Genomic DNA, 72,089 nt, shown 5'->3' with positions numbered 1-72,089 from the left:
TCAGGTTGTTCAGCCAGACCCCTCAGGCTGCATGCAGGGGCTGGACTTGAGCAAGCCCAGTGGTATCGGGAAGATCATTCAGGCCAGCAGCTATCAGCAATGCTACTGTGTCCTGATCGATCTGAGAATTATCTCTGCAAGGGTCCACGACACTGCCCAGGATCTGAAGCCTATTTTGTCTGGACCGCATGCCCATGGCCCTAGGAGCATACCTGCTGTGATTATGCATGAGCATTTTTCTCCAAAGAAAAAAGATGGTGCCCACTGGTATAGGTGAGAGATAACAGGGATCCAAACTTGCATAATGAGAGCTGGGTTGATGAAGAGGGGATGATGAGGATGAGAAAAATCTAGAAGATGCAATCAGAGCATTTAGTGATTGATCAGTCCTGGGGGTGGTGTGAGGAGAGTGAGAAGACCGCAGCAATCTCCTCCCTTGCCAGGATTTCTAGCTTGGGTGACAATTCACAGACTGGGATGCCGCCAAGTGGAATGTAAGGGCAGCCAAAGAAACATTGTTCGGGGCGCACAGAGGAAAGACCGTGTGAGCACAGCCAGAAGGAGGCCAGCTGCAAGCCAAGGCGAGAAGCCTCAGGAGAAACCAAACATGCTGACACCTCAGTCTCTGCCTTCTATCCTTCAGGACTGTGGGAAAATAAATGTCTGTTGTTTAAGCCCCCGAGCCTCTGATATCTTGTTATGGAGGCCCTAGCTGACCAAGACAGGTCCGTAACCCAGAACCAGAGCCACTACCTCTCAGCCCTTGCATTCGGAAGACTCGGCCAAGTGCTTCTACTCACTTCGGGGAAACGGTGCCGGGGGTGGGGGGAGCTGTATTAGAGCCGTGGTTCCAAGCTTCGGGGATCACGAGCATCGCCTGGAGCTTATCAAACCCCAGTTGCTGACCCCACCTCCACACCTTCTGAGTCAGTAGGTCTGGGGAGGGGCCCGAGAATCTGCATTTCTAACAAGCTCGGCAGGAGCTGCTGGGCCAGGCGGCACGCATTAAAAAGTGAAATAGAAAGCTAAAAAATAATTTCACAAATTCATTTCAAAATAGCAATAGTTAGCTCCATTATATGTTAGAATAAATAGCATTTTAATGAAAAATAGCTATATTTTCTGAAACAACAAATTAACCAGGAGAATGGCATTATTTTGCATCTTTTGCAAATCTTTTTGCAGCCAGATTCTCCTATTTACTTCTGTCTTCAATCTGTGGCCCTATCACACATCATGTGGTCTCTGGAAAGCTCCACCGTGCACACATGACAGAATGAGAATGGAAAAGACAAATAACGTCTTATTGTTATGAAAATAGTTTTGATGTCACATTTTCCCCGAAAGTGTCTCAAGCACCCCCAAGGGTCTCTGGACCCCACTTTGAGAACAGATGATTTGTGGGGTGGGCAGAAGAAGAGAGCCCCAAAGGAGAGGCCAGAGAAATAGGAGGAAATCCGAGAGAGGCTTGGCAGTGGGAGCAGAACCGGGGTCTGCACTGTGATCAGAGCCCAGCCAGCTGGGCTGGACTCAGTCCTCCCCTGACCACACGCACTCGGCCGAGCACACACGTGCCTGTGCAGGGGGGGAATTAAAATCACAGCAGAGAGCAAGCATCCCTGGTATGACATTAGCAGTTTCATGCCGTTCCAGCGCGTGTTGGGCTTCCAGATTCTCGGACTGTGGGTTCTGCTCTTCAGCCCAGGACTTCGGCACTGTATCCTCTTATGACTCCTTGTGGGCCTCCTGGGCTTCGGGGTTTGCTGATTTTCTTGGAACCCTGGTGCTGTTCTTCTCCTTCCTATCTCCTTGCCTTTAGCCTTTGTCCACAGCATGCATTTCCTTCTCCCCAACCTCTCCAAGCTGGGCCTTCAGAACTGCTTAGCTGGAAAACCAGTCCTTAGTGCTTCTGGGCTGCTAATTCCCTTACATTTACGCTCTATTTTTAAAGTACAGGACTTTATTGGAATATGCCTTCGAAACTTGCCTATAATCTTTTTTTTTTTTTTAAAGATTTTATTTATTTATTTGACAGAAATAGAGACAGCCAGCGAGAGAGGGAACACAAGCAGGGGGAGTGGGAGAGGAAGAAGCAGGCTCATAGCAGAGGAGCCTGATGTGGGGCTCGATCCCATAACGCCGGGATCACGCCCTGAGCCGAAGGCAGACGCTTAACCGCTGTGCCACCCAGGCGCCCCCGAAACTTGCCTATAATCTTATTTGATTTAATTAATTTATTTTTTTGAAACTCACCTATAATTTTAAAGCCACCCCTTTCCAGTTCAAGAACAGGTAGACTTGGAATTTCAGGACACAGGCTGGGCAATAAATATTCATTAAATGGATAAAGAAATAAATATATTTTAGCATTCTTCCAGAGGCAGAAACATGAAATGACCCTGTGATGTGTCCCTTTTCAAGAGTGAGAAAATTCTTTCCAGAGTCCTTCTGGCACATTTCCTTCTTGTCTCATTGGCCAGGATTGTTGCATATGCCTGTTGCCTAAAACAAATCACTTGGCAAGAGACATTCGCCTCACGGGGCTAGAAAAAGACTGTGCCTTCCCTGGAAGACGTGGCTGCTTGGAGGACACTGAACAGCATTCGGGTTCTATTAGCAAGGAAGAAGGGCGAGTGGCAGGCGTAGTGACTAACGAGAGCATCTGCCAGAACACAGGCTTCCTCATGGGAAGAGCCTTACCATTTCCGCACTCCTGTCACCCACGGGAAAGCCCTTGGTTTGTTTACGCAACCACTGTCGGCTCTGGGTACCTTTTGGAATGGGAGACCTCCAGGGAACAGGCTGAGGATAAAGCATCCGGGAATGGAGGCCCCTAAGTCCAAAAGACATGTCACAAAGTTCCATGTGTGGATATTAACCACTCTCTTCTTGCACCAGTAGTTTTTCTAGTACACAAAGGCTAATCAGAGAACCCAGCTCTGGTTTTTAGGGAGGTAGCCCCGTCTCAGTGTGGTTGCAGTGGAATATTCCCGAGAGGATCCATTTTCATGAGTGTTTTATGCAAACACCAAGGAGCTTACACAAATTTCTGGCTCACTCTGTGTCTGGCCTGTAATGTTTGCTTCCTGCCTCCCCAGGGATCTAATCTCCAAGGAATGTGCTTTTTTTTCCTCCTGGGGTGATCATTCCTGGGGCCCCACTTACTGAGGAGCCTTGTATAAGCCTCAGAGCTCTCACTGAGAGGCCAGTTTTTCGGGTCAGTCATTTTGCCACAGGCCTTTTGTTATCTCTTGACAATTCCTCAAATGAAATTTAGGCTCTCGCATAATGCCTGTATTCTTTCCTAGACTCATATGGTCTTCGGGTTCCCGAAGGATCGGTCCATTGGCAGGAACTGAATCATTAGGCATTTGTTTCCAAATTGCTCCTCGTGATTGCCACCGTAGTTCTGTTATGATGACCGTTACTACACTTCAGCTCTCTGCTTGGTTGTTTCCACTCTGGCTGCTGTTTCCCCTTGGTGTGGTCTTTGTTTCTACACTAAAGAAAAAAGTATGAATCCTTGTGATAAATTTCTTCATGTACAGAGTTTGCCAATGATTTATTTATTTAAAAGAAGTGTGAGATGGTTGTTCCGTTCCCTCTTCTGTCCTGCCTACTATACACAGTGCGCCAGTAATAATAAAATGTATATGCCGTTTATAAGTTTGTGGATTAATGGTTCTCAGTAAAATACCTGCGATTGTCACCTCTCATAAAATAACTTTTAAATATATGTATTTAGAAAATTTGAGTTTTGGGGCACCTGGGTGGCTCAGTCAGTGAGGCGTCTGCCTTCGGCTCAGGTCAAGATCCTGGGGTCCTGGGATGGAGTCCCACATCAGGCTCCTTGCTCAGCAGGGAGTCTGCTTCTCCCTCTGCCTGCCCTTCCCCGTGCTTGTGCTCTCTCTCTCTGATAAGTGAATAAATAAAATCTTTTTAAAAAAAGAAAACTTGAGTTTTAATTAGATAAAAGAGTTTCATTGGAAGTACCTAGAGGGGATCCCACCCATTTAGCAATTACTTTGCTTTCATTGCCATATTTTTGGTTTCCCCAAAGATTGCCAAGATGGCAGGGACTGTATTTGACATTTCTTTGTATTCCACAATACTTAAAACAATGTGTTGGGCAAATAACATAATGATGTTAAGTAATGCATATTGCATTGAACTGAAATTCTAGGCTTGCCTTCCTATGAGTTTTAGAGAACAGATGGCTAGAATCCGGTTGGGAAAAAGATCAACCCCTTTTAAATCTGTCACCAAAATGAAGTTAAAAATTTGGCTTGACAATGAGAAAACAAACAACCCAACGGAAAAATGGGCCAAAGACTGAAGATACAGAGATAGCAAATAAGCATATGAAAAGGTGGTCCCCATCATATGTCATTAGGGAATTACAAATTAAAACAACACTGAAATGCCCGCTTACTATTAGAATGGCCAAAATCCAAAATACTGACAACACCAAATGCTGATGAAGATGTGGAGCAACAGGAATTCTCCTTCATTGCTGGTGGGAATGCCAATGGTATTGCCACTTTGGAAGACAGTTGGCCATTTCTTACAAAACTAAACATACTCTTACCATCTGACCCAGCTATTACACTCTTTAGTATTTGCATGTGTTGAAATGATTAGAAAATTTATGTCCACACAAAAACCTGTTTATAGCAGCTTTATTCATAATTGGCAAAACTTGGAAGTAACCAAGATGTCCTTTAGTAGGTGGATGGATTAATAAACTGTGCTACATCAAGACAATAGGATATTATTCGTCGCTAAAAAGAAATGAGCTTGGGGCGCCTGGGTGGCACAGTCGTTAAGCGTCTGCCTTCAGCTCAGGGCATGATCCCGGGGTTCTGGGATCAAGCCCCACATCAGGCTCCTCTGCTATGAGCCTGCTTCTTCCTCTCCCACTCCCCCTGCTTGTGTTCCCTCTCTCGCTGGCTGTCTCTGTCAAATAAATAAATAAAATCTTAAAAAAAATAAAATAAAATAAAATAAAAAGAAATGAGCTATCAAGCCATGGAAAGACACAGATGAAAATTAAATGCATATTACTAAGTAAAAGAAGCCAACCAAAAAGGCCGCATATTATAGTATGGTTCCAACTATATGACATTCTGGAAAAGGCAAAACTATGGAGACAGTCCAAAGATCACTGGTTGCCAGGGGTAGTGGGGGAGGAATAAACACAGAGAGTTTCCAGGGTGGTGAAACTATTCTGTATGAAACTATAATGGTAGATACATGTCATTACACATTTGTCAACCCACAGAAAGTACAACACCAAGAATAAACTGTAGTATAAAGTAGAGACTTTGGGTGATAGTGATGTGTCAATGTAGTTCATTGATTGTAACAAGCGTACCACTCCAGTGAGCGATGGTGATCGTGGGGGAGGCTGGGCACGTGTGGGATAGGAGGCATATGGAAAAGCTCTGTACCTTCCATTCAGTTTTGCTGTGAACTTAAAACTGCTCCAAAAATAAAGTCTGTTTAAAAGAAGAGTACAATTAGGTGGAACGGTACAGTGTTGACGAAGGTCCGCATGAAGTCATGGCTCTGTGTCATCGTTGGAAACAAGTCTTTCTAGAATGGCCATTACGCCCATTGTAAAAATCACTTTGACTGTGGCAATAGGCAAAGCAGATCCGCAGGGACATTTCTCTAAGTACAAAAGGTACAGGAACTCAGGGCATAACCCAAACCTTCAAGCCTTTCTTTCTAGAGGCTCAGTATCGATTTCATTTGTCTTTATCAGACCTCAGATTGGGAAGAGTTTTCAGCTTATCACTTATTGCCCTGTGCCATCATTCCCCTAAGTCTGTAGCAGAATTTTCAAGGATTTTGTACTGAAGGTTGCAGTCCCTGGAGGCATCAGTCACATTTTTCCAGCCAGATGGTGACTGCTGTGCTCCCTGCTAACTCTTGACCAATAATGAGTCCCAGATGTACTTCCTGCACATGCATCCTACAGTGTCCTCTTACTTTGCTACTCATCTTGCAGTATAAAGAAGCTCAAATTTGGGCTTGTTTGGATGGAATAACGCAACTCTAGTTGAGGTCATCGAAGGGTCTAAGATACACATTCCTATAATATTTCAACAAACATTATTGAGAGTCTTTTATGAGACAGACATGCTGTACTGGCGGCTATGAATCACCCCCAAGGAGTGGACTGTTGTATCCGTTAAGATGCTTTCAGCAGCAAGTAACAGAAAATTCAGCTTATTGCGGCTTAAATAAGGACACTTACTTAACAGGAAGTTCAGAGGCAGGGCTCCTCTGGAGTTGGTTCATTCAGTGACTCGCCACATCATCAAGGCTTCAGATGTTTTCAACTTTTATGTTCTGCCACTCTTAGGATTTGGGCTTTCCTCCCATGTCATCATCCCCCTGGGGTGACAGTTGGTCCAGGTGTCCCTGCTGGATGTAGCAATGTCTAGAAAAGAAGAGGACCAGTTCTTGCAGGATCTCCTGGTTAAGAGGAAGAGAAACTTTCCCAGTAGCCCCCTGCCCTTGCACAACTCATGGGCCAGAAGGGGGTCAATACTTCTCAACCAGGAGAAGGAGATAACCATAGTAGCCAATTAAGAACATGAAGAAGAAACTCCATGGAGAAGGAGGGGTCCCAGACTCTAGTAGGATTATCCTGGGGGCTCCTGGGGATTCCCTAAGAAGGCCAGGAAGTGCAGATTTCCCTCCCCTTAAAACTTGTTACCAGGACTCCTGTTGTTCCTCTTGGACTTTGCATCAGAAGCAAGAATTCAAGTTATACTTTGCATCAGAAGCAAGAATTCAAGTTATACCATGGGCAGCTGCAAAGATATTTTCCCCTTCGTGCCTGACAGAATCTTGGAAAACAGAAGGCAGAGGGAGACGGGGAGGTTCCCCTGCTGTCTGAGCCCAACAGGGTGCATTATTTGCAAACTCTTGGCTTTGAAGTTAGGAGTCAAGTCCAGTATATCTAATTCAATTCCAATTTTCTGTTGGAGTTATGGTAATCCTAGACCTCAGCTCATCCAGAACTATGAGCTAAACATTTAATTCCTCAGTATATTTAACTCATGTGGTTATGAGTCATTGTTAATACGTTCAACAGATATGCTGGTTTCCAAGCTGCATATCCAAAGTCAGGGTTTTAATTGTTTTTTTTAGTGATTTGCTCATGTCTGCATACCAGCAGTCAGGCTTGGCTGACCAAAGCCATCTTGAAATATTTAACTTAGAATTCAGTATAGGACTAAGCATGTTAAATATTTCCAAGATCTCTATCCAGAGACACAGATCCTTCATCAAAGTTAAGATCCAAACCGAATTACAGTAGGAGGTAAAACCGACTATGTATTTTATACATTAATACCATCTATGGGATGAATGGAATTTTACATGTCATGTAGACATTTTTATGAATGTAAGTACAAGTTTATTGTGTCTTTTACAAAATTGGGGGGGAAGGAAATTTTTATCTGGTGAGCAATAATTCTGAAAATTCTAGAATAATATTGATAATAACAAAATTCATAAGGCTGCTTATCTTCATATTGGTGTACGTCTTGAACTGCAGTATGCCTTCATTTAGGTGAAGTATGAAATAAAGCAAGTAATAGAAGTTTGCAAAACAGGCTGTTCTTTCTTACCACTTTGAGCATGCCCCATGACACCCGATTTCGGAGGCAGGTGCTAGCATATGCTCGTTTTGAAATCAAACAATATAGAAGTGTATACATTTGAAAGTGAAAGGTTTCCTTGTTATTAACCCTCACCATGATCTCGCTCCTTGAAAAGAACTATTGTCCACAGCTTAGTACACATTTCTAGTCATTAAACATATACACGGGACAGTGTTTGAACATAAGTTAAATAGGATTATTGTATATATGTGATATTGTGACATAATAAGAAATATATATTTGGTTTTCGGCCCCATGTCTGGCACAGAGCTTCCAAAACCCTTGGAGTTTCTGAATTGGTAAGAGTGTTAAATGTGTCTTGATATTCATAACAAACCCCTTTCAACCATACCTGAGTTTGTGTTAATGGGATGACTTTTGGAAAATACCTCAGGATGGCTGCTGGTTGCTGGGGAACCAGCCATGTGATTAGAGTGTTGTCCCTGGCAGTCCTACCCCATGACCTCCAAGGAGAGGAGAGGGCCTGGAGGTTGAATCAGTCACCAATGGTGAATGATTTAATCAATCCTTGTAATGAAGCCTCCATAAAAACCCAACAAGATGGGGTTTGGAGAGCTTCCAGGCTGGTGAATTCGTGGAAGTGTTGACTGGTTGCTCAGGGACCATGGAAGCTTTATGCCCATTTCCCCAAACTTTGCCCTATGCACCTCTTCTGGCTGTTGGACGGTATCCTTTTTACCATCCTTTATCATAAACTAGTAAACGTAGGGAAATGTTTCTCTGACTTCTGTGAACCTGTGGAGGTAGTTGTGGGAACCTCCAACTGCAGCAAGGGGTCCGAAGTAACGGGGACACCCTGGACTTGCAATTGGCATCTGAAGTGGGGGGCAGTCTTCTAGGACTGAACCCTGACGGTGGGATCTCCAGGCAGACAGTGTCAGAATGCAGTTAATTGCTTGATGGCATTGAAAAAAACGCACACATTGAACACATCGTATCGTAACCTGCTTTTGTCACTAATGATGCTTTCTGGACATCTTTCCCTGTGAACATTTATAGTTGCCCCTTTTCCTTTATAACATTTTCACAGCATTCTAATGAATGAAATAAGTTATATAACCAGTTGCATATTTATAGATATTTAAGTTTCAGTTTTATTTTTTTAAAGATTTATTCATTTATTTGAGAGAGAGAGAGAGAGAGGGAGGGAGAGAAGGGGGAAGGGCACAGGGAGAGGGAGAGAGAGAATCTCAAGCAGACTCCCCGCTGAGTGCAGAGCCAGACATGGGGCTCGATCTCACAACCCTAAGATCATGACCTGAGCTGAAACCAAGAGCTGGACACTTAACTGAGCGAACCACGTGCCCACTTAAGTTTCAGTTTTAAACGATGCTTCAATTAATATCATTGAATAATGTTCTAGTATAATGCTAATCCCTATCAGAATTTATGTTGTTTGTCTATTTAGTTACTTGCTCATTGTCTGACACCCCCTGGGATATAAGCTCTGTGAATGCAGGAGCTTGTTCCTTGTTCCCCATTACGTCCTTAGCAGCTGGGACAGTACCTGACAGATAATATCAGCTGTTGTTGTTACTGGGAGCACATACGTATTTCCACCTTTTCAAAGATCCAGCCTGGGGCGAGGTGGCTCCTTCTGGCCCTCTCCCTACCTAGTCCCTGGCTTAGCCAGTTACAACTGCTTCCTGCCTAAGCAGTGTCCTTGTAGAGATCCTGCTTCTCTAAAACCTTGAAATATTCATAGTTTGAAAATTAGGAACCAGTTCAGATCTCAGGAATTCCACCCCCACCACGGCCCCTTGCCTCTTGCTGACTTATCTGACTGCCTGAGGTAGGCGGGGAACCAGGACACATTCAGTCACTCACATCTCTTGACATTTTTGCTCTTGGTAAAATCCAATGGCCCATTTACCATCCATCTGTATATCTTCTTTGGTGAGGTTCTATTAAGCTCTTTTGCCCATTTTTTAGTTTGTGTTGTCTGTTTTCTTATTTTTTTAATTTTAAGAGCTCTTTATATATTTGGGATAATAATCCTTTATCAGATGCATCTTTGCAAATATTTTCTCCCAGTCTGTGGCTTGTTTTGTAATGCCCTTGACATGGTTTTTCACAGAACAGAAGTTTGTAATTTTATTTCATTTTTTAAAAAGATTTTATTTGAGAGAGAGAGAGTGAAAAAGAGAGAGATCACGATGAGCAGGGGTTAGAGGTAGAAAGAGAAGCAGACTCCCCGCTAAGCAAGGAGCCTGATGTGGGGCTCAATCCCGGGACCCTGGGATCATGACCTGAGCCGAAGGCAGACGCTTAACCGACTGAGCCACCCAGGCGCCCCAGAAGTTTGTAATTTTAATGAAGTCCGGCTTATCACTTATTTCTTTCATGGATCATGCTTTTGGTGTTGTATCTAAAAAGTCATCACGAAACCCAAGGTCATCCAGGCTTTCTCCTATGTTGAAACTCCTACGAGCTTTATAGTTTCGTGTTTTACATTTGAGTGTATGCTCCATTTTGATTTAATTTTTGCGAAGAATATAAGGTCTTGTGTAGACACATTTTTGTTTTTTGCATGTAAATGTCCAGTTGTTCCAGCATCGTTTGTTAAGTATGGGAGTTTTTCCAATCTTTACTTTTACCCAACTGTGATTAGCAACAGAGCTCTAAGAACAAAGCACAACCTGTCTTTTCCCACTTGATTTATTAATAGATTTACCAAAAATCTCTACAGTGTGTCTGAGTGGTTCCTCATTTAGTTTTACCTCCCCTGAGTTTTGAGACTGTATGCTATTTTTGTATTTGAGGGTCCTGAATAAATGATACCTACACCTGAAAGCACTGGAGCTGTTGACACGAGTCAAGCAGGTGAAGATAACAATCCCACTTTGGTGAATGTGAAGACTGCTGCTGGAGAACGTGGCTTGTTGTGAGCGAAATGGGCCTGCTTCTGCTCCTTGCCTCCTAATGCTCCGAGTTTAGATCTTAGCACAGGCCACCCAAGGGAAAACAGCTTACACCCACTACCCTCCCAAACACACAGGTTGGATATCTATTGATTTTAAAACCGAGAATGCTGAACACACCCTTCAGTCTGCCTTAGTAAAAGGCCTTTAAACCAGGGAATGGCCCTGTTTCCAAATCCAGAGCAATTTGGAATAGGCATCTCAGTAAAATATAAAATTCTTGTCATGGGCCCTTCTCTTCAAGATTTTATTTTATTTATTTGCCAGAAAGAGAGAGAGAGAAAACAGAAGCAAGGGGAGAGGCAGGCAGAGGGAGAAGCAGACTCCCCGCTGAGCAGGGAGCCCAATGCGGGACTCTATCCCAGGACCCTGGGATCATGACCTGAGCCGAAGACAGGTGTTTAACTGACTGAGTCCCCCAGGCGGCCCGTGGGCTTATATGAGACACATGATTTTAAGTCTTCGGTATATCTCGAGTTCCATCCCATGAGGACCTTGCCTGAAGCCTGAGGTACAAACAGTTGACCTTAACACCGCATCCCATGGACAAATGGCAAGGAGGGACTGCAGCACGTGCCTCTGCTCACACGTGCCTCACCTCACACATGCCTCAGCTCACAGCAGGAACACGATCCAACGTGGACACCAGCGTCTCATTCTGCAGACACTGCAAAACTGACCCAAAATATACAAATAGCTATCGGGAGTCCTTGAGTTCAGGATCTATAGCGAGTATATAATCTTGCCAAAATATAACTCACGTGTTCTCATTGGCTGTGTTCTGGACGTGAACGGTGTGGCCGGCGGGGAGAGCGGGGTGGGTCAGAAAGTTCCAGCAGTCTCCCAGGATGCAGCTGGGCCTTATCTTGGGCTGAGGTATTTAGTATTTCATCCCCTTGATTAAAAGTAACGAATCTCTGGCTTAGGTGTCAGGCGGGTAGGAACGTTATTTTTGCTCTTGGCAAACACTTAAGAGGAAAAGTTGACTCAGCTGCTCTGGAGGGACAGGACTAGGGCATCCTCTAAAAGCAGAGCTAATCTTTCAGCAGGTTAGGCAGCAGGCAGGGACGGGCGGGAAACGTATGGCCTTCACAGTTCTGCTGAAGTTTGGAACTGCCCAGCCAGCTGGGAGCTGCTGATCCAAACGGAGTGGTCCCCGAGAAGACCTCGCCCGAAGCTCCTAGAACAGAGCCGGTGAGAAGCGGCCAGCATCACTCTCATAAGCCCCGCCGTCTGCGCTCAGGGCCGTGGGTGAACGCACCGGGGGCGTCTCGAGAGGAGGACAGGGGTCTGCCTTCTGCTGAAAGCCGCCAACGCCTTAGCCTCTCCCTGACCTTCAGACCTCAGACTTCTGCATTCACTCTTGAAGTTGGTGAGTGTGAATTATCCACGCCGGGGGCACCGAAGGTGGTGGTGGTCTAGTTGTGTTGGGGGAGGCAGAGGGGGTGGCAGATGGAAAGAATTTGCCATCGTGGGTTTTCTGTGGACTTCAGCCTTCCCTTGTGTCCCCCCATATCACATCCTGGGGGGCTGGTCCTCTGGCCACCTGTGTCTCCCGGTGCTGGGATCAAGTGCGCAGGTCTAAGCTTTATTCGTGGGGGTAGAAGTGGAGTCTGGGGAGGGGACTCAAGAAGTAGGCACAGAGGTTCTCAGAACACCTGCGGGATTGCCTACTGAAGAGAAGGTGGCTTCGGGGGAGGCGCAGCAGGGAGGAACGAAAGGAAGTTTAACTAGATGAACTGGGGGCCTGCCCGGGTCTCAGGGGGTCTGCTGCCCCTCCCCGCGCGCTAGCAGCTCACAGCAGGGAGGCCTTGACCGCCAGACTCAGTCCCCCTCAGACAGATGGGCTGGACCCACTGCATCACCATCAGCTGGATCCGGGCTCAGTACATTTTCCTTAAAAAAAAATTAATTTGTATTTCATGGAGCACTGGGTGTTACACGCAAACAATGACTCGTGGAACACTACATCAAAAACTAATGATGTATGGTATGGTGACTAACATAATAAAAAATTAATTTTTTAATACACCACATGATATATTAACAGGTTCTCTTCACAAAAATTTAAACATTACAGACCAGGTTCAAGTCTGCTTTGATTATTACCTACAACGCTGATCCCCTCCCCAGAGATCACGCATTTACCACGTTTCCTGGAGTCTTCTCATGCATTTACATTTATGTATCTGTATAACCTATACAGAACCTATACAGGGTTACTCTGTGTGGTGAGGGACTGCTTGCATGCGTGGTGTCATCATGCATTTAGATACATGGATATGTAACAAGAGAAAACACAGTACAGTTCTTTGGGGTGGGGCTTTTTACATGCACAGTATTATTCTGTAAGTATAGTTTTGCAACTTGCTTTTTGGTGCATAACCATGTCTTGGAAGGCTTCCATGTCCGTGCGCTTAGACTTCATTCCTCTGAACTGCTCATTCTTTAGGTGTTCTTGCCTCTTTCACACGTGAATTCATTCTCCTCCATCACTCTGGACGCTTGGTGAGTAGAGACGACAGGATCCTATATTGTTTAGATCTCTTCTGAGTGTCCAGGGTAGCCAGACTCTGCCCTGCCCCTGAAGTCCCCGAGGCTCCCTCGGCCTGGTTTCCGATGTGTCGGCCCCCTTTCCTGGTCTCTGCTTCATCAGGAAAGCGGTGGGACCTCTCCGTGTCGGCAGGGCAGGCCTGGAAAGCCCTTCCCGGAGTCCGAGGACCAGTGACAAAGAGGCAGTGAGGACTGTGCGTCGAGGAAACACAGTCCTCCTGTTCTGTTTTACCGTACTTGTTTGCCCGCAGCCTGCCGACCAGGTCAGCTCTAGAAACAGAGCGTGCCATTCTCCTTCCCTCGGAGCCTGCGCAGAGAGAGGCGGTGGCAAGGGCCAGCAGCGGTTTTGCCAGTGGTCAGCTTTGTTTACTGGCTCTGGAGGCTTCTGTTTTATGAGTTTTCATGGGGGCCACGGGACTGGCCATTCGAAAGGGCGGAAACTGCTATGGGACCTTATACTTGACTGGCGAATTTTTCCAGATAAAGTCTTAAATCTATGTATTCAGCCTTATGTATTTTCTGGCAGTGAAACTAATCAGATCGTAGAATAGGCCCCCAAGAAAATAAGCCCACAAACTTGCCAGTTTTACTTTAGCACCTTGGCAAATAAGATGGAGAAAATATTAAGATATTTTCTTTTGGGGTTAGGACAAACTTTTCTTAATCTTTGTTGATTTTTTGTGTGTGTGCTTCTTCGCTCGACATTTTCTAAATGTAATAATCTGTAGATTTATAAACCTAAGTATTAAACATCGAGTTTAACAGACTCTTTGCACTTGAGTATGTCAAAACCCAGTATATGTGCCAAATAAGGAGGAAATATTTGTAAAAATAATGTAAATCAAGATGAACTATGGCATGAGTTGGGAGAAAATGGTTTATTTGAAAAACGTCCTTTAAGATGTTTCTGTTGAAACAAGTAGATTCTCTCTCTCTCTCACCCTTTTTTTTGTGGTGGATATCCTTAGAAGTTTCTTCTGGTTTTCTCCTTTTTCTTTCTAGGGATGGAAAATAAAAGCCTTGGATTTGGCTGGTAAAATTCATTCATTTTAGCATCATTTTTTCATTTATTTTCATTTCTAACTAGTATTTACCACTTCTAGTCCTTCCTTCTTTTCCTCTTCCCTACTTTTGCCATATGGCTCCCTTTAGCTTCCCTCCCCCAGCAGGGTCCGCAGCAGAATTTCCAAGGCCGCTCTCCCCTGCTGTTCAGCTCTGGGGGCCAATGTCTTTGGAGAAGTTTGGATCAGGCTTTTAATCTTTTCTTGTCTGCTCTCTATTGACGCAAAGGAATTAATGAAAGTTTGATTCTTCTGTACATACAGATCACAGTGGCCACTGTTAGAAACCTTCAACGTCTGGAACTTTCAGTGTTTGACTTGCGCTGGCAGTGAGGTATTAAAGATCATGCTTTTCACGCAGAAGAGTTATAGGAATGCTTCTTGTGATTATTAAAAATTATATCTTTCCTTTCTTGAGAGTTCCAGTGCCTGCCTTGGCAACGTTAAAACTTTCCAGCAGTCGTAACTGGAAGAGCCCACCAGTGGCGTGTTTCTGAGAAGTAAGGAAGCACTAAAGCAGTGATTTTGATGATGGGTGGTAATTACAAGCTGTTTTTGGTCTAGTTTTTCGAGGAAAGTCTAGGAAAGATTCCTTCGCTACCATAAATAGCCTAGCAGATGGATCCTAATGGATGTACTGTCTTTTCGGAAGATGGTATTCCATAACATTCTGTTGAGGATTTGTGGATGATTTTCAAGGTGAAACGTTCCTTCATCATATCTTTTCTGCTGTGGAGTTTAGCTGCACATTGCTCATGCCAATATTGTTATTGTAAATGTAAATATGATATTTAGGTCCACTTGCTTCGTCAAAAAATGTTCTGTAATTCTGATAAAATTAATGTCCCCACTTCTGGAACAGTAGGCTCTTTTTGCATCATGGACTCTGGTCTCCTGAAAAAGAGAAACTGCTGTTTTATTTGAAATTAGATGATAGTCTTGAAGTTTGCTCTTAGAAGTAGAATATTTTAAAAAATTTAAGCTTACTGATTACAAATGCTATGTCCCTGGTTGAGGAGTCATTTAGAATACAAGTAGGTATAGATGTACATTTTTATCTTAAATAAATTGCTAACAAATCAAATCCAGCAGGATACTAAATGTTACACCATGATCACTTTGGGTTATTCAAAGAAGGAACGAATGGCATTATACTAGGAAATTTATTTTACTACATTAGACTTGTAGGTTGAAACGTTGCTGGCCAATTACTGAGTAAGGCAGTTCCTCCTCCCTCCCAGTCGCACACCTAGACTGCATTTCCCAACCTGCCTTGCAGTTGGGTGTGATTCTGTACCTGGGTTCTGGCAAGTGGAATGTAGCTGGAAATGATGGGAACCACTTCCCACTCTGACACATTTTTCTGTGCAATCGTTTACTCTCTCTTCCTCCATCTGCTGGCTGGGTGCAGAGAATCCTGCAAAGGACCTGCAGTTCTAGGGGATGGCTGTGGATGGCTGCATCGGAAGGTGGAACTGGTGGGTCCTTGAACGATCAGGTGGAAGGCTACCTCAAGAACACGTATACCTGCCCCATGAATAACAGCTCCTTCAGCTGCTAGCCTCTCGAGGATGGTCATTGCCGTTAGCCTACCTCGACTAATACAGCAAAAAGCATTCAATCAAAATTCAGCACCCGCTAATCTGAAAAAAGTTGTCAAAATAAGATTTGTTATTAACTTGTTTAAAAAGATCTATCTTCTCTCAAATGCCAACGTTGTTCTTAATGATGAAATGCTAGAGACCTTCTCATTAAAATAAACCAGACCAGGATGCCCACTGCTACCGCTATGAACAATGATAGGCTCCCAGTTCAAGCTAATAGATGAGAAATAAAATTACCATTATTTGAGATGAAAAGGTCATCTAAAGATTATTGAAAATCCAGGAAAAATCAACTGTAAATTTTTAGAGTGACTAGGAGACTTTAATAAAGTCATCCTTTACAAAATAAATATTAAAAGTTCGTGTTTTCTACATGATCTTTAAGAAGCAAGTTACGTATCTGCAACTATAAAGAATCATGAAACAGAAAGATACTATTTAAAATAAGAGACAAAAATGCTCTGTGAAGTTAAAATTATGACAGCCCAACTAAAAATTCAATAGAAATTTAGAAGGTGAGAAATTTTCTTAGAGAACCAAAATTCAAAGAGATGGACAAAAAGAGAGGAAAGATGAGAAAATTGGAAGAGCCACCTAAGATGTCCACGATTGGATTGAAAGGGATTCTAGTAAAAAAGAGCAAGCAGAAGGGAGGAAATTCTCTCTCTCACACACACAGACCACACATACGCAAAGGACATTTCACTGAATTGAACGTCTAAATTAAAGCCTGTACTTCATTCAGATGCCCTTAGTTTTTACCTACAGCGCCTTTCCTTTTCCAGGAAACCACATGACATCCAGTCACCATGTCCCCTTAGGCATCTCTTGGCTGTGACCATTTCTGACTTAATTTTTGATGATCTTGGTAGCTTTGAGTGCTGGTCAGGTATTTTGTAAAATGTCCATCTGTTGGGATTTGCCTGCTTTTCTCACAGCTAGACTGAGGTTATGGCTTTGGGGGAGGAAGATCATCACAAGGCCAAGTGCCATTTTCATCAGCTCATAGGAAGGGCACCAACTCTCAACAGGCCCTCTACTGATGTCGACTCTGTCCCCTGGCTCGGGCAGTGTCAAGTTTCTCTACCGTGGAAGTTCTTCCCCCGCCCCATTCCCTACTGTGTTCTTTGGAAGGGAGCCACTGGCTATGTGCTGGCCAGACTTGAGTGAAGAATTCTGCACCTCAAGGATGAAGTATCCACGTCACTCAGTTCAAGAAATTCTTAGGAGTGGGATCGCGGGATCGGAGGGTGAGACCACGTTCGGCTGTGTTGAGAAGCTCCTGTTTTCTGGAATGGCTGTACCATTTTGCGTTCCCGTTAGCGATGCATGAGCACTCCTGTTGCCCTGCATCCTTACCAGAAATTGATATCGCCAGTTGTCTTTTGGATTTTAACCATTCTAATAGCTGTAGTGGTGTCTCGTATTTTTAAGTTACATGAGTTTAGCAAATCCATGCCTCGTAATTCAGGAGTACCTCTGGATCTTTTCGTCCTGTCGGATGTTTGGGCCGATTCTTACTCATGTATTGTTTTGGCATGCCTGCTTATGTTTGATTATATGATGACTATCGTATTGGAAAAAATATTTGTAGAGTACAGAAAATGACATTTTCTTCCTCCAGACAAGATTTCCATTTGCTTCTGCCTACCTCTAATCCAGAACTACCTAATTCTAATTCCAGAGTAAGAGGTTTTTTCCAGTCCACCCGGATAACTTGAAGCAGCGCTGCTTTCCTGACACTTTACACTTCTAGGATTCATCCTTTTGAGGTCACAATTCTAAGTGCCATATGGTGGGTGGACCCTCTTTCCCTTGAGCCCAGCCCTCCGAGGCTGGTAATAACTGTTCAACCTCTCAGCCACCTTTTCCCAATCATTAAATGCTCCCTGGGCAAAGAAGCTCCAATTGTTGGGGCTGGCAGGGTGAATTTCTTTCTTCTCCCAGGTCTTAGCCTGGCAATTTCTCACTGTCTTACCGTTTTTTAAAATGTTTTACTTTAATATTGTTCTTTTTCCCACTTCCAGGAGTGAAAGCAGGGTCCTGGGTTCCCTTTGCTTTACCCCATCCTTTAGGTCTTCCACTGGCTTTAAAAAGTACGGTAAATATGGCTGTATAATGTATACTCTGGGAAGAAATCGTAACAGATGACAAATAAGAGTCCTGTCTTCTATTTTTCCAGTAAAAAAAAAAAAAATGCTTCTGGCTTATTAGTTATGGAGCCACTGATCTAAAAAATTCTACCACTTCCTGGGTCAGGACCACTAAAAATAAGCACAGAATACTCTACAATCTCTTACACAGAGAAAATTTTATTACTGGAAAGATCACACAATGTTTTTGTATACAAAGTTCAAAAATGTGGAAAAGTTAATATTTACATTTTCCATACAGTACATGATAATTTTCTTTTTATGCTTAATAGAATGTTAAACTGAGGAAAAAAACCCCAAAGCATCAGAAAACATTGTTCAAGGTATAACACTTAACTGGAAATAAAATTAAGAAAATTCTTTAATATTTTAAAGTATGCTATATAAAATACATTTTATTTATCATGACTACATTTTTCCCCATTTGATTGGCACTAATATTGCTAACACTTTTTTTAAACATATATTTAAATGTTCAGCAAAATCCTATATAAGTATAGAAATGAATTCTACGTAATGTCTGACAAAGATAGTGTACAAAATTTAGTATTCTAAATGTTAAAAAACAGTTAAAACAGAAGTACAAGCAACTATAAATGGTCATAAAAATACAATCTTGAGTGGTCATAAAACATTTTTTTAAAAAGAAATCAATTGCACTTGGCTTAATTTCTAACAGAGTAACATTTCATCTAATCCTTCAGGACATATTATTTAAAAATGTAGAAGGATCATCGAGCAGCATAATACAATCAACACTGGACATCAAGCACCTTATTTTAGTGGCATAACAGATGTATGAAATTCCTAAAACAAAAGGACTTTATAAAATTCACGCAGGGAAGATAGAGTGGAATAAGCAGGTTTATTTTAAAGCTGAATTCCTATTATAACTCCTTCTGTTGTGTCAAATATTTTTTATACCATAAAAGAATACTATTTCTCCATTTTCTTAGGAACTCCGTGTAAAAGCTGCCAAAGTAGTGCGAGCACATGAGAGTAACAGAACGATATTTGAGTAGCGCTTCCAGGATTCCTAAAAAAGTTCAAGTCCATATACACTTATTTTCAAATATATAAAAAAAAGATACAAAGATAAGTTTTAAATACTTTAGCAAAGAAATATCTTGATTTTAGACCATAAAAGTGAAACAGCATATACCACATCTTAAAATACTTTTAACAAGAGTAGAATTTTCATAAATAGAAAAGGAAGATTCCTCTAACTCCCTCCTCCCACATAGGTTGAAAAACTATTATTCACCTGCACATTTCTGCTTTCTGAGTATACTGTCATTGTTAACCTCTGTGCGGAATGAATCCTATTCTCGGAATCTACCGTTGCCAGTGTAACAGCAGGCAACGTGGCTGTCAGTGCAAAAGAACAGAACGCTGATGGTAAGACAGGTGCTGTCCTCTCCAGTGTAGCACGAATCCCCTTCTCAGCAACGGGCGAACCTGTCTCTCACGTATCGGAGGGACCGCCGGGGCCCTGCTCTTTGCTCCCTGCCGAAGCCGAGTGAATGAGCAGTGACGTGGAGCCTCTCGGGCTGCCCGGCTCCGAAGAACCAGGGGCCTGCAGGCCGCTGCTCTGCGCCGGGCCCGTTTCGGTGACGTCACTTTGCGGAGTTAGCCTAGGTAAGAAGACGAAAGGTGATATGCTAGGACCAGAGCACAAATCGATGCCTACTGTCTTTACAACTGCCACCCGTTTTCCATGAGTTTGACTCCCAACCAACACGCACCTTTATCAGAGCATAAGTAACTAAAACTATGTGCACCCTGACACCTCAAAATACAAATACTTCATTTTCAAACACCGTTTTCGCTAACGTCAGAAACCGCATTTAGCATCGCCCGTGCACGGGCTGAGCACGGCGCAGCCTGGGGAATACAATTAATATGGCAGGATTCTGGCCCTTGGTTTAGCAAGTATTTTATTCATCTCCCACCAAGGATGAGACATGGTGTAATTCCAACACAAAGATGGAAACACAAAGATGAATCAGACCTCAGCTCCGCCTTTGAGGGTTTACAGATCTAGTGGAGTTTTAAAGGCATATATCTAATTAGAATCCAGTCTGCAAAAACTGTTACGGGGACACAAAGAAGGCGCACTTGGTCTAGTTTCGGAAGAGGGAGGTGAGACAACCTTGAGACCTAAAAGTATTTAGCTATCAGCATTCTGGCTAATTCGATGTTTACCTGTGTTTGAATCACCTATGACCATTTGGAAAAATTCATTAATATCAATATTCTTTCATGTTCAGAAAATAAACATTTTATAATCATCTCCATATAAAATGACAAATGCCTTTTAGTACTATGATACAAGTTACAACTGAATAGCCTCTATTTCAGAAGGATTTAAACATTAACCCAAATATACACGCAACACTTAACAATTACCGTAGAAACGAACATCACTTTCCTATTTGAACAACATTCCTGAAGGCTCTTTTCCAAGCTAAGAATCGAACTACCAAACAGCACATTTATAGTCTGAACCTCAACTTCTTAAACCCAAACTTCCTTGGATTAAGTGTATGAACATGTCATCTCCTAGAATATTTTCTTTCCAGATGTGCTATGCTTTAATAAAAAGTATATAATGCAGGGGCGCCTGGGTGGCACAGCGGTTAAGCATCTGCCTTCGGCTCAGGGCGTGATCCCGGCGTTCTGGGATCGAGCCCCACATCAGACTCCTCCGCCATGAGCCTGCTTCTTCCTCTCCCACTCCCCCTGCTTGTGTTCCCTCTCTCGCTGGCTGTCTCTATCTCTGTCGAATAAATAAATAAAATCTTAAAAAAAAAAAAGTATATAATGCAGTATTCAAAGCGGTCCCGATTTAAGAAAACAAAATCCACGCTCACCTTCCTTCACTCCGCATACTTTCGGATACGCTGATCTTATCATTCCCATTGCCGGCCCGGCCTCTCCGGTCGGCCTGTTCCCCACAGAGTTTGGAGCTGGATGCCGCTGGGGAGGCCGGCTCCCCACAGTCCTGTTCTCTGGATCTGGGGGTGCTCGCTTCATCTGCTCTCACCTCTCTCACTGATGTCTCTGGGGAGGTTGGTATTTCTGTCATAGTCTCTTGCCCTAAGTAATCGTGGTTGGTGATCGCCACCGAGGAGGCGCCATGATGGGCGGCAGCGCCTGTGCTGGTCCCCATGGATTTGGAAATGACCTTCAGCTTATGCGAACTCGGTTTGTAGTGCTTCTTTTTGTGTTTAACTTTAGAATTATGCTTTAAGAAGAACTCACATGACTCCTGTAGAACTCTTCGACTTTCACTGATTGGACTGTAAGAGAAACCAAGGAGAGGGCTGACTTGGTAAATGTTAAGTGTTATCGAGAAGCCAAAAAGCATATCCCATATCTTATACCAAAAACCCTTAGTCAATTAAGTTAAAAATTCTAAACCATTTATAGTTACGAAATCTGAGATTATAGATACTATGAGCTATAAGTAGATTGTCAAGTGAAATCTTTTTTGCATACACTGTTAGTTACCTTTGTCGGCCTAAGTAGATTGGTAAGAAATTAAAGAAGCCAAACCAAAGGATGAGGACAAGGAAACTCAAAGCAGCATAAAGTAGGGACTATCTGTGTGTCACACATAAATATATCAAACATAAAAGTAAACCAGAAGAGAAAGAACATAGAATGGTTGTCGTTAAATTTAATTGTTTGCTTTCTAACATTAAAGTTAGCAAGTTATACTGAAGTGTGAGTATATAAATATGGGATACATAAATAATAATAGGGCAAAAAAATTAAAGTGCAGTTAAATGCAATTCTTCAGTCAGGCTCCCTTCTCCCTCAGCTTCTTCCCCTGCTTGTGCCCGCTCTCTATCTCTCTCTCTGTCAAATAAAATCTTAAAAAAAATAGATGCAATTCTTCAGACTTCAAAAACTTAGAAAAGATCTATAGCTCTGAAATTTTTACCCCCAAAAAGTTTATTAAACCAATGGGGAATAGTTGAAAACCTATACTACACTGTTGACTGTATAGAGCATACAATGTATATAACCAAATTGAACTATTTACTTGCAAATCTCCTATATTATTATAAAATACTACATAAGGTTAAAATTTTACCATCTTAAGCAAGGCAAATAAGTGATATTTTAAGCCAGCACTATGTGTAGTAAAATTTAAAGGTAGTAAACAATGATCATACAATATATTTGAATCATGCTCTCTAGATTTCCTTACATATATTTGATCTCATTTAATCTTTTATCACTGATAAAATAATTAAAATTTAAAATGCTTCACCCAAAATAATGAATCCAGTGATAGCATAATATTAATAAGCTGTGTAAAGAAAATGCACACTTTACAAATCTTTCATTCATATTTCAATAGAATAGTATAGATCAAAGACTATTTTAACGAACGCCAAACAAAATAAAGTATATTTCTCTAGAAAAAAGATTTCCAAATTTGATGTAATAGTTGACATAACGAAACTCCAGTACAATGATGACTTGAATAGTTCCTTGGTATTTGTTCTATTTAATTTAAAACAACATCAGATAATTCAATAGCTTCTTACTCTCTCTTACGATTTCGTTTAAAAAACCCAGCCCATTCCGTGCAGGTCTTTTTGCTTCCAACCCAGAAGACGGCCGAGATGCCAACAATTAACGTCATCAGATATTTTATCATAAATAAAGCCAATTCTGGTCGAGTTTCTGTTTTTGCCTACAAAAAAAAATGAATAACAATTTCAGTGATACATTTTAAGTGGAAAGAAGTCTATATAGTCAATGTAAAAGCTGAATAAAAAATATAAATCTTCAGTCTGTTTTATTATAAAGTGCTTGACATAGCATAATATAATGAATAGTGCTGCTTTAAGTATATTCTTTACTAAAGTTCTGAATGAAGAGCTTATCTGTGTATCAAAATACATAGCTAGAAAGGAAAAACACTTAAATATATTTAGAAAGAATATCCTAAATCTTGGCTTGATTTCCCAGCATTTTTTCCCTATAAACATAGCAGCCTCTTAAAATTGCCAAAATATCTGGCTTTAAGAATTCATCTACTTTCCTAAACTAAATCTACCAAAAAATTACATTTAAATTCATTGGAACAACATAGTATTTTCGAGTCTTTATGCATTGTTGTGTTTTTAAAAATTTGGTTGGTGAGAGTGTAATAAGTATCAGTTCAATACAGTAAAATAAGTTCTGTTTTTATAAGCATATACGAAACAAAAAATTGTAAGATGATATGATCAAATTAAATATACCCAAATATGGTTTCCCCCCACTAATGGAAGAATTAAAAACAACTCCCAATTCAGCAGGAGTTGACAGACCTGTTCTTCTGTTTCTGTTCCTCATTATTATTTATCTGCCTCCGCAACCGAATTTAATTTTTAAAAGAATAGCAAAGGAGGCACTTTAAGATTGTAACCAAAGTCTAAACTTGAGGAAGAATTCTTGAGGCCCTGACTCCAGTTTCTTCTAATGCCCAGGGAATCATTCCCTCTGTCCACTGGATTTTCTTCTGAAAAATCTAATGTCATGTTCAGACTAGCTGAAGTGTACTTCCAGGGAACATCCTCTATGTTAAAGTTAAATACTGAACTACTACAGGGGCTCCTAGGTGGCTCAGTTGGTTAAGAGCCTGCTTTCAGCTCAGGTGATGATCTCAGGATCCTGGGATCGAGCCCCGTGTTGGGCTCTCAGCTCAGTCAGTCTGCTTCTCCCTCTCCCCACTGGCTCATGTGCATGTGCTCTCTCCCCCTCTCTCTCAAATAAATAAAATCTTGAAAAAATTAGTGAACTAATACAAATGCTCTTTACCTGATAAGGACATGGGATGTGGTACTGACGACAGTGGTCGGAGACCCAGGTTATCTCCCAGGTGATCCTGTTCACCTGCTCATAGACGTAACATCCCAGAAGTGTCACTAGTGGCACAAGATACAGGCCACTAAAGACTCCAATCCGAATCATAAATTTCTTTAGTTTCTCTTGGTTCCGGCCATCATGTTGTATAACTTGTCGAACGTGATTTAAGGAAATAATGCCAGCTAAAAGAAGAGACAGCCCGACAAACACACAAAGGCACAGTGGCAGGAGCACAAAGTAGCGAGAAGCATCCAGGTCATAAAGGCCCACGAAGCAAACGCCACTAATGTTGTCTCCTTCAACTTTGTTCATAGCAAGAAGCATCACGGTCAGAAAACCTGGTATTCCCCACGCAACGGCATGAAACCACACCGCTTTTTGTTCAATGGCTTCACAACTCCATTTTCTTCCTGCCGCTAGGAACCACGTAATGGTAAGAATCACCCACCACACCGTGCCGGCCATTGTGAAAAAATACAAAAACATAAACAGAACAGTGCAAGCCTTATTCTGAGAGCCCAGAACTACTGTGTCCCCGAGTTCTAGCTTCTCATCTGCCTTGTTGCAGGCTGTGCGATCGCCTAACAAGAATCCGATAAAGTACATCAGGGACACGATGCTGTAGCAGACGGAGTAATATATAATTGGTCTCTCTGGGTATCTGAATCTTTTAACATCAATTAAGAAAGTAAGGAATGTGAACAGAGTTGCACAGAGACAAAATATTGAAACTATCCCGATAAAACTTTTTGCAAACTCCAGCTCATCACTTTTAAAATACATGTTAGGGCATGGAGGTGCGCACTGGTCAATTCCCAGAAACTTATAGCCTTGTCCCCCAGAAGTCTTAAGATGCCTTGGACACCAAAACCCAATGTCTCTTTGAACTTCCTCTGCTTTCTTCTGAGGACCAAGAAACTGTGTGTGTGGATCAAAAGTTACAGGAACGGTCTCATCACAGTATTGCAACCTGTAGAGATTATAAAAACTGAAGTCAATGTTTTTACTGATTCACTATTTTAATGCTATGCTTTCCAGCTCTAAAGTATTACCTGATGCATTCATAATTGATGGGAAGACACACAACCTGGATAAATTATAGGTTGGACCTTTGAAGTTAACTAAAAACTTGTAGTTGTTAGTGAGCCCCCACCACGCTAACATATATTTAATACCAGGCAAGTGACTATGAAAATTCCCTTACTCAGAAAATGATCAATTAATAATTTTTATTTTATAAACATTTTTTTTAAAGATTTTATTTATTTATTTGACAGAGAGAGAGACAGCCAGGGAGAGAGGGAACACAAGCAGGGGGAGCAGCAGGCAGAGGAAGAAGCAGGCTCCCAGCAGAGCAGGGAGCCCGATGTGGGGCTCGATCCCAGGACCCTGGGTTCAGGCCCTGAGCCGAAGGCAGACGCTTAATGACTGAGCCACCCAGGGGCCCCTTGTAAACTTTTTTTAAAGTAAGTTCTACACCCTAAGTGGGGCTTGAACTCCCAACCCTGAGATCAAGAGTTGCATGCTCCACTGACTGAGCCAGCCAGGTGCCCTAATTAATAATTTTTAAATAATTTCTGCTTCCAAGACTAAATATCTAACAATTTATCCTAAAAAAAAGAAAGAATTTATCTTAACTAGTAGTCTCCAGACAAAAAAGTGCTGGCTTGTCTGTTTATAGCATTAGAAATACAAGACTTGGGGAAGTTCACTTGTTTTCTAATGCCCACAAAGGAGCTCAACCATATGACTAAGGTTTGACAGTTAAAATTGACGGAAATGAGACCCTTCCCTCTCCTGGACTGAGTTCAGGTGATCTCTACATTGTTAAAGGCGAGAAGATCACCAAGAGGTAGACTGGGGACCAGCTTAATTCTCATCACTACTCTGTTTCAGTTTGGCTGGGGTTTTTTTAATTGAGGTATAGTTGACATACAATGTTGTATGAGTTTTAGGTGTGCAACATAGTGATTCAACATTTATATACATTGACAAATGGTCCCCATAGTAAATCTAATCACCATCTGTGATCAACCATCTAATCACCATCTAATCAACACAACGTTATTGACTATATTCTCCATGCTGTACATTGTACCCCATGACATATTTATCTACAACTGGAAGTTTGCACTCTTTGCCTCCCTTGTTTATGGCAGACCAGAGTGATATACACAGGCATATTTCTATTTTGTGAAACCCTTTACTACACAGGTGAGTTTCTACGTACCAGTATTAATTTAGAGGGTCTATATAGTTTAGAAATTAGTGTGGGTTTTGGGTCACCTGGGTGGCTGAGTAGGTTAGGCATCTGATTTTGGCTTAGGTCATGATCTTGGGGTCCTGGGACTGAGCCCCACGTTGGGCTCCCTACTCATGGGGGAGTCAGCTTGTCCCTTTCCCTCTTCCTCTGTCCCTCCCCCTACTTGTGCTCTCTCTCTCTCTCAAATAAATAAAATCCTTAAAAAAATAAATTAGTGGGAGTTTTTCAGAAGAAAGCTATTTATTTTTTTTTAAAGATTTTATTTTTAAGTAATATCTACACCCAACGTGGGACTCGAACTCATAACAAGATCAAGAATTGCACGCTCCACCAGCTGAGACAGCCAAGCACCCCAACAAGGAAATGTTTAAAATATGCTTTAGATATAGATAAGAGTAGCAATTAATAAAATAGTTTGCCCACAAAAAGAACACTATGTATCTACCAGCATTTTTAAAACTTAATATTATGTCAGTTTTGCTTTCTAGCTTTTGGGACCCCTTTCTGGTCCTATTCTCTTTTCTCTCTCTCCAGAAATACTCATTACCACAAGTTCAGTTTTTATTCTCCATATGCATTAAAATTTTTTTTTTACTATGTGATTTTCTAACCATTGTGTTATATAGTATGTTTCACAGGTTTTGAATTGTATATAAATGACATCATACTATATATATTAACCCACAGCATTCATTTTTTACTTAACAGTATAATTTTTAGATTTATCCATGTTTACAGGTGTGGATCAACTACATTAATTTTATCAGCTGTATCGCAGTGTTCTAGTGTGTAAGTACCTCACAATTTACCAGTCATTCTACAATGGACTTTCACTTTTTCACTTTTTTTAAAAAATTAGGAATAATGTGACAATCAGTATTCTTATGCATGATTCCTTGTTTGTGTGAAAGTTTCTATAGAAGGGGATTGCCTAGAATGTAAGGTATGAGCGTCCTCTACTTTATATATTATCAATTGCTCCTGAAAACAATTATCTGCCGGAAGTATACGACTGCCACAAAGCTTCTATACCTTAGTCTACAGATAAAGACACAAAAAGATAGACACAGCTTCCCAGCTTTATCATGTGGGGTCTCATTATATCAGCAGAATATTTCAAATTGCAATCCCCCAATGTCTAGAGAATAGGAGACAGAAGTAATGAATCAAGGTCAAGGTGCAAAAAGGTCAGTGAATTGATAATACGTTCATTTCCCCCCAGTCTGGGTCAAAGGCACCCTTACATGTTCTTGGAGAACTGTGTACTTCTCCTTTGTTGGATCTAGTATGGTTATAATTTTACATTTATTATTATAATTACTTGATTACTATCTGTTCCTCCCACCCCACTATAAGTTCCCACTGCAAATCTGTTTTTGCTCACCACTGTGTCCAAAACACTATCACCACAGTGGCTGGCATATGTTAAGTGTGCAATAAACATTTGTTGAATTAAATAATGAAAGCCTCTTACAAACATTCTAGAAAACTAATAGCAACATTAAAAGATAGCTTTCCGTTTTGGTAACTTTCAGTTGAAAACATAATTTACCTGTCACATTCAAGTTCCTCAGGCCATCGCATACCAAAGGTGTCAATTAATTTTTTGCAATCAGAATAAACTTTCTCACAAAAGTTACGACAAGGTGGGACCACATTAATCTGTTCTGTGCAGGCTGGTACAAAAGCTTTGCAAAGGAAAGTTTCGATGTTTGGTGAACATTCCAAATTTGCAAGAGGAAGAAAAGGCTATTAAGAAAAACAGAAGATGAGGTGAGAAAACATTTTAATAACAAATGAATGGAATTCATTTAATATTTAAAGTATATACATTTTCACTTACTTACACTCCAAAAGAACGTCTCACTCTCAATACAAATTTTTTCACTTTTATTTATTAATTTGTTTTTTAACTAATCTCTATGCCCAACATGGGGTTTGAACTCATGACCCTGAGATCAAGACTCATATGCTCTACTGACTAAGCCAGCCAAGTGCCCCTCAATACAATCACATTTTAAGGAGATAATTTCAGTTAGTCTGTTAGACTTATGAACCTTTCATATGCAATGGAACATTATTATTTTATTCAACTATACATTTTTCAAGAAGACATGCTAAATCAAATCAAAAGTATGAGTTGATTGCTAGGTAAAATAAATTATGCAAATATTCAACTTATAAGTATATAATGGAATACCCTAACACTGTACTGAGCATTCTAGAGAACGAAAGAATGTTTGGGGCAGAGGAAGAGCATGAAAAAGGCGCGAGGATCACTAGAACCTTGTCCATGCAGGGCAAGCTCAGCGTGGCTAGAATATGAGGTCAAAGAGGTGGTGTTAAGGGCAGAGTAGAGAGAGGTGAGATTGGAGAGGTACGCTGGGCCTGATCCTGGAGATCAGGAATGGCATGCTAAGTTGTCCGGATTTTTGAAATTAAGGAATGAAATACTTTGGAGAGTTTTAAAAGCAGGAAGTATCTCTAGAGTCTGACAGCTGAGTTGGAATGCTAGTCCCTCACTTACTGGCTGTGTAACTTTGTCGGGTTAACGTTTCTGTGCCTTAGTTTCTTCATCTGTAAAATGGCAATAATAATAGTACCTGTTGCATAAGATTGTTACGAGTACAGAGTTAATAAATGTAAAGCACTTCAAACAGTGTCTGGCATGTAGTAAGCACTCAATAAATGCCAGTTATTGTGATGATTACACTGTAGAGAGTGCAGATGGGTTCTGGATAAACCTGGCACATTAACCATGTATGTTTACCCCCTTTCCCTCCTCATGCTTCCTCACTAAATTATAATAAAGGGGAAAAAAGGCACTAACCCATCAGTAAGTGAACAGAAGCGATCACATTAGCATATCTGACTTTTCCAATGACAAAAACAACAAAAAAGAAAGCCCCAGGCTTTCCAAGATGGAAAGCTATTAGAGGAGTGGAAAGTGGCTTAATGGGACACAGGGTGGACTATGAAGAAGGAGTGGAGACATTCAGATGACAATGAGCTGATGTGCTCTAAATAACCCGAGAGTCTGTTCTTTGAGGTACCAAGTAGCACAAAAGGCTACTCTCACCCTACGCCAGCCCAGATGATTATTTCATTCTACCAGGGTTGTTTCCAGGAGAAACGGAGCTGGAGATGTTCTGCACTTGGGGCGTCAAGCACAGGACAGAGATAACGCACAAAGAGAAAAGAGAGGGACTGAATAACAGTCTACCTACAGAAACATGAAGCCTTCACCTCCCTGTTCCTGTTCTGTTCAGGCATATACCTACCACCCCCATTCTTCGAAAAAACTCAACAGTCTTGAAGAGACACACTGACAATGAAAAAGCCAGTCGAACTTGAGCTCACCCTACAATGAAGCCCACAGGTAACAAGCCCCATTCTTGCACACACAGCTTTTTAGGGCCCCGCACAAATAAAAACGGGTAGCCAAGGATCGTCAGACATTTGAAGAAAGCCATTCACATCAAAGGGTGACCAAAGCAAGCAAGCAGATAATTGAATATTTGGAGGAAACAGAGATTATGCAGGGAACAGAAGAAAACAAATCACAGAACAAACAAAAACCTTACTATTGTAAATGAGAAGTTATTGCATCCATTTAAAAGGGACAGGATGCTATGGAAAATTAATAAGATAGCTCAAATAAAAAAAAACCTCTACAGAAGGATTAGAAGATAAAGCTGAGGGAAGAGATGGACAATCAGAGAGAAAATCCTCCCAATCAGAGGATCAGTCCAAGTGTCCAACACATGACTAAAGGAGTTCCAGAAAGAACAGAGAAAATGAGGTATGGATGATAGTCAAATAAAGAATATAAGAACATTTTTCAGAACAGAAGGGTACTAGCTTACAAACTGAAAAAGGTGGCATCGCACTGCAATCTTACTATTAAAACATTTCTGGGCTAAAACTTCAGTCAATTTTCTTTTCTTTTTTTTTGATTTATTTATTTGACAGAGAGAGTGTGAGCTGGGGGAGGGGTAGAGGGAGAGAGAGAGTCTTAAGCAGACTCCATGCTGAGTGCAAAACCCAACGTGGGGCCCAATCTCATGACTCTGAGATCATGACCTGAGCTGAAATTAAGAGCTGGATGCTTAACCAACTGTGCCACCCAGGCGTCCCCAGTCAATTTTATTTTACAGAGATCTCTCTCATATTCTTCTCTCTTCCAACCCCTCCAATTCCAAACCCTATGCTACAGTGATTATCCCATCAGACAAACTTGTTCTATTATCACCCATCATAAACAAAACAATAATACCTTTCCTTGACTCCATATCACAATCCCCATCCAGCCATTATTCCATTTTTCTGTTCCCCTTTATAGAAAAACTCCTCAAAATAGTTGTCTTTACTTTCTCTAATTCTGCTCTTCCCATTCCCTCTTGAGCCTCCCTCCAATTGTCCTCACACTTCAGTGAAACTGCTTGTCAGAGCCACCAATAAACTCCATATTGTCAAATCCAATAGTCAATTCTAAGTCCTCATGCTACTAAACTCTTAACAATATTTTACACAGTGGATCCTGCCTTCCTTGTGAAACACTTTTTTCAACTGGCTTCTAGAATACAAATTCTCCTGGATTTCTACCTATCTCATCGCTGTTCTTTTTCTGATCCTCTTCCGTTTCCCAATTTTAAATATTGGAGTACTTGAGAGTTCCATCCTCAGACCTCTACCTTATCTATACTCACTCCCCAGGGGAAACTCGTCCAGAACTATGGTATTAAATACCAACTGTACATGAAGGATTCCCAAAGTTATCTCTGGCCCCATCTCTCCTGTGAACTCTCTACTTGATGACCACCTGCTTCCTGGAGAATTCCACTAAGCTGTCCACATGCATCTCAAACCCAGTATGTCCAAAACATAGCTCAATCCCACTGCACCCTATCTCCCAAACAATCCCTCAGTCTTCCCCATCTCAGTTAGGTGGTGCCACCATCACCAAGTTCTCTGGCCAAGAATCTAAAGATTCAGCTTTTACTCCTCTCTTTCTCTTACCCCATATTCAATCCAGGAGCAAATCCTGTTGGTTCTCCCTGCAAGATATATTTCAAATCATCTCATTTCTCACTAAGTTACTATGTCTATGCCGCTAAATCTTTCACCTAGACAACTGAAATAGCTTCCCAATCGTCTCACTACTTAACATTCTTGCAAATCTGACAATTTCCATTCAGATCCCCCCTCCAACCAATGTGATTCTTTAAAATGTAAGTTGTCCTTGTTCAAAAGACTCCATTAGAATAAATTCCAGAGTCCTTACCAAGTCCTAAGAAGCCTTAAATTTTCTAGCCCCTGGCTACAAATCCACTTTGCTACCAGCCTTTTCCTCATTTCCTACCATGCTTTCTCTTATTCACTCCAGTGCCACCAAATTGGCCTTTTGCTTCTCATCATTCCATGTGTATTTCTGCCTCAGAATCTTTGCATTTGCTATTCCCTTTGCCTAGAACACTCTTCCTCCACATAGTCACATGGCTTGTGTCCTCATTCATTTGGGTCTCTGCATAACTGTCACTTCAGAGAAGCATTCCCTGCCCATCCTATGTAAAAAATTGTCCTTCCATTCTCTGTTCCATTATTCTGTTTTGTATTTCTTTATGGTCCTTATCACTATCTGGCATTTCATTATATATTAGTTTATTTCCTAATTTCTGCCTTTACTACTAGAATGTAAATTCCATGAGGGAAAGGGATTTTGTCTATTTTTTTCACTGCTATATCCCTAGCGCCTTGAACAGTGTGTGTGTGTGTGTGTGTGTGTGTGTGTGCATGTGTAGAATGATTTCTCTATAAATATCTGTTAAATAAATGAACTATCCAGAGCAATGAATGAACTAGGCACATCAATAAAAAATTTCAGAGCATCAAGATAAAGAGACCATAAATGCTTCCAAATAGAAAAAAAAAAAAAAACCAGGTCACACACAAAGGAATTAAATTCTGAATATCTAATAATATCAGATACTAGGAGACAGTGCAAAAAATAACTCTAATATTCTGAAGGAATATTACTTTTAACCTAGAATTCTATACCCAACCAAACATTTAGGTGAGAGTAAAATAATACCCTTTTGGGGCCTGAAAGGAATAAAAAAATGTTAACTTTCAAGTATCCCTTTTAAGGAAGCAACTAGAGGATGTAGTATTCTTAAAACCAACTGAAGGAATATATGAATAAGCCATGAAGGAAAATGACATGGGACTCACAAATTAGTTGATCCAACATTGGAGAATGGCAAGAGGAAGCCTTAACATGACAGCTCTGTATCTAGTCCAGAAAACAATCAGGGCATATATGGGAGGACAGACAGCTGAAGGAGGAATGTCTCAAGGGAATGGGAATGGGGGACTGGAACTGACAGATTATATATTTTGAGCATCTGGAAAAATCACTATTAGATGTCTAAAAAATCAGGAAAACAATTAGCTATAGGTACATAAAAAACAAAGTAAATGAGGGAAGATGCAGTTACTGCATTAACCAAGAGGGAAGATATTAAAGAAATACATGCAATCAAAGCATACTACTTGACTCAGTAATGTACAATATTTAATGTTCCTACTAATGCTAGCACTGATGACTGATTTAACCAAGAATTGTATTAGAATGTTGGGAGGAGAAGTAAAAATGGTAGAGTTAGACAAATAAATATCAACTACTGTAAGAGGAAAGAATAAACAGAGACTGCTTGAAGTTCTAAATGGAAGATCAGTAAGTAACAGACTAAGCATATTAGAACATGGCCTATGTATCAGAAGAGGCTTGAAAGAGTTCAAAGTGTCTGCCTTTGGGGAGGAGGATTAGGATGGGCATAGAGAAGAGTGGGCAGGAACTGCTGTTTTTCTGTTAAAAGCCTTTAATACTGAGGGTTTTCTTCCAGCTTTATTTAGGTATAGTTGGCATATGATAAATTGAACATGGATAAAGTATAAACTTTGATGGGTCTTGAAACCATTATCACAGTCAAGGAACTAAATATATCCATCATCATGAAAAGTTTCCTCTTGCCTCTTTGTAATCCCTCTCTCCTACCTCCCCTCTCGCGCCCTACCCCCACCCCAAGTCAATAACCTCCCCTGGCAACCACTGATATGCTTTCTGTCATTATAGAGTGGTGTTTTCTAGAGTTTTACATAAATGGAATCATACAACATATATTCTTTTTGTCTGGTTTCTTTCCTTTGGCATCATTATTTTGAGATTCATCCATGTTGTTCCGTGCGTCAACAGTTCATTCTTTTTAATTGCTAAGTAGTATTTCATTATGTGGTTATACCATAATTTGTTTATCCATTCACCTGTTGATGGACAGTTTGAAATGCCCATGAAACATGCAGACAGTTATATAAGCAAAGTTCTGTAAGTAAGAGACTTTAGGTAAAGAACATAGATTTGGAACCCATCATTATGAAAAAGGTAATTGAAATACGTGAATGAAAGTGCCCAAAGAGAACAAATAGAGTAAGAGAAGATGAAAATTCTGATTCAAGAGGAATGCACTGAATTTACATATTAACATCCTCTTCTTCTCCAAATGTCATTGAAATGGGAAAAAAGTTTAAGGATTAAAAAAAAGAAAATCTATAGCTCTACAAAAAACTAGGAAAAGGTCTTATCAATGAACTATAAACACTGAGACATTTCTGAAAGATAAAAAGGAATGGAGGTGGAGTATCTGGTAAGATGGTGAAATGGGAGGACCCTAAGCTCACCTTGGCCCACAGATAGAACTAGATAATGCTCACATCAGTGTAAAAAACCCAGAAAACAACCCAAAGACTGGCGGAACCAACTTCATAACTAAAGGTGGAGAGGAGGTCACAGTGACGAGGGTAAGGAGGGTAGAGATGTGGTCAGATCTAAATGAACCCTGGCAGTCCTTGGAAAGGAGGGAGCCATGGATGTGGAGAGGGGAGAGAAAGACTATCACACAGGGGAGCCTGCATGGGGAAGATGAAGTGCCATAACATTTGGCTTTTAAAACTAGAGGGGCTAAATTTGTGAGTTCTCACAACCAGTGGAACTTAAAGCCTAGGATTTTAAAAATCAGCAGGCTGGTTTCTGGGAGAGCCAGCTGAGTCCCCAACCTTAAAGAGAAAGCGCTACAAACAACCCATGGAGATAGAGCATAGAGGCAGCAGCCTGGGGCATATGGGAGGGTTATTTACTAATTTCAGAGTGTGTCCCCAAGGGATAGAGATCCCTGGGGGACTCCCCCAGGAACAAAGGAGCTGGCAGGCACCATTTCCCTTTCCCGCCACCAGCACAAACACATGGCCACTTCTGGGAACTAGCCCAGAGCTGACACTCACTACCTAAACTTGCTTATACCACCACCTACCCTTTTAGGGGATCCGCCCCCTCCAGCCAAGCTTGCCTCAGTCCCAGCACTGAGTGTCCTCTCCCCAGAACACTGGCGCACCCTGCCAACACCTTGTCTCCCAACCCCTGTGCTTTGTGAAGCCTCAATCCTCCAGTGGTGGTGGGTCCCACTGAAGACCAGCATGCCTTATTAAAACTGCAGGCCCCACACCAGCAGCTGCACCAGCCACACCCTGCAATGGCAGCTCCCCTCAACCAGCATAAACCTTGTGGCCACTATGGGCCCTGCCCCCTCCAACAGCTCTTGGTTGGAGCCTATTCCAACTAGAGCCACAAGCTGGGCATTGTGCAAGCAGCCATGACAGGAGCTGGTACCACTCCAAAGTGACTCCTACCCTTGGGTGAGGAGAAGATAACCACACACCCCAGTCGGACAATCCCAGCAGCAGGCTGGGGGCAGACAGTTGGTCTGACTGCAGGCCCATCAACCAATAAAAGCTTCTCTGGGGACAACACAGGGAAAGCACCCTTCAGTTTGGTGCTAGAGTAACTCAGGCAAATGCCTGGTCTGACTAAACTCAAGCCCAAGGTGGCCCCAGACTGGCCTACTAACAACACATGGACCAAACACTGCCCACAACAGACAAAGAGAGCCAGTGCAGAAGAGCCAACACACAGCATGCAATACACATAGGAGACACCCCTGAAGCACCAGGTTCTGGTGAACAGGGGGCACTGCTACTGCAGGGCACTACAGGACCTCTTCTTCACAAGGCCGTTACTCTCAAGAGTGGGAGACATAGCTGACTTTCCTAACACACAGAACAGACATAGAGAATTAGACAAAATGAGGAGACAGAGGAATATGTAACAAATAAAAGAACAGGACAAAACCACAGCAAGAGGCCTAAGCAAAACAGAGATAAGTAATGTGTCTGATAGAGAATTTAAAGTAATGATCATAAAGATACTCACTGGACTTGAGTAAAGTGTGGAAGACCTCAGTGAGACTCTTAAAAAAAGAGATAAAAAGAGCCAATCAAAGATAAAGAAAACAACAAATGAAATAAAAAATACACTAGAGAGAGGGGTGCCTGAGTGGTTCAGACAGTTAAGTGTCCAACTCTTGATTTTCAGCTCAAGTCTGCATCTCAGGTTCATGAGTCCAAGTCACGCATTGGGCTTCTGGCTGGGCATGGACCCTGCTTAAAAAAAAATGCACCAAATGGAATAAATAGTAAGCTAGAGGAAGCAAAAAATGAATTAGCAACCTCGAGGACAGAGTAATGGAAAGTAATCAAGCTGGACAGGTGAGAGAAAAAAAATTATGCAAAATGAGAACAGACTTAGGAAACCCTGCAACTTCATCAAGCATAACATTCTCATTACAGGGATCCCAGAAGAAGAAGAGAGGGGAAAGGGGGCAGAAAATGTATTTGAATAAATAACAGCTGAAAACTTCCCTAATCTGAGGAAGGAAATAGATAACCAGATCCAGGAAAACATAAATCCCCCAACAAGATCAACCCTAGGAAGTCCAAACCAACATACATAGTAAATAAAATGGCAAAAAGTAGTGATAAAGAGAAAATTTTAAAAGCATCAAGAGAAAAGAAGACATTTACACACAAGGGGACACCACATAAGGCTATCAGCAGACATTTCAGCAGAAACTTTGCAGGCAGAAGAAGGTGGCATGATATAGTCAAAGTGCTGAAAGGAAAAAAAATCTGCAGCCAAGAATAATCTATCCAGCAAGGCTATCATTCAGAATAGAAGGAGAGATAAATAGTTTCCCAGACAACAAAAGTTAAGGGAGTTCATGACCACTACACGAACCCAACAAGAAATGGTAAAGGGGACTCTTTGAGTGGAAAGGAAAGACCATAAGTAAAAGTAAAAAAAAGTAGGAACCACAAAAGCAGTAAAATTTCTGTAAAAATCAGTCAAGGGACTCACAAATTAAAAGAATATAAAATATGACTCCATATACATAAAACACAGCAGGGGAGAGAGTAAAGAATGGGTTCAAACTCAGGTGACCATCAACTTAATATAGACTGATATATACAGAAGATGTTATATACAAACCTGATGGTAACCACAATTAAAAAACAGTAATAGATATACAAAAGATAAAGAAAAGGAATCCAAGTATATCACTAAAGAAAGCCAGCAAACCATGAGAGAAGAGAGCAAGAGAAGAAAGAAACAGAGAAGAACTATAAAAACAACCACACAAGTAACCAAATATCAATAAATACATATCATTAATTACTTTGAATGTAAATGAACTAAACACTCCAATCAAAAGACATAGGGGGATGGAATGGATAAAAAAACAAGACCCATCTATATGCTGCCTATGAGAGACTCATTTCTAACCTAAAGACACAGGCAGATTGAAAGTGAAGGGATGGAAAAGCATTTATCACACAAACAGATGTAAAAAGAAAGCTGTGGCATAACGTACTTATACTGGACAAAATAGACTTTAAAACAGAGACTGTAACAAAAGACAAAAAAGGACACTATATTATCATAAAAGGGACAATCCAACAAGAAGATGTAACAATTGTAAATATTTATGCACCCAACATGGGAGCACTCAACTACATAAAACAGTTCATAACAAACATAAAGGAACTAATCAATAGTAATACAATAACGGTAGGAGACTTTAACACCCCAGTTACATCAATGGACAGATCACTCAAACAGAAAATCCACAAGGAAACAGTGACTTTGAATGACACAGATATATTCAGAACAGTCCTTCCTAAGACGGCAGGATATATATTCTTTTCAAGTGCACATGAAATATTCTCCAGAACAGATCATGTATTAGGCCACAAAACAAGTCTCAACCAATTCAAAAAGATCAAAGTCATACAAAGCATCTTTTCTGACCACAATGCTATGAAACTAGAAAGCAACCACAAGAAAAAGTCTGGAAAGAACACATATACATTAAATAACATGCTACTAAACAACATATGGATCAACCAAGAAATCAAAGAAGAAATAAAAATTTACATGGACAGAAATGAAAATGAAAACACAATGTTCCAAAATCTCTGAGATGCAGCAAAAGTCGTTCTAAGAGGGAAGTTTATAGCAATAGTGGCCTACCTCAAGAAGCAAGAAAAATCTCAAATAAACAACCTAACCTTACACCTAGAGGAACTAGAAAAAGAACAAACAAAACTCAAAACCAACAGAAGAAAGAGAATAATAAAGATTAGAGCAGAAATAGATGAACTTAAAAAAACCCAATAGAACAGATCAATGAAACCAGGAGCTGGTTCTTTGAAAAGATCAACAACAACAACAACAACAAAAACAACAAAACAACAACAACAACAAAAAAAAACAAAAAGAGAGAGAGAGAGAGGACTCAAATAACCAAATCAGAAATGAAAGAGAAGAAACAACAATCAACACCACAGAAATACAAAGGATTGTAAGAAAATGTGAAAAAGTATATGTCAACAAATTGGACAACCTAGAAGAAAAGGATAAATTCCTAGAAACATATAAACTCCCAATATTGAATCAGGAAGAAATAGAAAATTTGAACAGACCAATTACCAGCCATCAAATTGAATGGGTAATCAAAACACTCCCAACAAACGAAAGTCCAGGACCAGACAGCTTCACAGATGAATTCTAACAACATTTAAAGAAGAGTTAATACATATTCTTCTCAAACTTTTACAAAAAAATAGAAGAGGAAGGAAAACTTCCAAATTCATTCTACGAGGCCAGCATTACCCTGATACCAAAACCAGGTAAAGATATCACACACACACACACAAAAGACAACTACAGGTCAATATTTTTGATGAACATAGACACAAAAATCCTTAACAAAATAATAGTGAATCGAATCCAACAATACATTATAAAGATCATTCACCACGCTCAAGTGGGATTTATTCCTGGATGCTAGGGTGCTTCAATATTCACAAATCAATCAACATGATGCATCACATCAATAAGAGAAATGATAAAAACCATAAGATCATTTCAATAGATGCAGAAAAAGCATTTGACAAAGTACAACACCCATTCGTGCCAAAAACCTTCAACAAAGTAGGTTCAGAGGGAATATACATCAACATAATAAAGGTCTTATATAAAAAACTCAGAGCTAACATCATACTCAATTGGGAAAAACTGAGAATTTTTCCCCTGAGGTCAGGAACAAGACAAGGATGTCCACTCTCAGCACTTTTATTCAATATAGTCCTAGCCACAGCACTCAGAAAACAAAAAGAAATGAAAGGCATTCAAACTGGTAAGGAAGAAGTAAAATTTTCACTATTTGCAGATAACATGACATTATACATAGGAGATCCTAAAGACCCCACCAAAAAACTACTAGAACTGTTAAATTAATTCAGCAAGGTTGCAGGATACATAATCAATGTACAGAAATCCGATGCATTTCTATACACTAATAATGAAGCAGTAGAAAGAGAAGTTAAGAAAATAATCCCATCTACAATTTCACCAAAAATAATAAAATACCCAGGAATAAACTTAACCAAAGAAATGAGAGACCTGTACTCTGAAAACTGTAAAACGCAGGTGAAAAAAATTGAAGGTGACACAAACAAATGGAAAGATATTTCATGTTTGTGGATTGGAAGAACAAATATTGTTAAAATGTCTATACTACCCAAAGCAATCTACACATTTAATGCAATCCCAATCAAATAGCATTTTTCACAGACCTAAAACAAATAATTCTAAAATTTGTATGGAACCACAGAAGACCCTGAATAACCAAAGCAATCTTGAAAAAGAAAACAAAACTGGAGGTATCACAATTCCAGACTTCAGGCTATATTACAAGGCTGTCCTAATCAAAACAGTATGATACTGGCACAAAAATAGACACATAGATCAATGGAAAGGAAAAGAAAGCCCAAAAATAAACCCATAATTATAAGGTCAATTAATCTTTGACAAAAAAGGCAAGAATACATAATGGGGAAAAGACAGTCTCTTCAACAAATGGTGTTAGCAAAACTGGACAGCAACATGCAAAAGAATGAAACTGAACCACTTTCTTATACCAAACAAAAATAAAGTCAAAATGGATGAAAGAACTAAAATGTGAGACCTGAAACCATAAAAATCCTAGAAGAGAGCACAGGCAGTAATTTCTCTGACATCAGCTATAACAACATCTTTCTAGATATGTCTCTTGAGGCTAAAGAAATAAAAGCAAAGGGGGCGCCTGGGTGGCATAGCGGTTAAGCATCTGCCTTCGGCTCAGGGCGTGATCCCGGCGTTATGGGATCGAGCCCCACATCAGGCTCCTCTGCTGTGAGCCTGCTTCTTCCTCTCCCACTCCCCCTGCTTGTGTTCCCTCTCTCGCTGGCTGTCTCTATCTCTGTCAAATAAATAAATAAAAATCTTTTAAAAAAAAGAAATAAAAGCAAAGGTAAACTATTGGGACTACATCAAAATAAAAAGCTTCTACACAGCAAAGGAAATAATCAAAAAAACTAAAAGGTAACCTACTGAATGGGACAATATGCTTGCAAATGATGTATCCAATAAAGGATTAGTATCCAAAATATGTAAAACAACTGATACAACTCAACACCAAAAAACCAAATAATCCAATCAAGAAATGGGCAGAAGACATGAACGGACATTTCTCCAAAGAAGACATACAGATGGCCAACAGCCACATGAAAAGATGCTCAACATCATTCACCATCAGGGAAATGCAAATCAAAACCACAATGAGATATCACCTCACACCTGTCAGAATGGCTAAAATTAAACACACAAGAAAGAACAAGTGTTGGTGAAGATGTGGAGAAAATGGAACCCTCTTGCACTGTTGGTAGGAATGCAAACTGGTGCGGTCATGGTGGAAGACAGTATGGAGGTTTCTCAAAAAATAAAAAACAGAACTACACTATGATCCAGTAATTGTACTACTGGGTATTTAACCAAAGAATGCAAAAACACTAATCTGAAGGGATATATGCACCCCTTTGTTTACTGCAGCATTACTTACAATTGCCAAATTATGGAAACAGCCTAAGTGTGCATCGATAGATGAATGGATAAAGATGTGGTAGATACATAATGGAATATTTTTCAGCCATAAAAATAAATGAAATCTTGCCATTTGCAACAACATGGATGGAACTAGAGAGTATAATGCTAAACGAAATAAGCCTGTCAGTGAAAGACAAATACCATATAATTTTACTCATATGTGGAATTTAAGAAACAAAACAAAGGAATAAAGAAAGAAAAAAAAAGACACCCCTCCCCCCCCAAAAAACCCAGATCTTAACTATAGAGAACAGATGGTTATTAGAAAAGAGGTGGGTTGGGGGATGGGTGAAACAGGTGATGAGGATGCAAGAGCGCCCTTATCTTGATGAGCGCTGAGTAATATACTGAATTGCCGGATCACTACCTTGTACACCTGAAACCAATATAACACTATAGAATTACTACACTGGAATTAAAATTTAAAAAATAAAAATGTGACACGATACCGAGCAAGTGAAGGAATATAAGAAATGAAAGAAAAAAGAATGAGGACTTTCTAGGAATGTGACCAACTAAGTATCTCCTACCAAAAAACACTCAGGTTCTGGAGAAACTGCAACAGATACACTTAAAAATGCATTGCTGAGCACTGTATACAGCTGATAAAGTAGCATAAAATATATAAAGTAAGAACCAATGAAACTGCAAGGAGAAATGTAGAATTCCATGACCTTAATGGGAAAAGTCAATGCATATTTCCTGGTAAATGAAAGGACAAACATGGAAAAAATTAATAAGTAAATATGAGATGTGATTACAACACTACAATTAACAAGTCTGATTTAAAGGGCACATACAGAACCCACACCCAACAATTAGAGAGCAAGAGCTTTCAAGGACGTTGGACCAGTGGAGAGCCCACCCTGTCCCGAGGGGGCGAAGAGACTGGGCAACACCGGGCCTCCGCAGGCGGCGGACCATATCGCCCTTACATGAATGACGCTGAGACCGACCCCTTGCTGCCTCACAGGAGCTTGTTAGAGAAAGACGGCAGAGAACTTCTCTCCGTTTTCTCTATCCTAAGCGGGAGAATGCCCCGACCGTGCGAGTATCCACTCTGAAGCTGAGGTGGAAGGAGAAGCCCGGGCAACTAGTAGCATTTATTTCCTTATTTACTGTCCAAACAAGCCTCGTTCCTAAAATTTCTGAGTGTCTGTTAATCAGGCCCTATGGTGGAAAGAACGAAAATACACTGTGTTTAATTCGAACTCAGGAGTCATTCAGTAATAGCTAGGGTAAACAGACGGTCGGCATTTAAGAACGCTTCACTGTCCAGTTTAAGGGCAGGCAGCATGAAAGTGACACATGTCCTTTTGCTATGTTAAAATAACTTCCTTACAGGGCAAATTTATGGCAAGTCCCATCCTTTGCTTAATTCTCCTAGAATCCAGTACTGGTTAACCCAATAATGTTGGGGTGCATGCAACAAGCAGACAATAGATCAGATGGTGAAGCCTCAAATACCTCCAGAGGCCAGGCTGGTAAATTCAGAAGGGACAAGACAGCAGGAACAGCTGGGGGCGGCTGCCATTTGACCCCGGCAGACTGCTCTTTGAAAACGGGGGCACAGGCTTGTCAGATACATCCACTCTTCACAAGAAAACAGAATCTAGATTTTTATATAAAATCTCCAAATTTTTAACTTTGGCACTTTAATATAAACATTTCAATAAGGTACGGGACAAATAAAACATGTCTTCAGGTCAGATCCAGTGTGGACTTCCAAGTTCTGCTGCAAACTGATTGACAAGAAGAATTTTAGACTTGGAAGGGACTTGAGTGGACTTCTTAGTCTATTACTTTCTAAATTTGTGTGTGTGTGTATTTTGCCAAGGAAGATTTTCTTTAAATAAGAGATTACAAAGAAGCCCAATATATTAAATAAATAAAAGCACAGCTGCTCCGGCTGAAAGGGAAGCCCTCCCTCGGAGAGACCTCTCACTGCTCCCCTTCCCCGCCAGTGACCTCAAAGCACTTCCAGAGATCATAGTCTGAAAACCACTGACCTAATCCAGACCTTCAGGTTCAAAGTGAGAAAACAGAATCCAACTGCTTATTGAAGTTGTTACGAAATCCCCAAATCTAATCTGAATGAGAATTTCAGCGCCCTTACTCCTGCTAATGCTACTTTTACCAACACTAGAGGTACTGATAATAAATCAGAGTTGCACTTGCCATAAACTAGGCACTGTGGTTTTTCACGTGCCAATTCTTTTACAGCAATCCTGTGCGAGGGATGTTCTTATCTCCGCCCTGCAGATGAGGACACCAAGGTTCTATGAGCAACTTTCATGGAGTGTCCTAAGTAGTAAGTGGCAACCAGGATGTGAACTTGGATCCGTCCGATTCCAGAGTATGTCCTCTTTAACCCTGACACTATGCTACCACCCTCCTCTCTTTGAAAACTACCCTTCCCCAAAACACAAGACGGGCAAGAAGGCCAATAAGGATGAAAGGGAAAACAGATATCAAAAGAGGGCGGGTAAACTTATACATGAAACAAAAGTCTTCAGTTTGAAAGATAAATGTTCACAGGACACATAATCAAAGAGTATAAAACCTCAAACTGTGTTAATCACATTTCAGATGATACACGTACCTCCTGATGGAGGTGGTTTTTTTAAACAGATAGTTATAGAACAAATAAGAGCACTTCAAATAATGGGTAGTCAGCCTGTTACTGAACTCATCCCAATCGGGTAAAAACAGAACAAACAGAATGAGCATATTTCCCCAGTCATTTGAACCAAAAAACTTGATAGGAATCGCTTATGGTTTTCCACAAAATGTCCTGAGTTTCTCAGAAACCAAACCCTGAGGTGGAAAACTACGGGCTTGGCTCATTGTGACATTACTTATGTCCATAATACTACCCTCTGAATTCCATCGTATCAGTAAACTAGTATTTCTATTTAGCAGGACAAGTGCTGTGTAACTATGTGAACTGAGCAAGGATTCAAACTTCCTAGTCTCATCAGTCTGCTCCCTTTCTTCCCCCCTTGGTGACATACCTCCTTCAAGTCTCTGAAGTAACCCAGGGCCTTCACGGTCTCACTCGTGAATTTCTGCTTTTCAAATTTCATTCTCAAAGAAGGCTCCGAAACTCATCCAGTAACTAACCACGACATCAAATATCAATGCTTTTGAGATTCTACTATTCAATAGTAACTAAAACAGTCCAGTTGATGATAGTCTTAACACTCAGAAGTAAAAGGTAGCCTCCTTAAGGAAATGGTTAGCTCCTGGCAGAAATCCTGTGGTAGTTACTATTACTACTAGCAGGGATGAGGAAGAAGAGCACCATTAAGAAGGCAACTGAGGCCTCCATTCTAAAATATAACCAGAGTCACATTATGATAAATAGACCATAAGAATCAAACATGCAAAGTATTTTATATAATACTGTGTCAGAAAAAATGCCAGCATTCTGCTTCCCGCTCCAACAGTGCCATAACTAACCACTAGTGTCACCGCGGGCAGATCACTTCCTGTGTTGGAGCCTCAGACCATCCGTCAGTAAAATGAGAGTGATGAACTGCCGGATAATACCTAAGGACATTTTATGACTCAAAAAGTTTATGAAGAAGGTAACAAAGACTTGAGTAGCAGAGCTGGACATAAATTTCAAAACAACTGTAGGTACTACAGTGAAATTTTCTCCTTCATAGGTAATCCTGTCTTGCGCTGAGCTCTGGAGCGAATGCTTATCATTTCCGTCAGCCCAGCAGCCCTATTTGGGAATCCCGAAGTAGGTGAGATGCTACAGAAGCGTAGGGAGAGATGCAGGGGTGCAACCTGCCAATGAACACAGAGGCACGTAATCTAAGCGTGGCCATTTGGGTGCTCCAAGGACTGTGATTCTTGGGGAGAAGGCTATGTGAAAGAACCGATCCAGTCAGATTATTTAAGGCATGGATAAAGCCCACAGTGTCAAAGTAAGTATCCAGGGACAATGGTCTAGGAAGCGTCAAGTGTCCTTGGCACTCGTGACAGACTGATGCTATGGCATGATCTTAGCTGTGTCCTGGTTCCCTTTACTCCTCTCTCTATTATGAACCTGGCTCTCCAGTCTCCCCAGTGATTCAAGAAGCTACCCAATATCCATCCATTTTCTGCTTAAGTTAGTCAAAGTTGGTTTCTACTGTTTGCAACCAAGAAAACTGACTGGTACAGCAATTATATGAAGAATGGGTTGTAAGTGACCTCAGTGAAACAGGAGGAATCCTAGAACTGGTGTTCTGGCCTAACTGGGGCCAAAAGCAGTGAACACTCTGGCAACCCATGGTATATAGCAGAAAACCAGCTAACCGCATTATCCTTGTAATCACTTAGATTCCAGAATGTCTTAGAATGGCATGCCCCGTAAAGGGAAGGCTGAGTGTCTGCGGCCAGAGAAGTCAAAAATCGTATGGAAAGCATGAGGTATTCAAGGACCGTGGGCTGAGGTGAGTGCTTCTAGTGGCACTGTTTAGCTTAGGAAAGAGTGACAAATGGCATCCCTCAATTCTTGGTTCAAGGAGTAGAATGAAATATAAGGATTAAAAGGACTTAAGGTTTAAGAAGTTGAAAACCAAATGCACAGTTTGATCCTGCAGGTTGCCAAATTGTATCAGTTAAATTTTGCTTCCCTTTCACATAAGAGAGCGAGAGATACTGTGATCTGGAAGCAGCGGGAGCCGCAGATCTGAAGCAGATACAAGACAAGGTTCAGAGTACTCACACAGTGCTCTCTGAACCTGAATACCTCAAAGCAGACCCTTGTCCCTTGTCTGTTGGGGCAGGTGCTCCTCATCTGCAAAATTTACTTTATAAGAAGAAAATAAATAGCCTCATACCACATCCCAACCACTCTTCAGTGTCTCAACCTGTAAGCAGAATTCTACCCCAGCATGCCCTGGGAGGGTCAAGCTAAAATCAAATCTGGAAAAGAGGAATACACATTACTTGTAAGACACTGTTCACTATATTGGTTTCTGAGTGTGCTGGATTAAGGAGTAAAGAACAGAATTTTAGACAGGGCTGATACAATTTTAGACAGGGCTGATATGGGTGTATTCATTCTAGATTCAATGCGCTAGTTTCAGAAACTGGGCTTCTGGAGGTCAGATGATAAATGGGCTCATGACAGGGGCTTGGTGGGACTCCAATCCATTGTAATTTCCCAAGTCCAGGCATACTTCAAATAGCTGTATTTAGCAATAGCACGATCACCACACAGCTTCCTGGATAAACATTATTATGGTAGAAGGGGCCAAATGAAAGCCATTAGAAATCTCCCTCTACCATGGTAGAACATCAAAAGCAATACTACAAGCCAAGGGGGGCACTTTCAGAGGCTAATAACACCACTGAAAACATAGTGTAATTCTTAGCACCTGTCCATTTTAACTTTCCAGCACAACCAAATATGTTATTAATAGATTGTCTCAAGCAACCTTAATCAAATGGCTAAGATGCTTTTCCAGACGTGGTCTCTATTGGAGCAAATCAGTACCACCTTGGCACCTCATATGCAGGCCAATGCTAATCTGGTCAACACTTGTTGCTTCCAAAAGCCATTTACTCTCATCTAGGAAGGATGGCAACACATCTTTCCCAACTTGTCTTAGCGCAGTGGTTCTCAGAGTGGTCCCTGAGTAAGCCTCGGCAGCATCCGGAGGGAACATGTTAGCAATGCAAACTCTCCATCCCACCCCAGACCTACAGACTCAGGAATTCTCCAGGTGGGGGCGAGGATCTGTGTTTTAACAGGCCCTTCAGGTGGTTCTCATGCACACCAAAATTTGAGAAGCACCACGTTAGAGTAACATCAGCTCTTCAGCTCTGTGTCTCAATTTCTACATCAGAGACTCTAAACGTATCGCTGCTTCATAGGACAGCACACTGGCCCCCATGTGTAGGACATAAAGCTGCCACAGATATATTCCAATGAGGAGATTAACCTTAAATAAATAATGGTTTTGCTAATAGTTCCCGGTAAAGACTAGACACAACTATGGGACAGCTACACATAACCACCTGAAGCCACCTCTCACGACCTGGGTCTTAGCTGACTCACCTACTCATGACATCAGGTGGACTCCATAGCACTCCAGCTTCAAGTGGCCTGACAGGGACTAAAGACATGGGAAAGCAGCACGAGTACGCGTACACTCTCAGAATGCCTGCTTCTGCCCTATTTCCATCTTTTCCTTAAAACACACCCGCTAGCTTCCCACGCGATGACTTGACAACGGAAGGCATCATAATGTAAGCCTGGATCTGCTGGCACTGTAAGAGCCTGAAGAGGAAGTCTGGGTTAGAATTCTACTAGAGAGTGATCAAAAGAAGAAAGATTTTTTGATTTTTTAAAAATATATAAAGTTACCCCGAAGCAGAGTGGTTCTGTGCCTTGACTCCCTTAGTACCAAACTAAAAGACAGAGGATGTATAGCATTTGTCACTTTGCTGAAACATGAATCCCACACGGAAGCAAGGAAGCGGCACTTTACTACTGAACAAGACCGAGTGCTGCGAAACATCTGAATCTCAGCTCAGGATCTGTGCTTTCTACTCACGGGGACATACACAGTAATTCCCAAGACGTGATAAAAGCTTTATTCCTTATTTTAAAAAAGCACCCAAACAAAGTCAACTTCTAGTGATGGTAATGAAAATTGGGGGAAAGTGAAGAAGTCTAAAAAATGAGACAAAAAAAGTGATAGGCCTTAGCTAGATAACAGAGTCACTAAAGATCTAAAGGGGTCCTTATTTTTTTTTTTTTAAGATTTTATTTATTTATTTGAGAGAGAGAGAGAGAGCGCGTGCGTGAGAGCACAAGTGGCGGAGAGGGAGAAGCACGCTGCCCACCGAGCAGGTTGCCTGGTGTGGGACTCGATCCCAGGACCCGGGTTCATGACCTGAGCTGAAGGCAGACGTTTAACCGACTGAGCCACCCAGGCATACCTAAAGGGGTTCTTATATGTTTATACCTCACAGAGTAAATACTGTTAAAGTGGCTACAGAGATCTCAAGTAAATTCTATGAGAATGTTAACAGAAACTATGTAAGAAAGTGATGCAAACCTTGTCACTTATTTTCATGAACGTGACCAATATCAGACAAGTGAGCTTCTTTAAATAATACGAGTATTATTATTACAAGTATTATTAAATAATTATTAAATAATAAAAGTATTACATAATACAAGTATTCCAGAGCCTGGAATACAAGAGAAGAAAAAGCAAGAATTTGCATTATTTCCACAATGGAATACTTATTTTTAGTTCTTAGCAGGCAGCATTATAAATTTTAAATTATTTCTCCAAAAGATTGTTTATTTTGGAGATTAGACAAATATACACAATAACTGGTTGAAACTACAAAAGAATCTTTCCAGTGAAGAGTCAGCTTTAATTTAAAACCTGTAACTGGGAAAAACTCTAATTCCAGGGAAACTACACATTTAGGTATACGACAAATATTAATGAATACATGACAAATATACAAACCAGAGTAATAAGGCTTCATTATCTACACGTCACATTCTCAAGGAAAGGAAATAACAACAACACAACAGTCCTCTCACAGTCTGAAAGAACTATGCCTCTTTGTGGACAAGCTCTCCTGAGGGCATGACGAGTAATGTCCTAGACTGTTCAACATCAAGGAATGGCCCTGTAAGGTGTGCCTATCAGCAGAGCTTCCCAGGAGAAGTACTGTTCTCTGTTCACATACACGTCTGATTCTGCAGACGCAGAAATAGTCATGGTACTTTCTTACTACTGATGTGGGAAACAAAGATAAAAGGAAAATTAAATTTCCTTACTACATACAGCCCACTGACAAGTCCTTGAAACAGGCAGAGTGACATTCCTCCAGGAAATTAGCTGCCTCAACGTTAATACTTTGCTAAGGGCAAAAGGCAATCTTAGCCTGACCCCCAGGATCCTGTAAGTCTACTTTAACATATAAACATTTCTTTGGAAACTTCCTTTTCTCTACCCACCCCAAGATACATGTTGGCAATCATCCTCCAAGCATATGACCTGCTGATATACATCTGAAAAGTCTCATGACTGAGTTTTTATTGAACGGTAATAAATGACCTTTTCCTAACAACAGCTAGCCCCTCAGGATCCTGGAAACCTGGTTTCCAAAATACCTGGGAGGCTTAGGCTATCCCTAACCCCCTCTCAACTTGAAAGTATATAATGGGACCTCAGGACCCCAGTGCAGCTCTTTCTGCCCACGGGTCCTGTCCTCATGCTTTAATAAAACCACCTTTTCCATCAAAGACATCTCAAGAATTCTTTCTTGGCCCACAGCTCTGAACCCTAACAACTTTCCTACATCACTACGTAACACAGCATCACAAAGGAAGGTAAGTTTGTGAGTTCTACATTTAAAACACAACAGTAGCCACTATACACACACTGACTTGGAACACATTTCATATCTGTTTCATTTTGAATGACTCAACAACTTACTTTCAGAATAGTTACAGCTATTTTCAGAAAGTCTTTCCTGAAAAACAGAAGTTAGTCACACTAAACATTTTCTTTCCTTCCATATGGGGATATAAGAGTAAATAAAGAGGAAATGAAGGGGGTCCACTAGGCTCTTCTAAAAGCAGGAAAGTGAAAATGTTTACAAAACTACTGCCCAGCAGAAATAGGTTTTTTTTCCTGAGAAGTTTGTTTATACAGTTTTTCTCCACTCCTTTATTTTTAATTGCATAGAGAGACATTTTAGTGGTGCATGTGAACAGGTGGAAAGGAAAGGGGGTTTTTTGGCTTACTTCCCTTTAGACTGTTCGAAAGTGGCACGACCACATGCTGTTCCAAACACAATACATGACTTTGCTTTTGCCTAGACCTCAACGAAGGCAATTCAAAAAGAAAAATACAATATTCCTGTTTCCATTTTTCCGAGATCAGTCTCAGCTCTTTCTGGACGAAATCAGTCTCTCAAGGGACATCAACCTCACAATTTGGGAAACAATGCTCTCGATATGAAACAAAAAGGAACACAATGGAAAGCCAGCAGCCATTTGTTTTTCTACTTGGGAGAGTTAGGCTGTACAACATCCTTTTCATTACCAAGCCAAGTTACTATTCAGAATTGTAAATTAACTCTTTGAAATACAAATGACTTCAGCTTCAGATAATAAAAGAAAAAAACTTAAGTCCCCCATTTCAAGCAATCTCTGAAACAAGACTGAAGAACCAGAATATCCCAGTCAGTGTCTGTGATAAATTTGGCCTAAAAAAAATTTATGTGGAAAGTAAATAATATCTAGCTCAGGTAACATATTGACAAGAATGAACAATAATGGTTACTTATTACATACTCTGTGTGTATAATCCTTAAGAACACTTTCAAATACCTAAAGCCAGGTCCAGCAAACTACAGCCTGTGGGCCAAAAAACAGCCCACTGCCTGTTTTGGTAAATAAAGTTTTACTGAGAACACATCCACACTCATTTGTGTACATATTGTTTATGGCTGTTTTGTGACAATTGCAGAGTGGAATAGCTGTGACAGAGCCTGTATGGTTTGCAAAGCCAAAAATATGTATTTGTCCCTTTCAGAAAATTTGCGTCCCTTGCTCTAAACCAATGGGTCTCAAACTTTAACATTCGTAAGAAACACTTTGTTTGAACAGCCTCCTGTGTTTGATCACAGATCGTGATTCATTAGGTTGGGACAGGGTCCATGAATGTGCATTTTCAACAAGCTCACAGGCTGCTGGTCTATGAACTGAACTTCGAGAGCCACTGCTCTCAACCATCTCCTGTAATCACAGGTGAGCCATGACAACAGATGCTATAGATTCTAGGACTATAAAACAGGATAGCCCTCAACAAAATGAAAACTAAGGCGTAAAAGAGGAGTGAGATCTGTTGACATACGGTATTCTTGGTAGCTAAGAAAGCACAACTGGTTGCCATAATCAGCTGATAATTCTACAGCCCCTCATCCTAACATTAATTCATAGAGAACACTGGAAACTCAACAGGGACCAGCAGGAACCGAAGGCAGCTGGGTCGGAAGTGTAAAATCCAATCTGTTCTTTAGAGAAGTTATAAAACGCTTTTTTTTTTTTTTTTAGTAAAAGCTAGGCTATATGCAGTTATGATTTAGTATTTGACTAGACTATAGTCCAATGTTTGAAAAAAAAACTATGTGGTTTATAATACAATGCACCAATCAAAGGACGAAATTCTTTCACTCCATATAAATATAAATGGTTAAAGAGAAAAATCTTTTTTTAAAGATATATTTATTTATTTGAGAGACAGCATGAGCAGGGGGAGGGGCGGAGAGGGGGGAGACAAGTAGACTCCCTGCTGAGCAGGGAGCCCTGCATGGGGCTCTATCCCAGGACACTGAGATCATGACCTGAGTTGAAACCAAGAATCAGATGCTTAAATGACTGAGCCACCCAGGTGCCCCCAAAATAAGATTCTTTAAATAAATGCTAAGAAACATGTATCATGCTAATATGGGGAAGAATATAGAAGATGTCAACTAATACCCTTCATTAGAACTAGGCTCAGGTAGAACCAAAGTGGGAGATATGCAAACCACCTAAAAATATCAGAGTTTCTTTCACTTGGATACTGCAGACGATAGAGGTGGAAGGTATAGATTTGGAGGGAAAATTCTCTTTGCTGATTTCCTAGAACAGGAAACACCACCGTTTTCTTTTTTCAGCTTTTACTGTGCATCTACGGGGCTCCCAGGCACTGTACTAAGCGTTAGGAAAACAATGAATAAACACCATCCTTACTCCTAGCACCTTTGCAATCTAGTGAGAGCCACATCAGTAACTGCAATACAGCATAATAAGCGTAAGAACCATTGTATATTTTCAGTGCTAACAGAGTGTAGAAACTGAGTTACATATGCTTGGGGGAAAGGTGAAAGAAGGCTTCACCGAGCACAGAGTCCTGCAGAAACGGAGCAGGTGAAGGGTAGGTAGAGAGCCTAGGAAGTGATGGATACAAGGTGTACAAAGGTACAGAAGTGAGAGAGAGTAATATGGATGTGAGTTCTACCAACAGGTCAGTTTGGCTGAAGCAGAGTGTGTAACTTCTGAAGGGACAAGAGGGGAAGCTGGACAGGAAGGCAGGGTCCCATATGAAGAACCTTGGGTAACATGCTAGAGTCAGATCTGTTCTTCTAGCTCTGAGGAAAGGTGAAGAATATTACCCCCAAAGTGGACCGTGTGCATTTGCGTTTTAATAAAATCACTTTGACACCACCAGGGAGGAGCAATTGGTGAAAAGTGTGGGGAGACTTCGTATTCACAGCACAGATGAGAAGGAGAAAGAGAGGTAGGTCTGAAGAGAGGTTAAAAAGAAAAAAAAAGAAAACCAAAATTCCCAGCTTAATTTTTATAGAAATGAAATTTGCAAAGAAGCAAAAGACCGAAATTAACATTCTGAATCTTAGGAAATATTTTCTTTTTTATCCAACAAGGTCAAAGGCTAAAAAAAACCACTTAGAGATGACATTATGGTCCTTGTTGACAGAGAAGAGTCTGTCAGATTCTAGTGCTCAGGCCTCGGACAAATCACAACTTCTCTGAGCTTCAGTTTCTTCACCTATATGATGAAGGGTTCAGGGGCTCTTAACCTGGGCTATAAACAGAAGTACATTTCAATATAATTGGTTTCCTTTGTAACGTTACTCATCTTAATTCAGTTTTAAAACACTCTCTCATTCTAAGAAGAGATTAAGAAACTATGCCTGATATTTAGTGTCACAACTCTCAAATTATAGGACTGTGCATTCATTATAGGAACTAAGAATGTCACTGGCTAAGGACAAAGAAAGACGGGGCAATAGTAAAGGTACTATATCACGGACCAAAAAAAAAAAAAAAGAATACACTGGGATTTACAGTCTGACGAAGGTTGATACTACTTTCCCTTTCTTCTTCTGTAGGTTAATGCTATATTAAACAACTTCTTGATGACTTCCTTCTCTTATATCCTTAAATTTACTGAAGTATGATTCATAGAAAAAACAGTAAAGTCTATGAGAAAGCTTAGCATATGAGGAAGATTATATATATAATGAGGCTGCGGGCGTTAGCAACCAAATGAAGGTGGTGAGAGCAAAAATGCCTGCTCGATAATGTCCAGACACAAAACTACCCGGGGAAAGAAAAGCAGCTTAGGTAAATAAAAAACTTCTTCTTTTAATCAGAAACAATTGGTTTTAAAAAGACATGTGGAACAAAAAGTAGTTCTTATCATCTTGAAATTACAGGATTTAATAGCAGGGATGCACCTCCCCCTGCTCTCTTCAAAGGTCCTGTATGATAATGAACTCCAAATGATGCGGCTTTGTAAGGCCAATGTTATCATTCAAACGTATGTAGCTACTATACAGAAAAGAAATCAGATTTCAGAACAAACACATTTTTAAGAACTCTATAAGGCGTGACTTATAAAACATGTTATCAGAGAAAATATGAATGATATAATTATTCCTTGAAGTCACTCCTATTACGTACTTTATTTTGATCAGATTAAACCATCAAAATGGTTCTGATTAATCAATGAAAGCATCACTGCATCATCTGCTCAGTGTTCAAATGATATTTTGCATTGGTTTGAAAAACCACAGAAAGATTACCATAAGGTAATGTGTATTATCCTTTTAAAGGTCATCTACATAATATTTAAAAGCTCTGTATTGAGACCTGAATCTACCAATGAGGTAGTCAAAAAACTCTTCAACTAAACTACAGTGGAAGACTTCTGAATGCACAAAACCAAATCTAATCACTTTTTAAATCAGTGCCTATATTAAAATTGTAGGAGTTGCATCTCTTCGCAACATTCTGAGGGAAAAAAGCCTTTACCATCTCTGGACACTTCTTCTGGAGCAAAACTACAAAAATATTTGTCTTCTTTCCTTCATGAGACTTATCAACCTCACAGATCTGTACAGGAGGGCAGGCTCACGTCTCTACAGGTAATTCTTTCTTCCCACACATCCCTGGCAATCTGCATATCTCTACACCAGAGGCAGGTAACTGAGACACCTACGGCAATCTTTAGTGTCTATCTGCTCCTCCCCAGATCCGTGGTTTCTTTCAACAGGTATCTTACATCGAGCACTTAAGTGCTACGCTTAAAAAAAAAAAAAAAAAGTCACTTTTTAGTGAAACACTACAGCCCCCAAATCTTCCAGTAATTGATTTATTTCAGAAATACTGTGCCAGGTGAACATTACAACTACTTATGAAAATATATGGATGTAATTCAAGCACTTTTAGTCCAGGCAATATGGGATATATGTTTAATGAATTAGGAAAAATTCAGAATTCACATTTCCAGAGGAACTACCATAATTGGTTCAGGAGGGAAGCAAAATATTTGCCAGGTGCAAGATATTTCAAAATCATCACTACAATGCATGTAAAATAAACCCTACCTTAAGCTAATCCACTAACAAGGGCCACAAAACTACACAAAACATAATTTAGGAGGGGAAATTAATTTTCAAAAGGATGTATTCAAAAGATGAAGCTGTGTACAACTTAAAGAAAATCCCTATGTTAAAAAAAAAAAGTCACATTTATAGTTTATTCCAGAGCAGAACATAAACTATTTCTCTATAAATGTATGAAGAAATACTCACCTCCATTTTCACAGCAGCTGTACTCTGGTCATAATGCCTCATCAAATTAGGGAAAAATGTCATGTTGTAGGCCATTTTCATACATCTGGGAACAGTAATTGGTTCACAGGTGAAAAGACTGTGCCCTCTTATGAGGGGTAGAAAACCACACGTCCACAAAAATATCAACATTTCCATTTTCTTCAAATTCCTGGTTTTACCACATGGCTGGGATTAATCGCTCTTTTCATTCTCAGATTTCCATCCAAAAATAAAATGTTCAAATTCCTCTTTCATTATTTTGCCATTTTGAAGGAAGCTCTTTTCCTGAAATGAGTTCTGGGTCAATTACTGTAAAAACAACCAAGAGAGGGCATGTGCAACATTTGTCATAAACTCAAATGCTGACATCAAAGTGCAGAGCTAAAACTTTCACCCTGGGTAACCAGTACTGGAAAAATGACGGAAAATTCCGTCCTTTCGGGATACTCTTCCACCTGCTTTAGCACAGAATACAGAATTTGCTGAGGAAGTCTCAACTCTAGGGAACCCAATGATAGAACGTTTGCGCAGTCTGAACACACGGGGGGCGGGGCAGAGGATCCGTGAAATGGAGAAAAAAAAAATCATGCTAGGTTTAGGAGTAAGTTAAAAAGTATTCGTCCAATCGTCAAATCTAAGGGCCCCTGTGGGATATCTGATTACGCACAAGAAAACTGAGTCCCAGGGAAATTCCTTAAGACCTAATGAGTTCCTAAACTCTTTAAGGGCTCCAAAGAGCCAGTTTCTGACTTTCCTGTTTTTCAAAAGGCCAACTAGAGGGAGACGTCTAGGATTTCTCCTGGAGGAGCGAAATTAGTTCTCACGGGCTGGGGAGAGTAGTGACCCCACCGAAAGGGAACAGGAACACAGCTGGCCTGGGAGGGTGACGGATATCTGGGGAGGAAAGGCTGGGGGCCCTGGGTCGCGACGAACCGCACCCCCACCCCCATGCCCCCGCCCCCGCCGGGTGCCAGGCTTCCAGCGCCTGGCACGGGAACTCGCCCCACACCCCCGCACCTGCCCCGGGCCTGGAGCCCGGCAGCAGCGGTCCGGCCCGGCCCGGCGGCGCGGGGCCCCCGCAGCGTCCTTCAAGAGCTCGCCCCAGCTTCTGCGGAAACTCTGGCCTGCGCGGCCTGTCCCGCCGCCGCCGGCCCCGCACCTGTGGCTCCCAGCCTGCCGCGCACCCCCGGGGCCCGCCCGCTCGCCCCCGGGACCCACCCGGCAGCAGCCGCCCGCCCAGCCGGCCCGAGGAGCCTCACCTCCCTCGGATCCTCGTCCGGTCTACCGTCCGCCCCCCTTGACCTGAGACGGCGGCTGCGGGAAGCGTCCGGAACTCCAGCTGCCTCCGGAGCGGCCCGGGGAGCGAGGGCTGAGCGATCCCGCGAGACTGCGCCGCCAGGTCGGGCGGGCAGGTCTGGGCTCGCGGCGGCGGCGGCGGCGGACCTGGCCCTCAGCCCGGCCCCGCCTGCGCTGCGGCCCGGGCGGCGCCCCAGGGACCGGTGTGGGGCTGTGGGTCCCGCTGTGCGGCCGGCAAGTCCCCTCCACCTTGCGTTCTGTGCTGGTACCCAACGCACACGAGACGCGGCGCGTCTCCCTGGCCCGGTCCAGAGGCGGGGTTTTGAAGCTCTTGGTGATCCCCTAAATAAAACTGCCTTTAAGAGAACTCACTGCATTTCGGATCTCAGGACACACAAGAATTCTTACAAGGGGGCAGATTTTCTCTGTAAAGTTAATTGTTCAACCGTCCTTAGTTGGAAAGTGGGTAACTTCCTGGATAACTGCCCCACCCCCAAATCCCTTTTGTTAATTCTGGGAGTCCAGCCACCAACGTGAGGGGCAGGTGGCAATGGGATTCCAGCCCTGGCAGGTCCCACAGTTTTATTGACGCAAAACCCTAATAGAAAGGTGAACTACTTTATTTTTAAATTTTAAAAAAAATATTTTTATTTATTTATTTGTCAGAGAGAGTGCGCGCACAAGCAGAGGGAGCAGCAGGCAGAGGGAGAAGCAGGCTCCCTGCGGAGCAAGGAGCCCGATGCTGGACTCGATCCCAGGACCCTGGCCTCATGAGCTCAGCCTAGGGCAGAGGATTAACAGACTGAGACTCCCTGGCAACCCAAAAGTTGAACTACTTTAGAAGTCAACCTAGTTTTTAGTGCCAGCCATGCCACACATCATCTCATGTGCTTCACCTATTATTCATCCCTCCTTTCTTCCTAACCAAGACCCAACGACCAGGGATCTTTTTACTCTCGCCATAGTTTCCTCTTTTCTAGAATGTCATATAGTTGGAATTGTAAAATACGTAGTCTTTTCAGATTGGCCTCTTTCACTTAGTGATATTCTTCAATGTCTTCTCATGGCGTGACAGCTCATGTCTTATTAGCATTGAATAAAACTCCATTGTCTGGATGGACCACCAAATATTTATTTATCCATTCACCTACGGAAGGAGGTCTTGGTTGATTCCAAGTTTTGGCAATTGTGACTAAAACTGCTAAACACATGTGTGCAGGTTTTTGTGTTGATGTTTTCAACTCTCTTGGGCAAATACCAAGGAGCCCAATTGCTGGATCATAAGGTAAGACCATGTTTAGTTTTATAAGACACTGCCAAACTGTCTTCCAAAGTGGCTGTACCATTTTGCATTCCCACTAGCAAAGTTTGAGAGTTCCTGTTGCTCGACATTCTCAACGGCATTTGGTGGTGTCAGTGTTCCAGAGTTTGGCTATTCTAATAGGAGCGGAGTGGAATCCCATTGTTGGCTGAACTTGCACTTTTCTGATGACATATGACGTGAACATCTTTTCATGCACTATTTACTGTCTGTGTACCTTCTTTGATGAGGTTTCTATTAAGGTCTTTGGCCTATTTTTTAATTGGGTTGCTTGTTTTCTTAGGGTTGGGTTTTAAGGGTCCTTTGTATATTTTGGATAACAATCCTTTATCAGATATATCTTTTGCAAATATTTTCTCCTGGTCTGTGGCTTATCTTCTAATTCTCTTGATACTGTCTTTCACAGAGCAGAAATGTTTAATTTTAATGAAGTCCAGCTCATTGATTATCTCTTCCATGGATCGTGCCTTTGGTGTTGTACAGAAAAAGTTATCACCAAACCCAAGGACTTCCAGACTTTCTCCTATGTTATCTTCTAAGAGTTTTATAGTTTCGTGTTTTACATTTAGGTCTATGATCCATTTTGAGTTAATTTTTGTGAGGATTTTGTGTGAGATTTGTGGCCAGATTCATTGTTTTGCATGTGAATGTCCAGTTGTTCCAGCACCATTTGTTGAAAAGATGCTCTTTGCTCCGTGTGTTGTCTTTGCTCCTTTGTGAAAGATGAGTTGCTATATTTATATGGGTGTATTTCTGGACTCTCTCTCTCCTGTTCATAATGAACAAAGCTGGACCAGGAGGGTGACAGAATGTCTGGGGGAGGAAGACTGTGACCTCCAACACACACACCCTGCCCAGTGCTGGAAGCCCCATACCCTAGCACCTGTCCCTGTGTGGAGCATGTCTATTGGTACCATTTTGCATCAGCATTTGCTCACTTCATGTCTCTGTGCCATATTTTGGTAATTCTCAAATTATTTCAAACTTTTTCATTCCTATTATATCTGGTGATCTGTAATCTAGTTATTATGACTCCCTGATAGCTCAGACCATGGTTAGCATTTTTTAGCAGTATTTTTAAATTAAGGTACGTACATTGTTTCTTTGGACATAATGCTATTGCACGCTTACTAGACTACAGCATAGTGTAAACATAACTTTTATATGTACCAAGAAACCCAAACGTCCACTTGACTTCCTTTATTGCAATAGTTGCTTTACTGCAGTGGTCCGAGTAGCATCTCAGGTGTGCATGTATCCGCTTACATTACCCATCTGTTTCTGCATGCTGTCTGCTTTTTCCTGTAGATGCCTTACATATTAATCATAGTTATTTTAAATTCCTGGCCTGATCATTCCAACATTTCTGTATATCTGAGTCTGGCTCTGGGGCTTGCTCTTCAGACTGAGTCTTTCTGCATTGTAGTATGCCCTGTAACTTTTTGTTGAAAGCCAGACATGACGTACTAGGAAAAAGAACTGCAGTAAATGAGGCTCTAGTGATGTGGTATTAAAGTGGGGGTGGGGGACACCGGGGTGGCTCAGTCGGTCAAGCGTCTGCCTTCGGCTCAGGTCATGGTCTCAGAGTCCTGGGATCGAGTCCCACATCAGGCTCCTTGCTCAGTGGGGAGACTGCTTCTCACTCTCCCTCTGCTGCTCCCCCTGTTTGGGTGATTGGACAATATCGCCAGAGTGGACTGAGTGGGGTTGGGTATTTTCTTCCCCCAAGTCAGTTAGGCCCAATAAAATCCCAATAGGTTAGACTTTGGCAAAATAATTTCCCTGGAAGTCGGGCCTTATTAAGAACAGAATGCTCAGGGGCGACTGGGTGGCTCAGTCGGTTCAGCGTCTGCCTTGACTCAGGTCATGATCCCAGGGTGCTGGGATCGAGTCCTGCGTCAGACTCCCTGCTTCTCCCTCTGCCTGCCACTGCCCTGCTTGTGCGCTCTCTCTCTCTGACAAATAAATAAAATCTTAAAAAAAAAAAAAAAAAAAGAAGAAGAAGAAGAAACAATGCTCAGGCATATTTCAATACAGTCTCTTTCCTCCTCCTTCCCCTGCCAGAAACATGAGGGGATTTTTCTCCACTAGTCACTGCCAGAACCCAGTAGAGCTTCAGGAAATAAAACAAGTGTGGGGGTTCCCTGAAGACTGGGTCCCGATGGGGTTTTGAACTCTTAGACCTGTCTACCCCGAGTCTCCAGCAAATCATCAGTTAGAGTTCAGGTTTTCCTATCCCCTGCTGGTTCCCCTGGAAGGTTTCTGCTCTGGTAGGTTGTGATTCTCTGTATCTGCCTGTCTCTCCAATTTGGGGGGCATCAGTGGGCTTTATGATCTCAAGTCTCTGAGAGATCTAAGAGAAGTTATTGATTTTCAGTTTATTCAACTTTTCACTAGTTCAGAAGTGATGGCTTCTCAGTTATTTACACGGCAGACCAGAAACTCCAATTCTTCATTTTCTAAAATAAGTATTGCTTTAAGAAATTGATCAATATTTCAGTTGCTGCTGCCTTAGCAGAACCAAGTTTCTCTGAATTAAAATTAAGTTCAAATGTTCCAAGAGTTATAATAACTCAGGAAAGTTATGTAATTTAGTGTTGTTGTTAATAGAACACTGATTATATGAAAATCGTGATTATAATAACAAAATTAAGTGATTTTGCTAAAATGAAGAGAAAATAAAGTTTGTGGGGTAAACATATCATTTGTAAATTGTGCTAAGTTTTTATTTTATTACTTATCCAAACATCTCCAGCCCATCACCAGGCTAAACAGATGCACACAATAATAATTACATTCCTTGAACTTGGTAATTTGCCTATGCTCATTAAAATATAGCCTTATACATTTAAAAAAATTTTTATTTTATGATAAAGGGAAGGAGACAGAACATATTTTATTTAACAGTCTGTTAGCTTGATTTATGGCTTTTCAGTATGTAGACATATAGTATGGTGTCCTCCTTTGTACTCTTGCCTGGAGCCCGCACACGTCATGTGGGTAGACCTGCTTGTAATCGCTGACCCGATGCCCAGGCCTTAGGAGTGGAGGGGGCCAACAGCAGTAGGGGAACCCCAGCCGGAGGAAGCTGGGTGAGTGGGAGCAGAGAAGGCAACAGAGGGAGAGAGGAGTTTGGTCTCTAGGGGCTCCTTCCCTCCTGAAGTTCCCTCCCAAACTCTTGTTTGCCTTACCCTTGAGAGCTCTGCCCAAGGCTGCAGTCCATGAAGTGACACGTGCGAATGTGATGGCTTATTGACTTAATTTGGGGGAGTCTATGAACGCAAAGTAGAGGAGAGCCTTTATTTAAAAATTTTCCCTTGAAGTGCCTGGCCTGTCGCTCCCTGCTCTCAAAGCTAATTGCTGCAGCATCTCTAGCGTAGCCATTAACCTCTTCGCTGTGGTTGTATCCATTATGGTTGGCCAGAAATAATACACCTTCTAATTACTACCTCCGGCATTACTAGGAAATAAAAATTTCAGTAGTAACATAACACTGCAGGAAAGAGCCACATATTTTAATGACAGTTTGACGGGTAAGATTGTGTCTTTGGAGCCCTGGTATTGTCATTTGCAAATAAGAAGATTCATAATGCTAAAGAAAAACAGCTTCAGCTCTATTAACACTCCGAGTTTTACTGTGTCTGTCAGTTTACTGTGATTGATTTTGTTTTTAGTGGTTTCAATACCTACTATCTGGTCACCTTGAATATTTAAGATCTTACCGTTTTTTCCCAGCAAACCAGCCGTATAAAGTCAAATATTAGAAATGGTTATTTTCCTCTAAAGCTTGTAGCATCTCAGAAAGGACTTCTGCCTCAAATTTAGTAATATAGATAATAGCTTAATTAATTTCCTTTGATATGCAAAACCAACTTTACCCCTAATTGTGCATCATGGGCTGTTAATGACTATATGTATTTTTTTAATCGTCTTAAAAACAAATGGGATAAGTATATGTTACAGGGTGACAAATGAAGCAAAATATAAATTAAATTTTAGAGAAAGTGGAATTAAAGAAATATTACTATTTTTGCAGCTCAAGAGAAAAATTTTATAGAGGAGGTGGTCTTTGGGGAGCAACGTGAATGCAAAATTATAAAGAGATTTGTAATATGGCCTGTGGGTTGGGCGACAGTGTAGGGGTAGCTGCGGAATAATTTAAGACAATAGATCTTGTGTGTCTTTGAAGGCGGAGGCAGAGATTTGCCCTGATGCTTATGAAGCTTAAGCTTGGGGGACCCTTCCACAGCTTAATTCTAGATCTTATGTACTTTTTTTTAAAAGAGTCCCTAAAATTGTGTAAGCTTCAAGAACCTCGCCATCAGAATGTACTTCTCCTGAAAGGAGGAAAATAGTATAGTGGAGACCAGGGAAACAGAAGAGCTCAGGGAGATTTTGAGGCTGTGAAAAACCCTGAGGAGAGTTGACTTCCACTAAGAGAGGGGGAACAGTGGAAGGCGAGGCTGCCGACCTACGTTCTTATGAGTAAAAACTTTGTAGACGTAGTTAACTTTTGCGTGTATAACTTTAACAAAACATTTATGGATGTATGTGTGGAGACACGGAGGTGTGTATTTGAGGGAAAACGGAGCTGGGCAGTACATACCGGCAAGTTCCTTATTGCAGGAAAAGCCCTCCCAGTCTTTGTCCCTCGGGCCCCCCTCTCCAAAGAGCGAGAGGGACTTGGGAAGTGGGGCGTCCTCAGGAAGAGGAAACGCTGCTCCCACAGTGCTTGGCCTGGTCCTTCTCCATTAATGATGAGGAATTTCTTTCCCTCAGGGAGTTTTCTTCATTAGCTTCTCCCCTAGGCTGGATTTTTTTCTCACACTGTTGTATCCAAAAGTGGAATCCACAATCAAGGTGAATTCAGTCCCCAAATGAAGCAGCAAATGGACAAAGAAAGCCACAATTACAATATTGTATGTCCGAAACTCATATAATGTCATATACCAACTTGACCTCAAAATAAACAAATTTGGGTCAATTTTGGTTTCTTTGTAAATATAATTTTGGATGGTCACTTTCTTTTTTTTTTAAGATTTTATTTATTTACTTGAGAGAGAGAGAGAGAGAGAACGTGCACAGAGGAAGAGGGAGAAGCAGACCCCCACTGAGCAGGGAGCCCAGTGAGGGGGCTTGATCCCAGGACCCTGGGAAAATGACCTGAGCCGAAGTCAGACGCTTGACTGACTGAGCCACCCAGGTGCCCCGGATGGTCATTTTCACTTTAATTTTAAGACATTTCTGTTACTTAAATGACTCTACTTTTGCTCAAATTCAATGGATTATAACCTTAAGGATAGTATTTTATTAAAAGAGGGAAAGATGATTTAAACAGGAACTTCATGAATAGAATATTTTCATTTTAGCAAAAACTCTGGATAAAATAAATCTTGCATTTTAATTCGATTAACAAATCCATTCTAGCAAAAATGACACTAAGAGAATAATAGGGGCAGTTCAACAACGAGGGACACCTGAGATTATAAAAGCAGTTCTCTGGACTTATTATAGTTATAAGACAAATATAAAAGTTATAGAATGTTCTCCTAAATAAATTTCAATTGGTTAAAAAGAAAGACACATTTGGCAGGTCTACACTTGAGTTGGGTGAGACCAGCATATGGGGTGGGGGGAGGGGTGTCAGAGATGGAGAGGGGAGATAAAAAGATATATTTCCAAGGAGGTATGAGAAACTATTAACATTAAGTCCTTTGTGACTGGCTGGAATAAGTTGATTCTAAGGCAAAGGCTGACGTGCAAAGAGGGCTCTTACTTATTGAGTCTATATTACTTTTATAAAAAGAAAATTCTGAAGAAAAATTTCACGATGTAGAGTACATTCAACAGCAAAGGACAAAAATGAAATTAAAACATAATGGTAAAAACAACAATTTACCACCATACATCTATTAGAAAGGCCAAAATCCACAACACTTGTTACCAAAGTTGGGTTCTTAGGCTGGACAAGGATAGACCTAAGTCTGGACCCAAAAATCAAAGGCAAAACAAGGCTTTATTAGGACCACAGCTCAAGATGAAGGGAGACAGCACTAACAAACACTAGTTAGCAGAGAGCTAACTAGCTCTCTGAGAGCTAGTTAGAGCACAGAGAGCACGCTCTCTCTCAAGTGAATAAATAAAATCTTAAAAAAAAAAAAAAGAAAAGAAAGTGACCATCCAAAATTATATTTACAAAGAGACCTCCCCACCAACGGAGGGGAGGCCCTGCCTATATAGAGAAAGTTGCAGCTCAGGTTCCCATCAGAGCCCAATATACTAATAAGAGGAAGGAGAAAAATGCCTCATCCTGATTGGCTGGAAGGGCCTCATCCTGATTGGTCAAGATTGGCAGGCAACCAGGCAGCTTATTGGTGGGTTTTGGATCCTGGGTCCTCTGTTTTAAGTCTCGCTTGTATATAGGGCCATATCCTGGTTCTGCTCTGTAAGAGAAGTGGTTTAAGAGTAACAGCCCACAGAGAGTACCCCGGGTGCACAATGTTTTTCACCTGGGGCTTGTTCCCATGGTCCCTAGCTGTCTCACACTGATAACATCAGATTCTAGCAAGGACATGGAATATTGGGAACACTCATTCATTGCTGGTGGGAACGCAAAGTGGTACAGGTACAAAACTAAACATACTCTTACCATACTATCATATAATCCAGCAATCATGCTCCTTGGTATTCACCCAAATGAACTGAAAACCTATGTCCATGAAGAAACTTGCACACTGATTTTTATGGCAACTTTATTCATAATTGTCAAAACCTGGAAGCAACCAAGATATCCTTCAGTTGGTGTTATGGATGGAACGTTTATACTCCCAAAGTCGTATGTTGAAGCCCTAACCACCAGTATGATAGAGGAGCGGGTCTCTGGGAGGTAATTGGGTTTTGATGAGGTCGTGAGGATAGAGTCCCCATGATGGGATTAGTAGCCTTATAAGAGGAAGAGACACCAGAGCTTTCTTTTTCCATCATGTGAGGACATAGCCAGAAGGTGGGCATCTGCAAGCCAAGAAGCAAGCCCTCACAAAGTACAAAGAACTGACCCACTGACACCTTGATTTTAGACTTCTCGGCCTCCAGAGCTGTGAGGGAGAGATGTTTGTGGCTTCAGTCACCCAATCTCTGGTGTTTTGCTGTAGCACCGTAAGCTGACTGAGACAGTAGGTGAATGAATAAATAAACTATGATCCATCCAGACAATGGAACATTAATCATTCAGCACTAAAAAGGAATGCGCTATCAGGCCATAAAAAGACACGGAGAAACCTTGAAAGCATATTACTAACTGAAGAAGCCAATTTGAAAAAGCTAAGTATTATAGGATGAGTCCAGCTATATGATACTTAGGAAAAGGCAAAATTATGGAGATGGTAACAAAGATCAGTGGCCAGGGATTGAGGGGAAAGTGAGATGAATACGCAGAGCATAGAGGATTTTTAGAGCAGTGAAACCATTCTGTAGGATTCTCTAACTGTGGACACGAGCCATTTTACATCTGTCAAAACCCGTGGAATGTACAACACCAAGAGTGAACCCTAACATCAAGTATGGACTCTGGGGGTGGGGGGCGCCTGGGTGGCTCAGTCAGTTAAGCGTCTGCCTCCTGCTCAGGTCATGATCTCAGAGTCCCGGGATGGAGCCCCGTGGGGCTCCCTGCTCAGCGGGAGTCTGCTTCTCCCTCTCCCTCTGCCCCTCCCCCTGCTCCTGCTGGCTCTCCCTTTCTCTCTCTCACAAATAAGTAAAACCTTTTTTTAAAAAAGTTGGACTCTGGGTGGTAGTGACGTGTCAGTGCAGGTTCACCATTTGTAACAAATGCACCACTCCGGTACGGAATGTTGGTAGTGAGGGAGGCTGTATGCTTATGAGGACCAGGGGTACAGGGGAGCTCTCTCAATTTTGCTGTGAACCTAAAACTGTTCGGAAATATCAAGTTCATTTAAAAAGGAAAAGAAAGGGTTCCACGAAAACTTGCCCAAACAAGACTGGGTGTGAGAGCCAGATGGTTCATTTCAAGAGGTGGGAGAAGTGAGGGGTTCTTATCAGGGTCTTAAAAAGCTACAGGCAAGAAGGAGATGAGATTACAGGAATGCTCTAAAATAATTAGTTAGACAAATGGGTGAAATAAAAAGAAGGACTACAAGCAGATAGACAAATATTTCTACTACTCTGCCTAGAGGCAGCAGTCAAGTCCCGAGCAGTGGGATGGAGGTGAGGGGTAATAGAGGATTCCCACTGTCCTGCATCAAGTCAAGAATGACTAAGTCCTACTGTGTGTATATGTGGAATGCGGGGGGGGGGAGGTGTTGTACCAGGGCCCCAAGAGGTGTCAGAAAAAAAAATACTAATAGGGAGATGAGTGATACTGCCTCTCTAAGGGAGAAACTAAATAAGGTAGAGGAAATTTCTAGAAAAGTGGGTATGTCTTGGTCATGTTTCATCCAGTTTGGCAACTGGAATTCTCATTTAAGAAATCTTATAGCAGAGAGCTATACACTACCAAACTGTAGAAAACCTTGGATGGAGGCATTCTTGGCTTTTTTCCTGCTGGACTAGTTTAACTATGATTGAAGTGTTGGCAGTCCATTGTATTCAACAAGAAAAATAGTCATTTGAGACATTTTGTAGCTATCATGAGCTGCAGAGAAACTATATCAGGGGAAAAAAGACTGGACACATCTCGTACATTAGGCGTGATTATTAGATCTGCTTGTATCCTTTTATTTAGCATTAGATTCCCCGCTGAAGCCTTTTGCATAAGCCCATCTCATACATTTTTCTAAACCTGATTTATGCACATTTCTATTTCTGGGTAGGATGGAAACTCTCACAATGGAAAATTGATTCTCTTTTGGGCAAGGAGTGTTTTTTCTAATTGCTCCCATACTTTTGGTAATGAGCCTTTTTAAACATTTCTCCTGATCATGGCTCTAAGCTTCAAATATAACAGTGAAATTCCTTAGAAACAGGAAGTAAGAAAAACGACTTTGAGGTGGGAGAAGCCCGGAAAATGAATGAGGTATTTGATGACATCAGAGCCTGGTGAAAGGTGTTGGGGGGCTACTTACAACCGCCAGGTTTTGTGAAGGTAAGTATAGTCCCTGCTGACAATTGTCCCCTTTACATTGGCTAACAAGAGGCAGTGTAGAGTGGCTAATGGAAAGGGCTGTAGTTTTAGACTTCTGGGTTAGAAACCTGTTCTAGGCATTCACTAACTCTGTACCCTGGATAAGTGTCTTCAGTTCTCTGTCATGGCTTCTATATCTGTCAAGTCAGTTCAACGATAATGTATTTCTCACTGGTTGTTGTGAGACTTAAGAATTAATTTACATAAAGCATTATGACTATTACCTGGCAAGTAGTAAGATGTCCAATTAATGTTGGCTACAAAGTCCCTTGAAGAAAGTTCTTGCAGGCTTTCTGGGATACAGGGAGTTGATGGCACATGACCTATTCTGATCAGGACATCAGGCATTCCCTATCTCTTCCCATCTCAGAAGGTGTTTTGGAGAATCACACAGCAACCATTTACTATTGCCCATGAATTTACAGGTTAGCTGGGTGGGGCTTCTGATCTCTGCTAAGCGTCTTCAGGCATCTGTGGTCTGTTACAGGTCAGCAAGGTGGTTATGCTTCCAGAGTTGGCTGGCTATTGGCTCTGCTGCTTCTCTTCTCCATATCTCCTTGTGTTCTCCAGCAGGCTTGTCCATAGGGTTCTCAGAGTTTCTAGAAGGAGAGCGACACTCTGCAAGGCCTTTTGAGACCTAGATTCAGAACTGGCAGAATATTGCTTCTGTTGCATTCTCTTTGGTAAAGTGAGCCACAAGTCCAGCCCAGGTTCAAGGGATGGGGGATGCCATCTCTCAGTGGGAGGGGCTTCAACATCATCTCGCAAAGGGGAATGGGTAAAGGGAAGAAAGTGTAGCCACTTTTGTAAACAGTCTTCTACACTACCCAATTTAATAATTTCTTCTATTGCCAGCAGGTGGTCACATGGGCCACCTTGAAAGACGGGCAGATCACTGTTTTACAAAGCAGCTCTGTGTTGGAAGGTTCTTCATTATTATGCCTCTATAAAGACACTGACCTCATAGAATCTTTGAATCATAGGATTGAAGGTCATTCAGGCAATGAACATGTTAAAGCCAGATTCCTGTACAGGAAGCCACAGGAAGTCTTCAGTTTCCACGGATTTGTCCCTGTTCTACCTTTCAGAGCAAAACAAAGCATTATGTATCTGTTACTCATTTGTTTTTAAGCGATTCTTACCAAGGCCCACTTGGGCATAACAGGTACATATTCCATTGCAGTCCCCATTCATTCATTTTCTCCCCATTCATTTATTCATGCATTCAGTATCTATTAAGTAGATTCCATGGCCAGGCACTCATCTTAAAATGAGTAAAAACATGACATTTCAAATCGCTTAGACTTACCTATCAGTCTCATTTTACCACTTGCCGACTCTGTGACTTGGAAAATTGTTTAATTTCTCTAATTCTCAGCTTCCTCATCTGAAAAATGGGTATGTAGTTACCCCTACCTCACAGGGTGGTTGTGATAATTCAATTAAATAACAAATACAAAGTGCCTGGCCTTTGGTAGGCACTCAGTTATTGGTAGCTATCACCGCTATTATTACTCTTAAGGGATGATCCCTGCCTTCGATGTTTCCTGGGATCTCACTGTCTCCTGGGGTCTCTGATTACTCCCCATGTCTTGGCAATAAGTTACATTTTACATAGACAACATAGTGTAGCATAGCAATCTGAATAAATGGCCTTTGCAGTCAGACATATCTGGGTTTGAATGCTGGTTCAGCCATTCACAAATCTGTGACTTAGACTCTCAAAGCTTTAGTTTATGAATCTGAAAAATTAGAATAATAACAATTCATAGATTTGGTATGAGGATTATGTGAGAGAATGTACATAAAACCCTTAGCAAGGTGCCTGACACTTAGTAAGTCCCTCTACTGCCCGCTCTCCACCTAATGGAAGCTATGACTTTAATTCAATGCATTTTCATGATGTATAGGGTGGTGTCCTAGAAAGAATCAGAAGAAAACTTGAGCCAGGTTACTCCAGCTCTCGGAGTCTTCACCCAATGTGTAAGGAAGGGGATGGACCTCAGGACAGCTTACAGCTCCAGGAGCCCATGATTCACTTCTTCCAGGTTTTCTTATTCCTTTGATCAGAAATAGAATTATGGAGGAATGTCAGGGTGACTGTAGAGAGTGCAAGAAAGTAGAAATTCAAAGCCCTTCCAGGATTAATCCCTTCCTGTGAGAGTTTCTTCTCTGCTTCCCAAGAATATGCCAGGCCACCCTCTCATTGACAATCAAGTGCCATGGTCTGGAAGGCCAAAGTTAGGGAGATATTGCTCTCTTCTGTTCAGGCTTTACGCCAGGAGTGTAATAAAGTACTAGATAGAATACAGGGTGTCATAGCAGCAGAAACTGAGGGGACAGGCAACTAGACAGAGGCTGTTCTGGAAAGCAGAAATACCACTGTCAAATGTTACAGGTACTTAATAAGCTTTACTGTTTTTCTTACATTTCCCTCTCCATGTTCTCAAAAGTATAGGAAAAACTGTTTGTCTCTTCCTCTGCATCTTCTCATGTGCTTTTTGTGTGTGTGATTTTCTTTGAGTGACAGTCTCATATACATAACAGGTGTGGAAATAACCTAAAATTGAACAACAGCAATAACAAATGACCAGGGACTAATTTCCTGTCACTGGCTTAACTCTTGTTCAGAGGTTAGAAAGGAAGATTGTAGCAAATTATTTACTTCCATGTTCCAGTGCTTTATGCAAGGGCTAACCATGCACTTAAAAAAAAAAAAATTGATCCAAATCCTGGCAGATGATGTCCTTAAGGGTCTCCCAGACATGAGGACTGGATCTAATATGAGAGGGAGAAGTTTGCAGAACAATGGTGGGTCTTGTGATTTTTTTTTCCTTAATGTCAAGAGCTCCCACTAGTGTTAAAAGCATATCCACAGGAAATATTCAGAGCAATCCACGACTTTGGCTGGCTTAAGTGAAAGCTCTGATGTGCCTGTGCTCAGGTCATCACATTATACTAAGAGCAACCTATGGGGCTAATAGCTGCATGCAGGCTAATCTTGTTATTGTTGGCTTAGGTTCCATTTAGGGCTCAACATTCCTTTTATGTTTACCCTTTCCTCAAGGCTCCCTTGTAAGTTATCTAAGAAATGTACCATATTTAACAATGTAGTTGAGCAATGAAAAAAATATATCTTTTTTACCCTTGTGATAGAATGTTCCACTCCCAGGGTGCCTCATTAGCACTATTTCTGACTTGAGCCAAGATGCTCCTTCAACACCACTTCAAGGACAGTCATGTCTTGTGAAATTCCTGTCAATTTCAATCAGAATATTGTTCTCCAGGCAGCTGACAATATATAGGCATGTCTATGTTACCTGTGTAAAAAATAAGTATCCAGATGCTAGTCTGCTCTCTTAAACCACCAAAAGAGATTATGGAAGACAGTGCTAATTTTGGCAAAAATAATAGATTCTGTAATAAATCAAGCCCCACAATGTATCAGAGCTATTATAAAACATTTGCAAACATTTATAAATCTTTCTTATCTTTAAGAATATAATAAGGAGGGGCGCCTAGGTGACTCACTCGATGAAGCGTCCAACTCTTGATTTCAGCTCAGTCATGATCTCAGTGTTGTGCGATCAAGCCCTGAACCGGCTCCATGCTCCGCTGAGTCTGCTCCCCTCCCGCCCCCCTCGCACTCTCTCTTTCTCTCAAATAAATGAAATCTTTTTTTTTTTTTTTAAAAAGAATATAATAAGGAAAAGTCAGTCAGACATAAACGTACCATGCAGTGTGTTATGGGTAAAGCCTCGTGGCATGTCATAGTGGTGTCAGAAAAGTCACTCCTGGGAACAAAACAGTAATTAGGAAGAAAACGTGCATCACTGTGGCCGGTCCATCAAACATTATTTTGACATCATTGCAAACTTCTATAGCGTATGATCATTAGTCAGTTTTCCGTAACAGTATGGCTTCAACAGTATGATAATTAAGTCAGTCGAGTGAAAAACAAAACAAACCAGTCCATACTATAAGCAGAATAGAAAGATTGAAATCACTAGACAAGGAGACAAAGAATAACACAGAGGAGAAAGAAACTGTTCGGCAGATACATCCACGGAATTACAGCTCTAAGAAGCGTTGGGAGCCAGGTCGGCCTACCGTTGCTCCAATAGACGTCCTGCATCTTGCCCTGCCCCCATGATAAAATTTTGGAAATATTTTAGATAATAATCATAATGAACATGTATTGGGTACTTACCATGAGTCAGACATTTGCTGAAAGGTTGGGCCCCCTTGCTTGGTACTGCCCGTAACTGTCCTCCTAGGAGGTAGGTACTCTTACCGCTGCCATTGTACTGCTGGCTTCTGGAGACGGAGTAACTTGCCCAAGGTTACAAATCGAGGAAGTGAGAGAGCCAGGGAGGGAACCCACATCTCTCTGGCTCCGACCCTCTGCCCATCATCTGCCTCTTGCTCTCAGCTGCAGCCCAGCCCTTCCAGGATCCGCCGTGCCTCACAGGGCGCTCACTCTGCTGTCTGGTCTGGAAACCACTAGCTGCACGTGCTGCTTCAAATCAATTTAAAATTAGGTGAAGTTTAAGATTCGGTTCCTCAGGGCGCCTGGGTGGTGAAGTCAGTTAACCTCCGAGTCTTGGTTTTGGCTCAGGTCATGATGGGGAGTAGGGGCTCAGGTTGTGATCTGGGGTGTGGGGGGGTGTCGTGAGGTTGAACCCTGTCTCGGGCTCTGAACTCAGTGCAGAATCTGCTTCAGACTCTCTTTCTCCCTCCCTCTGCCCCTCCCCTCCTCTCTCTCAAATAAATAAATAAAATCTTTAAAAAAAAATAAATTGAGCTCATTGTTCATGGAGCCCACTTGACACCTGTTTCCTGTGATTAGAGGAAGCTTTTTTTTTTTTTAATTCTTACCTCTATTGGCTTGACAGCTTCACTTTCTCAAGTTTGATTTTTCTTCTGTAATTCTTCCTTCTCTCCTCCACCCCTGAAAAGGTGGGAGATTTCAATATTTTGTGGAAAAGACCACCACCTCCTGGATTGGGGAGGTCCCCTCCTTGGTTTCCCCCATGGGGGTCTTTGCTCACCCCAGTGCGTCACATTTAGTTCCTTATGGATCTGTCCCCTCCCCCACTAAATGGAGGACCCTGGCCACTTGCGAGCAGAGACAGTTTCGCCTCCTTGCATCCCTATTCATATCCCAGGGCCTGGCAGACCCAAAGAGCTCAAAATAGAGTCCTGGAATGAATGAATATTACAGTTTATGAAACATAGTCATTTATTCGGCATCAAAATATTTTACATAGAAAATTTTCATACGAGAAATGCATGCCAGAAACTTGACCTATAATAACGTGAATATGTGAGGAATACATGTACTTAAAATACCATGTACTGAGCTGTTTATCATTTGGTTCACCCTAATCTCATCAATTTTTCAGGAACTTCCAGCGCCAGCAGATGGCACCAATAAATATTGTCATGGGACCGAATTGGAAATTGGCTGATATTTTTTGACACGTACTTTAAAAAAAAAAAAGCAAAATGAATACAACTTACTTAGTTCAAATAATAATAATAACTGCCCTTTAGTTAGCATTTTCCAGTTAACAAAGTGCTTTTATACCCTTGCCTCAATTCTGTCTCAAATTCTGTCAATGTGCTGAGAAAATTTTGTTGTGAGCTCTAGATTTTTGTTGACATCTCATGTAGTCACAGTAACAGGATGATTATGCCAGCTAATGACTGTGTTATTCGTTTATATTTATGACACACCAATCTTCCAAAGACCAAAACTTTCTATGGAAAATTTGGGCATGATCCTACACATGAGAACTGAACAGTAACGCAGACACCAATAATTTAGAGAACTATCTTCTGCCTCATTAAACAGTAATGATTCCTTTCATTTCTGTGGTGTGCTGTGGGTGCAAACACTTGCATAGACACGGCATCCTTTGATGCTCACAACAGCCCTATAATGTGGGTGAAGAGACTAGCTCTCCTCCTGTCCTTTCCCATTCTTCATGCCTCCTCTTGGCCCCCCTCACTGCCCTTCCCAGCTTCACTGCTTCGGGCTTAATAGGTCATAAATCTTAGCAAAACTCCAGCGACACATGAATGGCAGTTAATATTGGTCTCACTTAG

At 41.3% G+C, this 72,089-nt stretch overlaps 1 protein-coding gene and 1 long non-coding RNA gene across 3 annotated transcripts; both read right to left on the bottom strand.

Moving 5' to 3' along the window:
- Window positions 1-18,133: 18,133 nt before the first annotated feature.
- Window positions 18,134-55,610, bottom strand: FZD6 (frizzled class receptor 6). 2 transcript variants are annotated; one of them, XM_040626124.1, is made up of 7 exons: window positions 55,485-55,610; window positions 54,205-54,534; window positions 27,679-27,875; window positions 23,816-24,833; window positions 22,555-22,703; window positions 20,866-21,294; window positions 18,134-19,626 (listed from the first exon to the last, which is right to left on the bottom strand). In XM_040626124.1, exons 2-7 carry the CDS (start codon window positions 54,379-54,381, stop codon window positions 19,458-19,460), a joined length of 2,139 nt encoding a protein of 712 aa, XP_040482058.1. In that variant the 5' UTR covers window positions 54,382-54,534; window positions 55,485-55,610; the 3' UTR covers window positions 18,134-19,457. The 2 variants fall into 2 exon arrangements, with proteins under 2 accessions (XP_040482058.1, XP_040482059.1); XM_040626125.1 differs by having other exon boundaries at window positions 54,205-54,510; window positions 55,485-55,600.
- Window positions 55,611-69,126: 13,516 nt separating this feature from the next.
- On the bottom strand, window positions 69,127-70,679 carry LOC121101681. The gene is made up of 3 exons (XR_005833648.1): window positions 70,189-70,679; window positions 69,712-69,772; window positions 69,127-69,298 (listed from the first exon to the last, which is right to left on the bottom strand). It is a non-coding gene; the product is annotated as an uncharacterized LOC121101681 (long non-coding RNA).
- Between the last annotated feature and the right edge of the window lie 1,410 nt (window positions 70,680-72,089).

Source organism: Ursus maritimus, unplaced genomic scaffold (assembly GCF_017311325.1).
Source record: "Ursus maritimus isolate PB19 unplaced genomic scaffold, ASM1731132v1 scaffold_9, whole genome shotgun sequence".
Classification (NCBI taxonomy): Eukaryota; Metazoa; Chordata; class Mammalia; order Carnivora; family Ursidae; genus Ursus; species Ursus maritimus.
This window is presented reverse-complemented; position numbering and strand designations above follow the sequence as displayed.

Coding starts and splice junctions, on each gene's coding strand:
- FZD6 (XM_040626124.1), bottom strand. CDS start 54,381: ATGGAAATGTTGATATTTTTGTGGACGTGTGGTTTTCTACCCCTCATA. Junction 22,704..23,815: donor ACATCCCATGTCCTTATCAG/GTAAAGAGCATT, acceptor TTTTTTTTGTAG/GCAAAAACAGAAACTCGACC. Junction 21,295..22,554: donor AAACGAAATCGTAAGAGAGA/GTAAGAAGCTAT, acceptor TTTCTCTTACAG/TCCAATCAGTGAAAGTCGAA.